The 72,089-nt window shown below is 38.1% G+C and overlaps 1 protein-coding gene and 1 long non-coding RNA gene across 2 annotated transcripts; one reads left to right on the forward strand and one right to left on the reverse strand.

Annotated features, from left to right (window-relative positions):
• The first annotated feature begins 24,547 nt into the window (after window positions 1–24,547).
• LOC121977507 lies at window positions 24,548–25,969 on the forward strand. Its single transcript, XR_006110882.1, has 2 exons — window positions 24,548–24,628; window positions 25,687–25,969. It is a non-coding gene; the product is annotated as an uncharacterized LOC121977507 (long non-coding RNA).
• Window positions 25,970–40,547: 14,578 nt separating this feature from the next.
• On the reverse strand, window positions 40,548–41,919 carry LOC121977508. Its single transcript, XM_042530044.1, has 2 exons — window positions 41,459–41,919; window positions 40,548–40,701 (listed from the first exon to the last, which is right to left on the reverse strand). Exons 1-2 carry the CDS (start codon window positions 41,734–41,736, stop codon window positions 40,641–40,643), a joined length of 339 nt encoding a protein of 112 aa, XP_042385978.1. The 5' UTR covers window positions 41,737–41,919; the 3' UTR covers window positions 40,548–40,640.
• Between the last annotated feature and the right edge of the window lie 30,170 nt (window positions 41,920–72,089).

Below are 72,089 nucleotides of genomic sequence, written 5' to 3' on the forward strand. Positions count from 1 at the left end.
CCGACGTCATTAGACACCACGGTTTGTGGCCCCTTTTGATAGTTCCTGGTGAGTACAGCTTCCTCAGTTACCTTTCAGTTTTGCATATTCCCTATATATATGATTAGGAAGCTGTATTCCATGTTGGTTGCTGTTAGATATATCTTACTACTCATGTCCATTGGTATTCGCTGAGTTGTTGAACTCACCCCCGTTGACACTATCTTTTTCAGGTACCAGGTTTGGTTTTGGTGTCGCTTGGAGTATCCTGTCTGCTGGTCCCCACGTCACATCAGAGGACTTATCGGTTTCACGTATGTTTTTGTTTGTTTTATGTATCGGTTTGTTTAGCTCTATACTCTGGTTTTATTTTTGGAGTGTTGACGTCGTTATGTGGTGTTTTGTATTTGTTGTTGGTTGTGTAAGCCTAGCCGGCTAGCAGTTTTGTGTTTTGGTTTTTGGTACAGCCGAGTGAGCTGCTTTATTATTAACTGCGTGGTGTTTGCTTTCTTTTATTGTATTATTCCAGCCGCATGTGGCTGAGGTATATAGTGCTTGTAGAAAAGTCTCAGATTGTCCGCCGTACAGGGGAGATGCTGCCGAAATTTCTTCGGACAGAGACTCCTCTGGGGCGTGACAACATGAGTAGAATTCAAAGGCTAATAGCTGATGGACCTTTGGGTTCATTGGTGGTGGAAAACTTTCCAACCTGCGAATCTTGCTTGGAAGGAAAAATGACCAAGAGACCTTTTAAGGCCAAGGGGTATAGAGCCAAAGATGTGTTGGAATTTGTTCATTCTGATTTGTGTGGACCTATGACTATCTAAGAAAGAGGTGGTTTCAAATATTTTATCTCTTTTATAGATGACTATTCGAGATACGGGTACATTTACTTGATGCGTCGCAAGTCTGAGCGCTTTAATAAGTTCAAAGGGTACAAGGCTGATTTGCAGAAATGTCATGGTAAAAGTATCATGACACTATGGTCTAATCGTGGTGGCGAGTACCTCTTAGGAGAGTTTAGGAGTTACTTATCAAAGGCCGGGATTCAATCCCAACTGTCTGCACCTGGTACACCCCAACAGAATGGTGTGGCAGAATGAAGGAATAGGACTCTTATGGAAATGGTTAGATCAATGATGAATTATTCAAAATTACCAAATTCATTTTGAGGATATACTCTGGAAATGGCAGTGTACATTCTGAACTTGGTACCTTCTAAGTCAGTACCCTCTACTCCCATAGAATTGTGGAAAGGGCGTAAGCCTAGTCTGAAGCATATTCGATTAGGGGTAGTCCAGCACATGTGTTGAAGGGAGGCGTTGATAAGTTGGAATCACTTACAGAAGTTTTCTTGTTTGTGGATTATCCTAAAGGAATGAAAGGTGGTTTATTTTATAGTCCTAAAGATCATAAGGTCATTGTTAGCACCAATGCTCGATTTTTAGAAGAGGATTATGTAATGAACTACAAGCCCATGAGTAAAATTATTCTTAAAGAAAGAAGAGAAGACACATCTACTTTAGTACCAACGGTACAAGATCAGATACCACAAGAAACTACAACACGTGTCACAAATGATGCACAATTACAAGTTGTGTCTCATCGTAGTGGGAGGGTTATTAGGTAACCTGATAGATTCATGTTTTTTAGGAGAATCTTCGGACTTGATCCTTGGTGAGCATAAACCTGATCTCTGGACATATGATGAAGCACTCCAAGATAAAGATGCAGCATCGGTCTATCTATGGACTGAAGCAAGCTTCGAGATCTTGGAACATCCGGTTTAATCTTATGAATTTATTTAGTGTCTGGATGAGTCTTGTGTATAAGAAGAATGACGGAAACGTGGTGGTATTTCTTGTACTATACGTAGATGACATTTTGTTCATTGGCAACAATGTCAAAGTGTTGTCAGACGTAAGAGTATGGTTGTCCAAGCAGTTTAATATGAAGAACTTGGGAGAATGTGGACATATTCTTGGGATCAAAGTGATAAGAGATCGTAAGAAAAGGAAGTTGTGCTTATCCCAAGCTTCGTACATCAATACTATCATAGCTCGTTTTAGCATGCAAAACTCCAAGAAAAGTTTTCTACCTTTTTGGCATGGAGTACCTTTATCTAAAGAGATGTCTCCTAAGACATCAAAGGAGATAGAGGGCATGAAGGCAGTTCCTTATGCTTTGGCTGTAGGAAGTCTAATGTATGCAATGCTATGTACGAGACCGGATATCTGTTTTGTCGTGGGCATGGTTAGCAGATATCAAAATAATTCAGGATAGGGACATTGGACTGCCGTCAAGCATATATATTAAAATACCTGAGAAGGACTAGAGATTATATGTTAGTTTACCAGGCAGATAATTTTCTCCCTATGGGTTACACAGATTTTGACTTCCAATCAGATAGGGAGTATGTGTTTACTTTGAGAGGTGGAGCCATAGCATGGAGGAGTGTTAAGCAGAAATACGTTTCGGACTTTACCATGAAAGCTGAGTATGTGACAGCCTCTGAGGTAGCCAAAGAAGTTGTATGACTCAGAAACTTCTTGATGGACTTAGATGTGATTCCTAGTTTGCCCAAAATTATCACAATTTATTTTGATAATAGTGGTGCAGTAGCAAACTCGAAGGAACCACGAGCCCATAAAGCAAGTAAACCCATTAAGCGTAAGTACCACCTAATACGAGACATCGTAAAACGAGGAGAAGTTGTTGTCACCAAGATTGCATCAGCAGATAACCTGGATCCTTTCACTTAGGCCCTTCAGGCGAGAGCTTTTGATCGGCATATTGAGGGGATGAGAATTAGATGTATGGCAGCATATATGGCAGCATAGTCTTTTAGTATAAGTGGGAGATTGTTAGGATGTATACTAAAAGTCTAGCTTTTTGTATGAACATTTATTTTGAAATAAGAATCACATTGGTCAAATGTCTGCATTTAGTAAAATGTAGTTGTCCATTTAATTTATATTGTAGATAACATGATGTGTGGTGTCACACAGAAGATCATGTTATCAGTTCCTTATAAATTATAAATAGTAGCTCACAATCAAAATGGATTGGGACAAACCATTGGAATGGTTGTAGTCTAATTTGGTATTAGTTTATCTTGACTATAAAATTACACTAGTACACTATGTGTGTATTGATCAAGACCATTTGAGGTTGTTTCTTTTTATACTGACTGCATAAAAGAATAGAACCTCTGTTATTATGGATGTGCGTACTCTTAATCCCGATATAATAACAAACACATATACTTAGTATTTATTTATTTAATTTATCAATAGGTGAGATTTATTCGTTAAATCAATAGGCCCGATAAGTTAGGAAATAATATTATTTATATGGTGTGTTGTTGATTATAGAAGGAAACTGTGTCCTAGTTATCTAGGTTGATGATGTCCCCTTGAGGAGCTCATAAGGATTGTCATGTAAACACTGCAGGTGGACTTAGTCCGACATGATAATAAAGTTGAGTGGTACTACTCTTGGAGCTAGATATTAATTAAGTGAGTTTTTAGTAACTCATTTAATTAATGGGCATTCGATATCTTAAACATAGGGAGATTAATGCACTCATGATAAGAAGAAGCCCATAATATAATATGGGATTGGTGCGGTAGTTCAATAATGACTCTTTAGTGGTATGAGTTATTATTGATGAACTTGAGTTGGGTGTTTGGGTTGAACACAATGTTGGTTACTATACCTGGATTCCATCCTGTTCCCCTGTACAAAAATTTTGTACAAGCACAGAACTTTTCCTAGCTACCCATGTGCTATACTAAAGTTAAACTTGGATTGCAAACGATGCTTAACATTATTAATCCAAGTTGCTCTTCAGAAGTTAAACTTGTATTGGAAACGAAACTTAATATTTTTACTCCAAGTTCAACCGTTGTATTCTTCAGAAGTTAAACCATATTACAGAAGATGATTAAACATTATTTCAAAGATTGGCTTCCTGGTTAAACATGGCGAGGCACTAGGCCTTCTTGGGTATGGGATCATCCACCACTTCCTAGACAAAGACTTTCAAAGAAATTCAATGTTTAAACTTCTTACAGTAACCCTCAGTTTAACTAAAGAGACCTCAATAGAAGCACAAGATCGAAACATGAAATCAAAACACAAAATTGATAGCACAAAACTGATAGCCTAAAATCGATAGCCTCTTGTGTTGGTATTTCAGGATCCATTCAAAGAATATGAACTAATTATGAAGCGGAAACTAATAATTAGTTATACCTTTCTTTGAAGATTTAATAACCGCTTGATCTTCTATTGTATTCCTCTCCTCCTCTTGGACGTTGTGTGGGCGACGATCTGCCAAGATGAAATCCACCCAAACCTTCTTCTTCCTTCCAAGCTTTCGACCACCAAAGGGATATCACAACTAGAGAACCTCCTTTCTCTTCTTCTTCACCTCCAAGTATCCGGCCACCGATAGAACTCCAAGTTTGATGCCGCCATCCATAAAGAAGAAGAAGAAAAGAAGAAGATGAAGGGTCAGCCACCATGGAAAGGAAGTGGAAATAGAAGAAGTGTTAAATCATAAGGCACCACCTCCTCTTCTTTTATAATCCTTAGTGAATGCAAAAAAGGAATGTTTTAAAACAAAATTAAAACTTCCTTTTAATCGTCTATCATGGTCGGCCACACCCTTTTCATCAAACAAGGAAAGATTTTAAACAAAAATTAAAATCTCTCTTTTAAAATCCCTTTTGTGGATAGCTATAAAAGGAATGTTTTATCAAATTAAAATCTCTCTTTTAAATCCTTTTGTGGATGTCTATAAAAGGAAAGATTTCAATAATTAAAATCTCTCTTTTAAATCTCTTTTATATATCTCTATAAAAGGAAAGATTTTAACAAGATAAAAACTCCTTTTATTTCCTTTTGTGCCCGATCTAAAAAAGGAAAGTTTTATAATTAAAATCATTCTTTTAAATACTTTTTATGGATCTCTATAAAGGAAAGATTTAACAAAAAATAAAACTTCCTTTTCTAATTTATGTGTGGTCAGCCCCTTGCTTGGGCACCAAGCAAGGCTTTGCCGACCCTAGCTTGGGCTCCAAGCTTGGCTTGGCCGGCCCCTTGCTTGGACACCAAGCAAGGCTTGGCCGGCCCTAGCTTAGGCTAAGAAGTTAGGCTTTGGGTGGATATAAGGCTTTATATAAGAGGCTACGATAGGGACCTAGAGGAGGAATTGGCTTTGGTCTCCTGATGAGCTTGAGCTTCCCGTGTTCGCCCCGAACACCCAACTCAAGTTCATCAATAATAACTCATACCACTAAAGAGTTATTATTGAACTGTCGCACTAATCTCAAATTATATTATGGGCTCCTTCTTATCATGAATGCGTTAATCTCCCTGTATTTAAGATATTGAATATCCATTAATTAAATGAGTTATTGACACTCACTTAATTAACATCTAGCTCCAAGAGTAGTACCACTCAACTTTATTATCATGCCGGACTAAGTCCACCTGCAGGATTTACATGACAGTCCTTATGAGCTCTTAAAGGGGACATCATCAACCTAGATAACTAGGACACAGTTTCCTTCTATAATCAATAACACACCATATAAATAATATTATTTCCTAACTTATCGGGCCTATTGATTTAATGAACTAAATCTCACCCATTGATAAATTAAAGAAATAAATACTAAATATATGTGTTTGTCATTATATCGGGATTAAGACTACGCACTTCCATAATAACAGAGGTCCTGTTCTTTTATGCAATTAGTATAAAAAGAACAACCCCAAATGGTCCTGCTCAATACACTCAGAGTGTACTAGTGATATTTTATAATCAAGATAAACTAATACTAAATCACACTACGACCAATAGTTTGTCCCTATCCATTTTGGTCATGAGATACTATTTATAATTTATAGGGAATTGATAACATGATCTTCTGTGTGACACCACACATCATGTTATCTATAATATAAATTAAATGAATAACTACATTTAACATAAATGAAGATATTTGACCAACGTGATTCTTATTTCAAAATAAATGTTTATACAAAAAGCTAGGCTTTTAGTATGCATTCTAACAATCTTTCACTTATACTAAAAGACTATACTGTCATATTTACTGCCATATATGCTGCCATACACCTGATTCCCATCCCCTCAACATGCCCATCAAAAGCTCTCACCGGAAAGGCCTTAGTAAAAGGGTCTACCAGGTTATCTGTTGATGCAATCTTGGCAACAACAACTTCTCCTTGCTTTACGATGTCTCATATCAGGTGGTACTTGCGCTCAATGTGTTTACTTGCCTTATGGGCTCATGGTTCCTTCAAGTTTGCTACTGCACCACTATTATCACAATATACTGTGATAATTTTGGGCAAACCAGGAATCACATCTAAGTCTATCAAAAAGTTCCTGAGCCATAAAGCTTCTTTGGCTGCCTCAGAAGCTACTACATATTGGATCGAGAAGCACTAGAGGGGGGCGGGGGGTGAATAGCGCTCGTGGCTATTTCGTTCGATTTAAAACACTCGAGATAATAAACGCAGTGGAAATGAAAAGAACACAATCAAACGCTAACACAGGTTGTTTACTTGGTTCGGAGCCTGTAGCGACTCCTACTCCAAGGCCCACGATCATTGATCGCTTCCGGTGGGCAACAACTATAAGCTCGAAAGATTATTACAAACTTATTACAATTTGAACTGTAAAGAAAGCAATACCAACAACAAGAATATCAAATCTAGAGCTCTAGGTTGTCGGGATGTTGCTACAACACTTCGGGAACTTCTTGTTAGCAGCTTGTCGCGGAAGGATCGCATAGAATGTGTGTTCTTAAGCTGCTGGTTGAAACCCTCTTATATAAGGTGTTCAAGACGCCTCCATCATGCTTCAAGGCACCTCCAACCTGAAGTTTGATCCTGAAATCCACTCTGCGATAATCCTCTGCTCGCTGCCCATTATCCATCTGAAGGCGCCTTCAACGTCACTCCAAGGCGCCTCCAAGCAGCAGTCTAAGGCGCCTCTAAGTCCCATGGAGGCGCCTCCAGCTCCTTGCCGCAGACAGCTTCCGCCTTGCACCCGAGGCGCCTCCAAGCTCCATGGAGGCGCCTTGGATACTGTTCATCCGAGGTGTGACTTGCTCCTTTTTTCCTGCAAAATGTGTTAGTCCCAAACACATACCCTGCAAAACAAAGTTAGCACATAATAGTCATAGTAAATAAAATATTGACAGTCTCCGGACTGTCCGGGTCTGAATTCAGATTTCCTACCAGAGACCCTAGGTCGACCCGACGCCTACAGTTCCCTCTGCGGGGAACGCGTCCTCACCTACTCCACTTAGGAGAGTTACCTGTTGCCAATGCAATCCTCCAGATCGACTGGACTTTTGCTCAGCGCTCGATGCTTCCGGACTTTCTGCTGGATGTCTGCTCCCCGACCCGTCCAGTCTTCCACCTGGTTCGCGACACCAGGACTTTCCACCTAGAGTTACCACCCCCTAGGACTTTTTCCTGAAGCTCTCGACCCGCCAAGACTTTCCGCATAGGGTTACCACCCCCTATGACCTAGGGTTACCACCCCCTAGGGTTTTCCACCTGTCTAACCGCAGCTAGGACTTTTGCCTAAGTACACTTAGGACTTTCTTGCAAGCTTATTTAGACTGTTAGATCACACACAATCTTAACTTTGAATTCCTTTGCCATTATCAAAACTTGGGTTCGATCGTCGGATGCTTCCCGCACCAACAATCTCCCCCTTTTTTATTATGGCAACCGAAATTCAAAGTTAAGTATAAAGACAATAAATAAAGACAGTGATAGCAAAAGCATAAATAAATTTAGCATGAAAAACATATACAAAGCTCCCCCTTAATAATATCTCCCCCTTTTACATTTTCAAATTTTTTATTTTTCTTTTTGCTTTGAATTTCCTTATACTCTTCCCCTTTGCCATTCATCAAAATAAACAAGAGAGTAAGAGGAGAAAGAGTGATAAACAGCCTTAGCTAGTTTTGGAAATTTCAACTTTTTATAATGAATTTTTATTTTTCAAAAAGATAAAATAAAGGAATGTTAAATAAACACTTAGCTAAAAAATACTTTGATAAACACTTGGTTTTTTTTATTTTTAGCTAAGTGAAAGAAAAAAAAATCTTCTTCCTTTAAAAATAAGGTTTTGAAAATTACTTTAGCTGAGAGAAGATGATATTGACTTGAAAAATAACTTAGTTAAAATGTGAAAACCTTTGAAAAGAGATAAAAAAGAAATACTGTTGTTAAAACCTTGGTTTTAAGGAGGGGAGTTTGAAAAAGACTTAACTAATTTTTGAAAAAGCTTCTTGAAAAATACTTAGTTAAAATTGGAGAAGCTTTTGAGAAAAATACTTAGTTAGATTTTGAAATGTTATTTGAAATTTGAAAAAGTACTTAGGTAACTTTTGAAAAAAAAAAAAAATTGAGAAAAGTTAGTTGGATTCGAAGAAACTTTATAGAATTTTTCTCAAAATTGGCTAAGTTTGAAGGCATTTGCAAGAGTATTTGAAAATGGCTATAGAGGGCATTTAGCTAAAATTTTAATAGGCCTTTTGAAAAATAGCTTTGAGAAGTTATTAGAAAATATAGCTAAAGTTGAGATATTTAGTTTGAAAGACTTAGTTAAATTTAGCTGCAAAGAGGGAGGAGCTTAACTTGTAAAAGTTTAAATTAGGGTTGTTCATCTAAATTCAGGTAGCCCTAAAGTCCAAGCATGAGTATATATTTAATCTCCTGGGTTAAATGTCTAACCATTAGCTACTAACTGTTTATCCAGAAAGTAACAACTTTCACTTGGCTAGTCAAGTTAAGTTGACAATCCAGTTAGATTTAACTAAGTCAGGATCACTTAACTTGATTACTGTATTTTTTATATTTAACGCTCAGACTTCCTGCGATGCACAGAAATAAGCATTCTGAAGTCTAGGCTGTACCCTATGCATCTCACGCTGTTCTAAGTTTTTCAATCACAAACAGTTATACCTAGTATGCTTGTGAGATGCTCTGGCTGATACTAGGGGAACATGATATCTAAAGGTAAGTGCCTAGGCTAAATCCAATTGTGAAAATCTAATAAAGTTGGAATTTTGAAATCACCATTTTTCTTAGAAGTTTAAAATCCAAAAAAAAAAACTGAATAAGTTCTATTCTACTAAACACATTCCTATTTGTCTTCTAAGTGCACTGAACTCAAGTTCAGGTAAGGGTTTTGTGAATATGTCGGTTAGGTTTGATTTGGACTCAACATAATTAAGTACAATATCTCCCCTAGCTACGTGATCCCTTACAAAATGATGTTTTACATCTATGTGTTTAGTCCTTGAATGGTGAATTGGGTTTTTAGTTAAATTGATTGAACTTATGTTGTCGATTGAGATTTTAGTATTTTGATATTCTAATTGGTAGTCTTTTAGGGTATGCATCATCCATAATAATTGAGATGCACATTCTCCTAGAGCTATGTATTCAGCTTCAGTGGTCGATAGGGCAACACAGTGTTGCTTCCTACTTGACCAACTTACTAGGCATTGACCTAGAAATTGACAACTGCCACTTGTGCTTTTTCTATCTAAGTTGCACCCGGTATAGTCTGAATCAGAATAGCCATATAGGTCAATGGTGCAAGTTCTAGGGTACCAGAGTCCTACATTTAGGGTCACCTTAATGTACCTAAGTATTCTTTTAACATATGTTAGGTGTGACTCTTTTGCACAAGATTGGTATCTTACGCACATACCTACTGCAAATAATATATCGGGTCGACTTGTAGTTAAGTAGAGTAAGCTACCTATTAGACTTCTATAGTACTTTGGGTCTACTGGTTTTCCTTCTGTGTCAGAGTCAATGTTGATATTTGTTGCCATTGGGGTATTTATAATTTTAGAATTTTCCATGCAAAATTTTTTAATCATTTCCTTAGCATATTTAGTTTGATAAATATAGGTTCCATCTCTGGTTTGTTTAATTTGTAAGCCTAAGAAGAAATTAAGTTCCCCCACCAAGCTTATTTCAAATTCATTTTCCATTAAACTAACAAATTCTTTTAAAATTTTAGTGTTGGTTGAGCCAAAAATTATATCATCAACGTAGATTTGGGCTATAAAAATGTCTTTTTCTAAGATTTTGACAAATAGGGTCTGATCTATTTGACCTTGGTTAAAGCCCTTGGATATAAGGTAATTAGATAACCATTCATACCATACCCTAGGTGCTTGTTTTAGTCCATATAAGGCCTTTTTCAATTTAAACACATGGTTTAGGTTGTTTAGGTCCTCAAATCCTGGCGGTTGGCTTACATATACCTCTTCTTTAATAAACCCATTTATGAAGGTTGACTTGACATCCATTTGAAATAACCTGAATCCTTTATGTGTTGCATAGGCCAGCAGCATCCTAATGGATTCAAGTCTAGCTATTGGTGCATAGGTTTCGTCATAATCTAACCCTTCAACCTGGCTGAACCCTTTGGCTACTAGTCTGGCCTTATTTCTTACTATATCACCCTGATCATTCAATTTGTTCCTAAATACCCATTTGGTGTCAATTATGGACTTATCTACTGGTTTAGGTACAAGTTCCCAGACTTGGTTTCTATCAAATTGGGCTAACTCTTCCTGCATAGCAATGATCCAGCCTAGGTCAGGAAGAGCCTCTTCTATAGTCTTCGACTCAATCTTGGAGATAAGGGCAATCTGACTTAGGTTTTGATAAGAAGATCTAGTTCTAACTCCTAGGTTTGGATCACCCAAAATCTGGTCAGGTGGGTGAGAAGTACTTATTCTTGTGGGTTTTATACTTGGATCAGCAATTGGTTCCTCTAGTTTACTAGTGTTAGGTTGAATTTCATCATCTTCTATAATTCTTGGGATAATATCAACATTTTCATTTATATTAGGTAGGTTATTTTCTTCATCAAAGATTACATTAGTTGTTTCTTCAACTTTTAGGGTATTTTGGTTATAGGTTCTATAGGCCCTACTGGTTGAGAAGTACCCTAAGATTATTCCTTGGATTGATTTGGGTGTAAATTTTCCTAAGTAATCTTTAGTGTTTAAAATATGAACTTTACATCCAAATACTTTTAAATAGTTCAAGTTGGGAATTTTATTATAATATAATTCATAAGGGGTTTTATTATGTAATTTGTTAATCAGTATTCTATTTTGAATGTAGTTAGCTGTATTTATTGCTTCGGCCCAGAATTGATGGCTTAAGTTATACTCATTTAACATGGTTCTAGAAGCCTCTTGTAGGGTTCTATTTTTACATTCCACTAGACCGTTCTGTTGGGGGGTTCTAGGGCATGAAAATTCATGTTTGTATCCATTGATTTTACAAAATTGGGTAAACCTATGATTTTCAAATTCACCCCCATGATCACTTCTTATTCTTTTGATTTTGGTATCTTTTTCATTTTCTGTTAACTTGCAAAAATTAATAAAGGTTTCATCTTTTGTTTTTAGAAGCTTTACCCAAGTGAACCAGAGTAATCATCAATTATGACTAAGCAATACTGGTTATTGCTTAGTGACTTGGCTCCATGTGAATCAAATAGATCTAAATGAAGGAGCTCAAGTAAGGAGTCAGTTCTATCTATATTGGTTGACTTGTAGGTAGATTTGGTTTGTTTACCTTCTTGGCAAGCTTGGCAAATTGTATTTTCTAACTTCCTTAATTTGGGTAGCCCTCTAACTAAGCCATTTCGACTCATTTTTGAAATGAGTTTGACATGCGTGTGACCCAGTCTTCTGTGCCACAGGTTGGTTTCCTCTTGTTGTGTCAAGAAATACTTTGTTGAGGATATGGGCAGGTCAATTGTGTAGATGTTATTTTTCCTAAGTCCTTTAAGTATAATTTTGGGGTTATAAATATTTTTAACTAAACACCCAGAATTATCAAAAGTAACTAAGTAGCCACTATCGCACAATTGACTTATACTCAGTAAATTAAAGTTGAAATTTTCAACTAATAAAACGTTTTGAATAATGAAGTTGGAACTAAGTTCGATATTACCCTTTCCGATTACCTTAAGTTTACCGTCGTTGCCGAATACAACTGATCCTAGGTTCTTGCATTTGAGCTTAGTGAACTTCAACCTATCTCCAGTCATATGTCTGGAGCATTTACTATCCAACATCCATTGATCCAATTCCTACACATAAAGTATTTAAATTGGATTCTATTTGATGGATCAAAAGATAGTTTTATTGAAATAAGTTCCCTTTCCATCTCACCCAGTCTAGGTTAACACTTAGTTAATAGTGATTGTTAGATGATTGAGTTTGTTTTAAGTCAAGTAAGGTAAGTGACTTTTGAAGAATAATTAAGGTAAGTAATTTTGAGAAATTTTAATTTAATTTAATAAGTTCTTAAATAAGTTTTTAAACGAATTTTTAAAACATTTTAAATTAGTTTTTAAATAAGTTTTTTAAATGAGTTTTTTAAAGCATTTTAAATGAATTTTTTTTAAAACAACATTTTAAATTAGTTTTTAAAACAATTTGAATAAGTTTTTAAAATGATTTTTAAATAAGTTTTTAAAATGACTTTTGAATAAGTTTTTAAAATGATTTTTTAAATAAGTTTTTAAAATGTTTTTTAAATAAGTTTTTAAAATGATTTTTGAATAAGTTTTTAAAACGATTTTTGAATAAGTTTTTAAAACGATTTTAAATAAGTTTTTAAAACGATTTTTGAATAAGTTTTTAAAACGATTTTTGAATAAGTTTTTAAAATGATTTTAAATAAGTTTTTAAAATGATTTTTGAATAAGTTTTTAAAATGATTTTTAAATATTTTTAAAATGATTTTTAAATAATTTTTAAAATTATTTTCAAAGTATTTTTAAAATGAATTTTCAAATAATTTTTAAAATAATTTTTAAAATGATTTTCAAAGGGATTTTAAAATAATTTTTAAATGATTTTGAAATAGTTTTTAAAATAATTATTAAATAAGATTTTAAAGGAATTTGATTTTTAATTATTAATTTAATTTGATTTTGAATTATTAATTTAATTTGATTTTGAATTATTAATTTAATTTGATTTGATTTTTAATTATTAATTTAATTTGATTTGATTTTTATCCTTAGTCATCTCACCTGATCTAAATTTTAAATCAGGGAATCCTATAATTTTGTGAGATAAATTGGGTTTAATTATAGGGTTTGGTTTAACTTTGTGTTAGATTCAGGTTTAGCTTTGAGCTCGACAAATAGGCGTTCTCTGGATAAACTTCTGGGCTATGGTGAGTCACTTGGACATCATTAAAGTAACCATGCCTTCGAGGTTTTCCAAATAGTCCTATCCACTAAACTTAATACAAAACCTTGGTCTAACTAGTTAGAATCCATAAAGGGTAGCTTCGGTCAGTTCCACTTAGCCAAATGCACCAGGTCGAAGCCATATCTTCCTAGACATGCATAGACTAAGCTTCCCTAACGTATTATCATCCAGAATTTCACCAGTACCGTAGGTCAAGTTAAGCCTAGCCCTTTTAGTTCTAACCCTAATTACCCTGCCGGGTAGCTTGGTTTGGATTACCCTGCCGGGTAGGTTAGTTTTGGAGGTGGCAGCTATTCTGGAGCCTCCCTACATTATTAATTTATAGATTAGATTTAAGTTTATTAATTTAATTATATTTTAATTATTTTATTTTAATTATTTATCTATTTATTTATTAAGATAATTTTTCTTTTTGCTCCCCCTGGATCATAGCCTCGATAAGGTCTATCAAGGTAATGTACTTGATCCTTGGGAACCCAATATTGACCAAGTCCAACTTGATTGACCAAGTTGGACTTGGATACCCATGCTTGGACTGTTTTACTATTTGGTCTGTTGACTAATGATAAATATGATCTATACTTTTTTTTAGGCTTGAATCTAATTCCGGATCTATTGTATACAGCCTTTTGTTTTCCAAGAATCAAGTCGAGAATCTTGGAACCCAAAGTGAACCGTTCCAACGCGGTCTTCAAATCCTTGACTTGAATTTTCAGGTTGGAATTCTCTTCCTCAAGCTTTTGGACTTAAGTCGAGGTTCCAGTCTGAACGGATTCAGACAAGGATTTGGAGTTGGTCACTTCTTTAAGGGTTGTCACCTCTTTCAGAAGTGACTTGATCCGAATATTGGATTTTGCTAATTTACGTAACAAATAATTAACTAAATTATTATAACGCGGAATACTTACAGTGGGGTCAGGCCCTTCGGAAACGGATATGGATCCGTGGCTTCTTTCCGATTCAGCTTCCGATTCGCTCTCGCTCTCGCTCTCGCTCTCTGACATATTGATCTGGTCCCGGGCCATCAGTGCAAAGAGACTCGTCTGATCGAGTTCGTCATCATCGTCTTCTGAGGAAGATTCTTCGAATGTTGCCTTCAAGACCTTTTTCCTTCTTTGTTTCTTTATCTCCTTTTGGTTGGGATAGTTGGTTTTGATGTGTCCCTTCTGGTTGCAGCCATAGCACATCACTTCAAATTTTACCTTTGAGCTTGATTGGGCTTCTTTGGACTGGACCGCCTTCTCGAGGTCCCTTTTGTTGAACCCCGTCTTCTTCTTGTAGAGCTTCTTTACAAGGTTGACGAACTCAACCGTTAGCTCATCATCTTCATCGTCTGATTCTGGTTCGGTTCTACACCTTGGTCTTGGTTCACATGTTATGCTTGTACCTGCAACCAAAGCAATGCCCTTCTCAGTTGGCTGTGCATTAATCTACTCATGTAATTCGAACTCAGAGAATAATTCATCTAATTTTAAAGAAGATAAGTCCTCAGAGACTTTGTAGGCATCTACCATTGATGCCCACAATGTACTCCTTGGAAACGCGTTGAGAGCGTACCTTATTATATCCCTGTTCTCAACCTTTTGCCCGATCACATGGAGGGAGTTGAGGATGTCTTGAATACGTGCGTGGAGTTGACTTACTATCTCTCCTTCCTACATTTTTAGATTATATAATTTATTAAATAACATATCTCTTTTTCTTACCTTCGTGTCGGAGGTGCCCTCGTGCAGTTCGATCAGCTTCTCCCATAGCTCTTTTGTGGTTGAAAATGGACCAACTCTATTGAGTTCTTTCTTGAATCCTTGGTCAGTCCACACTAGAGGGTACAGGTTGCTCTGGCGTTGGCTTCCACCTTCTTAATTATTGCTGGTTCCCAGTTCTCACAGGGTGTAGGTTTGTCGTCTTCGTCGGTTGGCAGTTGGAATCCAGTCTTGACAATCATCCACATCTCGAACTGGATTTTTAGGAAAGTTTCCATCTGTCCTTTCCAGTACTCAAAATCTTCTCTGGTGAAGAGCGAGGGACGAACGGTACTGTATCCTTCTTGTTGGGCCATTTAATTAATATGCAAATACAAAATAAAACAAGATGTCCCAATACTAGGTCTTGGATTAGTAGTGAGTGAATAGAGCTAAAATTAACGAGCTCCAGTGGTGTTGCACCAATTTCAAGCAAAAATCGATTCATAAAAAGAATTAGAATGTAGCTATTAAGCTAATTCTAATTGACTCTATAAAATTGAAAATAACCATAAAACAATGCTTGATTGGTGGTTGCACCAAATCGAAGCGACCCTGCTCTGATACCAATTGTTGGATCGAGAAGCGATAGAGGGGGGTGAATAGAGCTCATGGCTATTTCGTTCGATTTAAAACACTCGAGATAATAAACGCAGCAGAAATGAAAAGAACACAATCAAATGCTAATACAAGTTGTTTACTTGGTTCGGAGCCTATGGCGACTCCTACTCCAAGGCCCGTGATCGTTGATCGCTTCCGGTGGGCAACAACTATAAGCTTGAAAGATTATTACAAACTTATTACAATTTGAACTGTAAAGAAAGCAATACTGACAACAAGAATATCAAATCTAGAGCTCCGGGTCGTTGGGATGTTGCTACAGCACTTCGGGAACTTCTTGTTAGCAGCTTGTCGCGGAAGGATCGCTTAGAATGTGTGTTCTTAAGTTGCTGGTCGAAACCCTCTTATATAGGGTGTTCAAGGCGCCTCCATCATGCTTCAAGGCGCCTCCAACCTGAAGTTTGATCCTGAAATCCACTCTACGATAAGCCTCTACTCGCTGCCCATTATCCATCTAAAGGCGCCTTCAACGTCACTCCAAGGCGCCTCCAAGTAGCAGTCTAAGGCGCCTCTAAGTCCCATGGAGGCACCTCCAGCTCCTTGCCGCAGACAGCTACCGCCTTGCACCCGAGGTGCCTCCAAGCTCCATGGAGGCGCCTCGGATACTGTTCATCTGAGGTGTGACTTGCTCCTTTATTCCTGCAAAATGTGTTAGTCCCAAACACATACCCTGCAAAATAAAGTTAGCACATAATAGTCATAGTAAATAAAATATTGACAGTCTCCGGACTGTCCGGGTCTGACTTCGGATTTCCTACCGGAGACCCTAGGTCGACCCAACGCCTACTGTTCCCTCAGCGGGGAACGCATCCTCACCTACTCCACTCAGGAGAGTTAACTGTTGCCAGTGCGATCCTCCAGATCGATTAGACTTTTGCTCAGTGCTCGATGCTTCCGGACTTTCTGCTAGACGTCCGCTCCCCGACCCATCCAGTCTTCCACCTGGTTCGCGACACCAGGACTTTTCACCTAGGGTTACCACCCACTAGGACTTTTGCCTGAAGTTCTCGACCCGCCAAGACTTTCCGCATAGGGTTACCACCCCCTATGACCTAGGGTTACCACCCCCTAGGGTTTTCCACCTGCCTAACCGTAGCTAGGACTTTTGCCTAAGTACACTTAGGACTTTCCTGCAAGCTTATTCAGACTATTAGATCACACACAATCTTAACTTTGAATTCCTTTGTCATTATCAAAACTTGGGTTCGATCGTCGGATGCTTCCCGCACCAACACTACATACTCAGCTTCCATGGTGGAGTCTGAAACGCACTTCTTCTTAACACTCCTCCATGCTATGGCTACACCTCCCAAAGTAAACACATACCCTGAGGTTAACTTACTATTGTCCCTATCTGATTGAAATTCAAAATCTGTGTAACTCACAAGAAGAAAATCATCTGCCTGGTAAACCAGTATATAATCTCTAGTCCTTTTCAGGTACTTTAATATATGGTTTACGTCAGTCCAATGTCCCTGTCCTAGATTACTTTGATATCTACTAACCATGCCCATGGCAAAACAGATATCCGGTCTCATACATAGTATCGCATACACGAGGCTTCCTACAGCCGAAGTGTCACTCCCCAGAGAAGTCCTTACCAGACAAAAATTCGGCAGCATCTCCCCTGTACGAGTGACAATCAGAAGCAATAAATACACATATAAGATCTATATAACCATCAGCCTACATGGCTGGGATAAAAATAGAAACAACACAACCACGCAGTTTAATATACGCAGCCTACCCGGCTGGACATAAGGGAATAAAACAACCACGCAGTTAATATTTAGCCCACACGGCTGGAATAAAATAAACGCAGCGGAAAACACAAAAATAATACGAACGTAAGACCAACAACGACACTAACAAAAATACCTGTAATCACCAGACTTGACTCCAAAATTCACATCGACTTATTGAAAAGAAAAAATACACAAAATCAACATACCACCCAAACGATAACAAAATCCAAAAAGAAACTATCCTCGAGTGTGACGTAGGACCTAGGCTGGCAGCCGGCATCTCTCCAAGCATCCATGACTCTTCTACCTGTTACCTGGCGAAAGAAAACCATTTTGTGCAGTGGTGAGTATTGGGACTCAGCGGGTAAAGACAAGATAGTGCATGAACGTAATATACAAATAGAAAAGTCGGCCAAAAGTATACAGTCTCAAAAGAGGAAATAGCAGATACTGTTAGTTAGAGCCCTAGAGCCAATCATTTGATGATTGTTGTATGGACTTATTGTATCATATTCTTGTATATAAATAAAGGCATTTGTTTTTGGTTATTATACTTACTTGTATTGGTGCCAAATAACTAAGTATAATAGCGTCCTTGAGTAGAAGGTTCTTACCTATATCAATTGATTAGTTGAATCGATAGTGAGATGATATAGGGAACACTACTCTTAATCATTCCTAGTCAAGTATTAGCATTCAAGGACAATGTTAATGTGACGAGACTAGCATGTAGGTCAACTCGATGACTTGATCTCACAAGTCATGGATATGGAGATATCAAGTTGACACATGCGTATGCATTGGAGAATGTATACTGAATGACCCGCCATGAGAAAGTATCATGGATCGTTATATGAGTGTCATATACTTTCTCATGTGGCTATTAGTATGACTACTAGTCCTTGGACCTGAAGTCACCATGGTTCCCTACATAAGGAGTTACATACTTTGGCTTCATCAAACGCCACCCGTAACTCGGTGGACTATAAAGGCGATTACTGGGTATGTAACAAATTATGCGGAGGGATGTGAGTGATATAGATGGGATTTATCCCTCCTATATGACGGGAGTGACATCGATATTCTTGATAGAGTGAGACCACTAAGTGCATGGTCATGTCCAAATGAGTCAATATGAGCTATTGAGCTCATTTGATTGAGTGAGTCTACTTGGGATTCAAGATTTAGATTGATTAGAGAATGACACGGTCTATGCCTTATATTGATCAATCTAGATATCTAGGATAGAAGGACAATGTCATATATTGTGAGGAGTCACAATTAGTAGTCACAAGGTGATGTTAGATCTCAACATTCTTATAACTTGGGTAGTAATGATGTGTTGCTAGATACCGCTCATTACTTATGCTTCTAAATGGGTTTAGGAGCATTGCCAACGTTATAAGAACCTATAGGGTCTCACACAAAGGACAATTAGATGGAGATTAGGTTCATTTGATGAACCTAAAGAATTAGGTTCATGTGATGAACCAAATTGGATTAAGAGTAATCCAAATTGAGCTAATTGAGTTGGACTCAATTTGGTTCATGTGTTAAGTGAGTATAATTTGGACTTAGACTCATTTAATTAATTTAATTCAATGAATAGAGATTCATTAAATTAAAATTGACTTGAACCAATGGTTAGATTAGATCAACCAAGGGAGAGAAGTGGTCAAGTTTGACTTGACTTAAGTAGGAAGATGAAGAGTCAAGTTTTGACTTGACTTTGACTTGACCCATGTCACATCATCAAGGCTTCTTCATTTGGTCAAGTTTGACTTGACCAAATGCCACCTCATGGAGGAGATCAAGAGACTTGACTCTTGATATTCCATGGGAGTTTATAAGCCTAAAGTGGTCGGCTACTTGGGAGTTACACAAGGTGAGAATTCATTCTCATTCATTTCTTCTTCTTCCTCTCTAGGTTTCTTCTCTCCCTCTCTTCCTCCTTGCCGTGACCATAAAAGGTGCTAGCACACCTTTTGTTTGGTTTTCTCCATCCCTTGCTTGTGTGGATACACATAGAGGAATATCTACTTTGATACTCTCGAGATCCGGCGAACCTTGGACGAGCGAGATTAAGCGAAGGGCTTCGCATCAAGGGTAACCTCTTTATCTTGTAGATCTAAAGTAGATCTAGTCTTAGAAAACATGTATATGAAATTTTATTTCTTCGCACGGATCCGTGGCATGGGAATTTCGGGGTTTTCACAAGGCAAAAAGCAGTTTTTGCGGCCCGAAAAACCCAACAGTGGTATTAGAGCCACGTGCGAAGCGTATACATGTTTTAATTTGTATTTTTATGAAAATTACAGATCTGTGAATTTCTGTAAATTTACTATTTTTAAAGATTTTATGGGTATTTTTCTCGTAGAAGAGAAGCACAAGTGTTTAGACACTTGTAGGCTTCGACTACCGAGAAAATATTTCCGAAACGGCAAGGTTTCGCCCCAAATCATTTTGGGAAAGCGGGCTAAGGCGCTGTAGGATCACTTAGGAACACTCGTGATGGTTATATCACAGGTAGGGGTGCTGCCCCTGACCCCGCAAGGGGCTTCGTTCGGCGATTGCGCCCGAAAATCGCTAAATGGGACCGCCGGGAATTTTTACTCATAAAAATTATAAAAATTATAAAAAAATTACAGAAATTTATAGAAATTACATAATTTAGAATTTTATATTATTTTGTGATGGTCATGGCCCAAAAGACCCAATTAGATTGAAAATTTGTGTTGTAATTCATATTATGGCCTGCGTGCCATTTTCTGTGATGTGTGTGTTGTATATGATACGAGACCTACGCGTCGTGCCTTTCCTATTTTATATTCCTATTGTAAATAGTTTAGACTTGAATGTAACTCGAGTTTCACCTTTTGTAATGTACAAAAATGGAGCGGTGGAAGGTCCACTCGACATGGAGTTACGAGGAGGGCGCGAGCAACACAAGGTGGTCAAAGGAAGGAGCTTGAGAAGCTGTTGACCTTAGGTTGACCATCCGATCTTCTCATTGGCTTGAGAAGATCGTAGTAGGGTCATGACTAATCACAAAATATTAATTAATTGCTTGTGTGTGTATATGTGATGCATGCTAGAATAGTAATTAATTAGCACCTTAACGATTAGATTAGATCTAAATCGCGTACATGATGCGCCCTAACGATTAGATTAGATCTGAATCGCGTATATGATACAACTCGTCGATTAGATTAGATCTCAATCGCATCAACTCGTAATGCCTACCATGTCGTGATACCTATCACTACCTCGATCACATGTTGTTGTTGAATCTGCCAAAGCAGAGCAACACATATTATCTTGGTAGGGTACGGAGGGACAATCTTGGTCCCGCCTATCAACGCATGGGTGAGTATAACTCAATTAGATTGAGTAACTAGTTAACTCAATTAGATCGAGTTTAACTATAGGCATTATCCAATGGTTGGTAGATAGGTCAAACTCACGTTTATATTAACTCTTGGGCGTATTAGCCAAAGCTAACTCGAGTTTTAATATAAATGCGGATCTTGATCCTATAAACAAGAGTTGCATAGAGATGTAATTAGTAATTAGTTACCTACCGATCATACTAAGTCTTGAGCAATTTAGCCAAAGCTAACTCAAGGCGTAGTATGATGTGCATCTTGTCCCACTTGAATTATAGAATTCAGTGGGAGTATCATTTAATTAAAGGCCTAATTAGATGATTAATAGAATATGATATTTATTTTTCTACATTTTTCTGTTGTAGATAACCATGACGTCAAATACGAACTCTTTCTCCCTGCGTTCCGTCCTTGAGAAGGACAAGCTTAACGGAGCTAATTTCCTGGACTGGTACAGGAACCTGAGAATCGTTCTCACACAAGAATGTAAACTGTACGTTCTGGAGCAGCCTATTCCGGAGGCACCTCCTGCCACTGCCACACGAGCTTACCGAGATGCTTACAAGAAGCATCAAGATGATGCATTAGATGTGTCATGTCTTATGCTCGCGACCATGAACTCTGAGCTTCAGAAGCAACACGAGTTGATGGGCGCTTATGATATGGTTGAACATCTTCGTCAACTATATCAAGGACAAGCGAGGCACGAGAGATTCGAGATCTCTAAGACACTGTTTCAATGCAAGATGCAAGATGGGATTCCCGTAGGCCCATATGTACTCAAGATGATTGGGTACATAGAAAACCTACAGAGGTTGGGATTTCCCCTTGGCCAAGAGCTGGCCACTGACTTGATCTTGCAGTCCTTGTCAGAGAGCTACAGTCAATTTGTCATTAAATACAATATGAACGAAATTGACAAGTCACTGCCCGAGCTGCTTAGCATGTTACACTACAAGAAAATTGGGATTCTACAACACTTAAATGACAACGTTTTTTTTAAAAAAGCGTTGTCTATTTTTTTTTAACAACGCTTTTAGTGAAAAGCGTTGTCTATTTCATTATTTTCTGATTAATAGACAACGCTTTTCTAAAAACCGTTGTCTATTAGTAATTTTTATGGGTCAAAGACAACACTTCGTAAAAAGCGTTGTCTAATATTTTTTTTTATGTCTACGACAACGTTTTTTAAAAAGTGTTGTCTATTATTAAGTTCTCGTCTAAATCTAGATTAATCCAAACCGTTGGATCAAGTAAGGAGTAGAAAACCCCTAGTTTCACGCCGGCCCTTCTCCATCCAACTCCTCATCTGCCGATCGTTTTTGATCCCGAACCCTTCTCCCAACTCCTCATCGCACGCTGGCCTTCTCCATCCAACTCCTCCTCTCACGCCTCTCCTTCCAACTCCTCTTGTTTTTGATCGTTTCCGTTCGTTATTATTAATGCGTCTGACGCCGTCTTGTTCGTCCCCTTTTATCCTCATTTCCTTCGCTTCGGGGTTTTAGCGGCGGCCAGATCGAGAAAGTGAAGAGAGGTTGAGGGAGGGGCGGGCGGTGACCGCGAACGCCGACGAGTTAAGTTAGAGGTTTGGATTCATGATTTATGTCGTCTGGCGATCTCGATCTATTCTTGCACGGTGCCGGAAACTTTGCAGCTTCGAACCAGCGAAGCATCTCTGGCTCCTGCGTCGTCGGTGGGCTCACCTTCTTTCTCTTCGCCCTCTCCGCCACCTCCTCCTTCATATCCTGCGCTCCTTACGTTCCACTGAAGTGGGAGGGGTCGAAGAGGACGGACTCGATGCGATATACCAGGTTTGATTTCTATTATGATTCCTTGATTAGTTGGTTGTTTTCATCGTCTTAAATAACTTGGTCGGGAAAGTTTCAAGATCTTTGCTTTCGTGGTTTCCATGGCTACAGGGTTGGTTTTGGAGTGAAGTACTTTGGGTTTCATCATATAAATCTGTGCTTTGTCCTATTCATCTTCTTGAGAGGAGCCCTTACTTGACAAAGAGAGCAGCCGAACAACTCCCCCCTTTTTGCTTGATTTCGGATTTTTTTTCTCCCTTGAATTATTACAGAGGAGCGATGAAGATTAAGGGAAGTATAAGTGCAGCTCAAAAGTTCACACCTGATATCTTCCCCAAACCATCAAAACTTTAAACCGAAAGCCTGGTGATGCTCCCTTTAGTGCAAACTAGTGTATGCTCATCGTTCTGCCTGTTCTAGTCTTTATAAAATAAAAGATAAAGGAAATCAAAATCAGCTAAAGGTTTGAGTTGCATCATTTCACTGAACAAATCATACTCTTGTTATTTGTAGACATTGTTTTCCTAAATGAAATAATTATTGTGTTGAGGTAAGCTTATTCCTAGTTATTTATTTGTTTGTTCAGAAATTACTTCGCCAGTCTTTACCAGCTTCCAAGGCCTATTTCTACCTCTATTGAGTTTCTTGGATTGTAAATGTCGTATGATATGATATTGTTGTTTACATTGCACATTTGATGTAGAACTTACCATTGAAAGCCATCCAATATCAGTCATTTTACCAAATCACACCCTTTGTATTTAATCTTTTGATCAAATCGCACACTATTTATTTTATACCAAATTACATCCCCATCATAAATTTTCCCATATTGTGTCCTTAATTTTCAAGCCCTCCCAGAATGAAAATGAAAACTGATTTACAAATTAGTTTGTCAATCAATTAACACTTGGGTTTTGGAGGTAACTTAAAACACCAAGGATAATATCTGAAAATTTTATTGCCATTCAAAAACCACAATAGTGGAGCATGATTTGATCAAAGCCAAACACAACGGGTATCTCGTTTGGTACAATGCCCTTCTACATTTGTTTTTTTTCCATAGTTTTTAAGATTAGTTCTCAAGCTAAAAGACTTTTGCTTCTGCTATTTATTATTGTTGGAGGAATGATAAATATATTTGCATTTCTCATTGTATTTGACTTTTATTTTAATAAAAAGAAATGCAGGTCAATTCCATTTTCAGTTTTTTCCAAGCAAGCTGGTGTTCTGTGTTTTTTCTCTCATCCATTGCCAGAGTTAAAAATCTCAGCACCTAACCAAATCACATGAACACTACTATTGGTGCCATGTAACATCGGGTAAGTAAAAATAAAACATCACTTTCCATTGTTGTCTTTCAAAAATTTACTGAATTATATGCACTAATTATGTGTTTGTGCATAGTTTCCATTGGATTCTCACTGTCATTGACCCTTACAATGAAGTTATTTATTTGTTGGATTCTCTAAGGCACCGCATTCATGATGAGGATTGGAAATATATAGTGGAAATGTGAATTCATATTTCTTTTTTATTAAGAATTTACGTTAATACAAAACTCATATATAAAAAATCATTAATGTATGAAGGGCCTTGAGATTGTTTAATTCAAACAAGGGAACGAAAGGTAGAAAAAAGGCTATGTGGGTAGTAGTAAAGGAATGTGTAATTTTTATAACATATATTTTAATGTGTATGTTTATCATTAATAATTTGTCTCTAATTACCATAGGCTCCTCGACAACAAGATGTCAAACAATGTGGTTATTATGTGATATGATTTATGACACAAATTGTTGAAGAAGTTGAAATTATCGAGAGAGATTCACTACGATCTATAGTAATATTTTCTTTCTTATGTCTCAAATTATTTGAAATAAACTATTTAAAATTTGCAAAGTCAATGTTGATTTTTTTTAATTAATGTCACAGTTCACACAAGCGGAGTATTCTCGAGAAGAAATTGATGAGGTGCGATCGGAGTTGGCAGAATGTATACAAGATTATATTTATGAGTAGGTGCGTTCAAGTTTATGTAAGTTCATTACCTTGTTTTAACTAAAGTTTATGTAAGTTCATTACCTTCTTGATGGCCCAAAAACATCAGATGAGTTTAGGAATATGAGTTTATGCATGTTGATTAGACTTTTATAACTTGCTTTATGAATGATAAAGTCACTAGCATTGCCTAACACTGATAAAGGCTCTCTACAACATTCAAAGGGAGGAAAAACTAGTTCCACCAACTTTATGCAAAGTTTGAAAGGTTATTTTCCAATCTTTTTCAATCATGTTAGACACCAAATTAGGGTTTCTGTTCAGTATTAAAGATGAAACCTTTTTGAATATTCCAACAGTGTTGTTGTTCATGAAACAAAATACACAAGAAATGGAGTACTATTTGTAGGAACTCGTCTAATGTTCGTTAGCCCGGCTGACCGACAACTTTCTTCCTACAATGAGAAGGAACAACAAGTATCTCTTAGAAACTGGAAGCCACGTGCAATTCCATAAGAATTAGTACTCTAACATCCATTTCACAAACCAAACATAACGAATAATCAACTCTGAACCACAAGCTTTATTTTTGTCAGATTGGATTCTGTTCTATATAAGATTGCTACATTACAATGGAATAATTTCTTTAAGTCACGTCGTTTCTGACTATTCTCAGCAAGTATGAAGGTGCCAAGAACATCAAGTTCTTACAAGAAATGCCCACGCCAACTAAGTTCTGACACCATAACCCTTTTTCTGGCCACTAATGAGCAAACCAACTTGCATGATTTGCATGCTTCAATGAAATTTCAGGACAAGATGTCATTGTTCATGGAGGAAATGATCATTATGGAGATGCTTTCAATAGTGATCACTACTAATGAATTCTCTTTAATTAGTACTTCTGCATGTTTGGGTGTTGGCCAGTGAGTTGGAGAATGTTTAATTTTTCGATGCAATTATCTAAGAACACGTGGCTTTGTAAATTATTGTATGGTGTGAATTGTGACCTTTATTTTCAGCTATTACCACCGAAAATTTCTTTTGCATAATACTGATGGTATTATTTTCTGTGACAGATACACAGTGGTAGGTGTTTTGTCCCAGTCTCAAGCCGTCAATCCATTTTGATCAATATATCTAGTAGAAGTAAACATGCAGATCATTGTCTTCGAGGCCGGCTAGCTATTTTGTGCTTTTTTTGTTTTAAACTTGAATGTCAGTAACTACTTTGAAACAGAAATATTTAGTCTTTGTGTATAGTTGAATTCTCCTGTAAATACTAATACTTTGTAGTTGAATTCTATTGTTTGGTACGAGTTTGAAATCATTAGCTGAGCTAATTAATGCTATTTTATATGTTAAATTCGAATATGTACATGGTAAAAGAAAATTAATAGTTTTGTAAATATAAAAAAATGATTTTGTAAATAGATTTTTTTTAGATTTTTTTTTAAAAGACAACGCTTTTAAAGCGTTGCACAAGTGTTGTCTTTGCCAAAAATAACAACGCTTTTAAAGCGTTGCAATAAAGATGTTTTTGCAAAAAAATACACAACGCTTTTAAAGCGTTGCAAAAGCGTTGTCTTTGCTACAAACGACAACGCTTTAAAAGCGTTGTCGTTCAGCAGACTTTTAACAACAGTGCCTTTAACAACGCTTTTTCAGGCACAAAGACAACGCTTTAAAAGCGTTGTCTATTAGCTTTTTTCCTGTAGTGTTAAGAACTGCTGAGCTCAACCTTAAGAAGGTTAAGCCCAACTCTATTCTGATGGTTCAGAAACATGAGGGCAAGGGCAAGCCTAAAGGCAAGGGAAAGTCTCAAGCTAAGGGCAAAGGCAAGGCACTGAAACCCAAAGGAGGGGTCGCTAAGGATGCTATCTGCTTCCACTGCGGTCAGACCGGGCACTAGAAGAGGAACTGCAAAGTTTACCTGGAAAATCTTAAGAAGAAGAGAAGTGAGACTTCCACTTCAAGTATATATGTTATAGAAGTCAATCTATCTATTTCTTCATCATGGGTATTAGATACCGGATGTGCTTCTCATATTTGTACTAATGTGCAGGCGTTGAGAAATAGCAGGGCATTGACAAAGGGCGAGGTGAACCTACGAGTAGACAATAGAGCACGGGTTGCTACTGTTACTGTAGGAACTTATCATCTATCTCTGCCCTCTGGGCTTATATTAGAATTAGATGAATGTTGTTATGTGCCTACTTTAACTAAGAACATCATATCAGTTTCTTGTTTGGACAAGAAAGGTTTTTCATTTATAATAAAGAACAAATATTGTTCAGTTTATTTAAATGATATGTTCTATTATAGTGCACCTCTGATGAACGGACTCTATATTCTAGACCTTGAGAACCGTATCTATAACATAAGTACCAAGAGGTTCAAGTCAAATGACATGAACAAAACCTATCTCTAGCACTGTCGCTTAGGTCATATAAATGACAAACGCTTATCTCAGCTCCATAAAAATGGTTTGCTGGACTCATTTGATTTTGAATCATATGAGACATGCGAGTCATGCCTTCTAGGCAAGATGACCCAAGACTCCCTTTAGTGGACACAGTGAGAGAGCGACTGACTTGTTAGGTCTTATACATAGTGATGTATGTGGTCCTTTCAATGTCACTACTAGAGGTGGTTATAGGTACTTCATTACATTTACTAATGATTTCAGTAGATATGGTTATGTGTACCTGATGACACATAAGTCAGAATCCTTTGAAAAGTTTAAAGAATTCAAGAATGAAGTACAAAACCAGCTTGGCAAGAGTATTAAGATACTTCGATCAGATTGAGGTGGAGAATACCTTAGCCATGAGTTTCGTGACTATCTAGCTGAGTGTGGGATCCTATCCCAACTCACTCCTCCTGGAACACCACAGTAGAATGGTGTATCCGAAAGGAAGAATTATACCTTATTAGATATGGTACGGTCTATGATGAGTCACACAGATCTTCCCATGTATCTTTGGGGCTATGCTCTAGACACAGCAGCCTTCATTCTCAATCGAGTTTCATCTAAGGCTGTAATAAAGACACCATATAGGATATGGATTAAGAGAGATGCCCAGGTGTCTTTTATGAGGATTTGGGGTTGTGAGGCTTACGTTAGACGTCAAGTCTCGGACAAATTGGGACCCAAATCTGATAAGTGATATTTCATTGGATATCCTAAGGAAACGAAGGGATACTACTTCTACATTCCCAGTCAACACAAGATAGTTGTGGCTAAGACTGGGGTTTTTCTAGAAAGGGATTTTGTTTCTAGAAAGACTAGTGGGAGTACGTTCGATCTTGAAGAAGTTCAAGATGTGGACCATAGCACTGAAGCCTCGATGGAAGTTGAACTGGAACCACAAAGTGTTGTGGATGATGTTGTTCCACAAGGAGTTGAGGAACCACAACCAGTTCAAGTAGACCTACCTCTTCGCAGATCTGATAGGGTACGTCGTCAGCCTGAGAGATACTCATTTCTCTTGTCTGACCATGATGACGTTGTGCTCATTGAGGATGAGCCTACCTCCTATCAGGAAGCTGTGATGAGACCAGATTCTGAGAAATGGCTAGAAGCCATGAGATCCGAGATGGAATCCATGTACACCAACCAAGTATGGACTTTGGTTGATCCACCTGAGGGCGTAAAACCCATAGGGTGTAAGTGGGTCTTTAAGAGAAAGACTGATATGGATGGACTTATCTATAAGGGTCGCTTGGTAGCTAAAGGTTTCAAACAGATTCATGGTATTGACTATGATGAAACCTTTTCTCCAGTAGCGATGTTTAAGTCCATTCGGATCATACTTGCTATTGCAGCATACCATGACTATGAGATATGACAGATGGATGTCAAAAATCACGTTTCTGAATGGAAACTTGCTCGAGGATATGTACATGACACAACCTGAGGGTTTTGTAGATCCACAACATACTGGCAGAGTATGCAAGCTGCATAGGTCTATTTATGGACTAAAGCAAGCTTCTCGGAGCTGGAATCTTCGATTCGAAGATGCAATCAAACAAATTGATTTTATCAAGAATGAAGATGAGCCTTGTGTCTACAAGAATGTTGTAAGGAATACAGTTGTCTTCCTTATATTATATGTGGATGACATACTACTCATTGGAAAAGACATCCTTTTGCTGCAGTCTGTCAAGACTTGGCTAGGTACTTGTTTCTCAATGAAGGATTTAGGTGAAGCATCCCGCATTCTTGGCATACAGATCTATAGAGATAGATCTAAGAGATTGCTTGACCTAAGTCAGAGTACATACATTGACAAGGTACTACTACGGTTTGCCATGCAGAACTCCAAGAAGGGATTTCTGTTGATGTCACATGGTGTGAGTCTTTCGAAGACTCAATGTCCCTCTTCTAGAGAGGAGAGAGACCGCATGGATCAGATCCCTTATGCTTCAGCCATAGGGTCTATCATGTATGTCATGCTATGTACTCATCCTGATGTCTCGTATGCTTTGAGCATGACGAGCAGATACCAGTCAGATCCAGGTGAAAGTCACTGGATAGTAGTCAAGAATATTCTTAAGTACTTGAGAAGGACTAAAGAATATTTCTTGATATATAGAGACGATGACGAGCTAGCTGTAAAGGGTTATAGTGATGCTAGCTTCCAGACTGACCAGGATGATTATCGATCGCAGTCAGGGTTCGTGTTTTGCATAAATGGTGGTGCTGTGAGCTGGAAGAGTTCGAAGCAGGACACAGTCGCTGATTCTACAACAGAGGCCGAGTATATTACTGCATCAGAAGCAACAAAGGAGGCAGTTTAGATCCGCAAGTTCATCACTGAGCTTAGGGTGGTTCCTAGCATAGCTGATCCCATAGAGCTCTATTATGACAACAATGGAGCAATAGCACAGGCCAAGGAACCTCGCTCACACCAGCGGACTAAACACATACTACGGCACTTCCATCTCATTCGAGAGATCATCGATAGAGGAGATGTGAAGATTTGCACAGTACCCACTGAGGCTAACAACGCAGATCCCTTGACCAAGGCTATGACACAGAGAAAGCATGATGGTCGCACTAGGTCATTAGGCCTTAGAGCCTATACTGATTGGCACTAGTGCTAGTGGGAGATTGTTAGTTAGAGCTCTAGAGCCAATCATTTGATGATTGTTATATGAACTCGTTGTATCATATTCTTGTATATAAATAAAGGCATTTGTTTTTTGTTATTACACTTACTTGTATTGGTGCCAAATAACTAAGTATAATAGCGTCCTTGAGTAGAAGGTTCTTACCTATATCAATCGATTAGTTGAATCGATAGTAAGATGATATAGGGAACACTACTCTTAATCATTCCTAATCAAGTATTAGCATTCAAGGACAATGTTAATGTGACGAGACTAGCATGTAGGTCAACTCGATGACTTGATATCACAAGTCATGGATATGGAGATATCAAGTTGACACATGGGTATGCATTGGAGAATGCATACTGAATGACCCGCCATGAGAAAGTATCATGGATCATTATATGAGTGTCATATACTTTCTCATGTGGCTATTTGTATGACTATTAGTCCTTGGACCTGAAGTCACCATGGTTCCCTATATAAGGAGTTACGTACTTTAGCTTCGTCAAACGTCACCCGTAACTGGGTGGACTATAATGGCGATTACTGGGTATGTAACAAATTATGCGGAGGGATGTGAGTGATGTAGATGGGATTTATCCCTCCTATATGACGGGAGTGATATCGATATTCTTGATAGAGTGAGGCCACTAAGTGCATGGTCATGCCCAAATGAGTCAATATGAGATATTGAGCTCATTTGATTGAGTAAGTCTACTTGGAGTTCAAGATTTAGATTGATTAGAGGATGACACGGTCTATACCTCACATTGATCAATCTAGATATCAAGGATAGAAGGACACTTGTAATATATTGTGAGAGGAGTCACAATTAGTAGTCACAAGATGATGTTAGATCTCAACATTCTTATCACTTGGGTAGTAATGATGTGTTGCTAGATACCGCTTATTACTTATGCTTCTAAATGGGTTTAGGAGCATTGTCAACGTTATAAGAACCTATAGGGTCACACACAAAGGGTAATTAGATGGAGATTAGGTTCATTTGATGAACCCAAAGGATTAGGTCCATGTGATGAACCAAATTGGATTAAGGGTAATCCAAATTAGGCTAGTTGAGTTGGACTCAATTTGGTTCATGTATTAAGTGAGTCTAATTTGGACTTAGACTCATTTAATTAATTTAATTCAACGAATAAAGATTCATTAAATTAAAATTGACTTGAACCAATGGTTAGATTAGATCAACCAAGGGAGAGAAGTGTTGGTGCGGTTAGCACTAACGGTCTAACTCAGGTTTTGATGAATGACAAATCAGGTTAAGTTAGGTTTGTTGTTGTCTGACACGTTTATCAAGTGTGCAGGAAAAGTCCAGCTAGGTCGACGGGCTGACCGGATAGCTGGCGAGAAGTCCAAGCGGGTCGACGGGCTGACCGGACGCTTGGCGAGAAGTCCAGCTAGGTCGACGGGCTGACCGGATAGCTGGCGAGAAGTCCAAGCGGGTCGACGGGCTGACCGGACGCTTGGCGAGAAGTCCAGATGGGTCGACGGGCTGACCGGACGTCTGGCAGGTAAGTGAGGTAAGTCACTGGAGGGGAGTGACTGCGAGGACGCGTTCCCGGGTAGGGAACATTAGGCGTCGATCCGGCTTAGATCCATTTCGGATATCTAAGTCGAGATCGTGACTAGATTCCGGTCTCGGAAAGACGGAATCTAAGTCATACTGCTCATCTATAAACCGTGCTAACACTCTTTCGCAGGTACATTTGCCTGACTAACCTTTTCGCAGGAGAAGGACTTTCGAGAAGAGGGGTCCGGCGCCTGGATCCGGCGCCGAGGTCGGGCGCTGAGGTCCGGCGCCGGAAGGATCCGGCGCCAAGGCAAATTTCATCCAGAGTCGTCACCACGTGGAGCATCATGGTTTGTGCAGCTCGTCACATTCAGTGCGAAGGGATCCAGCGCCGACAAGATATAAAAGAAGCCCGTGCGGAGCTTGAATCAATCATCAATGAGAACTTTTCGATTCCGGTCCTGCTTACGTTCTGCGACGCTAACAAAGCTCCGACAAAGTGCTTCTTCGTTTTTCTTAATTTCCTTGTCGGTATTACTTTGTTTCATTAGCATTTCCTGTATTCATTTTGTAATTATATTCGAATTGCTAGTGATTGCCCAACGAAAGTGGTCAAGGACCACGGGCCTTCGAGTAGGAGTCGTCACAGGCTCCGAACGAAGTAAAACAATCGTGTCTACTTTACTTTTCCGCTGCGTTTATACTCGATATTCACCCCCCCCTCTATCGAATCCAACGGTCTTACAAGTGGTATCAACCATCTAGGTTGTGTGCAACCACCAATCAGACAGGGGGTGAAATCATTTTTTTTAACAATTCCAAACTGATATTATTATCTTTTTGGAAGATTTTTTTCTCGTTGCATTTAAAATCTAAATTGGTACAACACCAACTTAGAGTTTCTATTTTTTCCCGCACTGCTAATCCAAGACGAAGTCTTGGGATTTTTTCCAGTTAATTTAGTGTGTGCAGGATAAGATGTCTCAACAAGAAGGCTTCAGCACAGTTCGTCCTCCCCTATTCAACGGGGATGACTTTTCGTACTGGAAGAGAAGAATGGAGGTCTACATGAAGACAGACTACGACCAATGGATGAGCGTCACAAAGGCTTATAAAATTCCAGTAGACAACTCCGGGAAAATAATAGACCCTGAAGAATGGACAAATGATTTAAAGAAAAAGGCGTCAATTGAAAACAAAGCCATCAACACTCTACACTGCGGACTAACACGAGAAGAACTGAACCGGGTAGGACCGCATGAAAACGCTAAGGAGCTCTGGGATAAACTGATCGAGCTGCACGAAGGAACAAGCGACGCGAAGGTAACAAAAAGAGATTTACTGTTAAATAAAATTTTTAATATAAAAATGCAGGAAGGAGAAACGGCAAGTCAGCTCCACGCGAGGGTCAAAGATATCCTCAACGGTCTCCACGCGATAGGACACCAAATGGAGAACCGAGACTTAATAAGGTACGCGTTAAATGCTTTTCCGCGAAATAATTTGTGGGCATCAATTGTAGATGCCTACAAAATTTCAAAAAATTTATCTAAATTAAAATTGGATGAACTCTTCTGTGAATTAGAACTTCATGAGCAAACTAACGCCGGGGTCGAGAAAGGTGTAGCTTTATTCGCAGGTTCCTCTAAAGAAAAGAAGAACAAACCCGAATCTGAAGAAGATTCCGATCAAGACTCTGAAGACGAAGAACACCTGGTGAATCTGGTAAGGAAAATGTTCACCAGGAAAAAGAGAAACTTCAGCAAACAGGATCTTCAGAAGATCAGTTCGCCAGCCGACTCAAGAAATGTCACATGTTTCGGATGTAACAAAAAGGGGCACTACAAGAACGAATGCCCAAGATTGAAACTTGACAAACCAAAGTCAACAAAGAAGAAAGCCCTCAAAGCAACATGGGACGATTCCTCCTCAGACGAATCGGAAGGAGAAAGGAAAAAGCACCAAAGTCACCTCGCGCTGATGGCTCGCGAAGCTGAAACGGAAGACGAATCAGAGGAATCGGAAGACGGGTCCGAACCCGAATCGAGCCACGAGTCCGCACTCGTTTCCGAAGGTTCCGAAGAGGTATACCTAAACTTAAATCATAAATTCTTTAGAATTATCTCGTGTTTAAATAAAAAATTAGTTAAATTGGAAAATGAAAATAAATCGCTTCTTGAGGAAAATCAAAACCTGAAGGAACAATTAAAAAATTCGAATCCAACTCAAGACCGAACACTTGAGGAGGAGAATTTATCATTAAAAAGTGAAATTAATAAGTTAAAAGAATTGTTGGAAAAATTCATAACAAGATCTAAAAATTTAGATTTAATTCTAAATAACCAAAAGGCATGCTATAATAAAACCGGACTTGGATATAAGTCAAAATCAAACAAAACCTTTAAATCATTGGTAACCCAACACAAAGCAACTAAACAAGCTTGGGTCCCGAAAGCGTGCTTAACCACGCAAGTAGGACTTAATCAATTCTACACACCTAAAGATAAAATACATTATATAAACTTGAATAAATCAGATCAAAAACTAAAAAATAAATTTAACTTAAAATCAAAATTCAAAACTCAACAAAATTTAGACTATCACCAAGTTGATTATAACTATAAAAAGAATCGACACAAACCCAAAATCTAAATAGCCAATAATTCAGGGGGAGGCTCCAGAATAGCTGGCACCTCCAAAACTAACATACCCGACAGGGTAACCCAAAACAAACTAACCCGACAGGGTAATCAGGATTAGTTAAAAAGAAACCGAGGTTAACTTGACTCATGGTACTGGTGAAGTTTTTGGATGATAGTACGTTAGGGAAGCTTGGGCATCGCATGTCTAGAAAGATATGGCTTCGATCTGGTGCATTTGGCCAAGTGGAACTGACCGAAGCTACCCTTAAACGAATCCTAACCAGTTAGACCAAGATTTAGTACTAAGTTCCGTGGATAGGACTATTCGGAAAACTTCGAAAGGTTGGTTACTTCTAATGATGTCCCTGTGACTCACCAAGCTTAGAAGTTTATCCGAAGAATGCCTATTTGTGGAAACCAAAACTAAATCTGAATCTAACACAAGTTAAACCAAAAGTCTGTAATCAAACTAATTTCATCTCACAAAATCATAGGATTCCCTAATTGATAATATAGATCGGGTGAGATGAATAAGGCTTAATTTAATTTTAAACTTAAAAATTAATTTCAAAAATTTTAAACTTAAAAATTTATTTCAAAAAATTAATTTTAAACTTAAAAATTAATTTCAAAAATTTTAAACTTAAAAATTAATTTCAAAAATTTTAAACTTAAAAATTTATTTCAAAAATTAAAAATTAATTTCAAAAATTTTAATTTTAAACTTAAAAATTTATTTCAAAAATTTAATTTTAAACTTAAAAATTAATTTCAAAAATTTTAAACTTAAAAATTTATTTCAAAAATTTAATTTTAAACTTAAAAATTATTTTCAAAATTTTAAACTTAAAAATTATTTTCAAAATTTTAAACTTAAAAATTATTTTCAAAATTTTAAACTTAAAAATTAATTTCAAAAATTTTAATTTTAAACTTAAAAATTTATTTCAAAAATTAAAAATTAATTTCAAAATTTTTAATTTTAAACTTAAAAATTTATTTCAAAAATTTAATTTTAAACTTAAAAATTAATTTCAAAAATTTTAATTTTAAACTTAAAAATTTATTTCAAAATTTTAATTTTAAACTTAAAAATTAATTTCAAAAATTTTAATTTTAAATTTTTATTTCAAAAATTTTAATTTTAAACTTAAAAATTAATTTCAAAAATTTTAATTTTAAACTTAAAAATTTATTTCAAAAATTTAATTTTAAACTTAAAAATTAATTTCAAAAATTTTAATGTTAAACTTAAAATTTATTTCAAAATCTTAATTTTAAACTTAAAAATTATTTCAAAATTTTAATTTTAAACTTAAATTTATGCATGCTCAAAATACTAATTTTAAATCCTACTTACTAAATTCAAATTTTAAAAACTTAAAATTATTTTCAAAATCTTAAAAAAAAAAAAGTCCGTGGCGACAGTATTCTCGTCGGGCCTGAAGGGTCCCACCGGGCGAGAAAAGTCCGGGCGGTGCTATAAATAAGGGCAGAGCGCCCAACCTCTGCCCACTCATTCTCACTTTTGCCAAGGTTCACTTTGAACCTCGGTGCGAAAGTACTCTAAATTAAATTTTCGTGCGGTGAAGACGCTGTTGCTATTCAACCGAGGTCGTCAAATCTATATTTTTTCGATGGCTCCTCGGTAAAATATTCTTCCCCTCTCTAAAATATTTTTTTGTTGTCTTCTAAATTTTTTTTATATACTCTTTATATACAGTAAGAAACGAACAAATACTGGTGCTGGACCCTCCAATGCTAGTACAGACCCTAGGTTTCCCACAGACGAACTTAGGATTAAATTTGAGTCCACCATCTATAAGGCCATTAGGACTACCTGCGTAGATAGAGCGTTCTTCCTAAGGTCATGTCCCTCTGCCTTAGAGGTTATAGGCCACTACAATTTAAGGAACCTTGTAGAATGTACCAGTCCAATAAACATAAGTCTATGTGCCGAATTTTGCAATAACTTAGTAAAAGTAGATGACTTCACCTATACCACTAGGGCAGCAGGCACTGATATCGTATTTTCCCCTACGACTATCAGAGAGTTTTTAGAGTTGCGTCCTTCTACTTGCCCTTTTTTGTGCTATCCTCCGAGGGATCTACCGTTCGACGATCCCTACTCACATATTACTCTCGATACGATGTATTCGTATTTTTTTGGGGGAGAGAGAGATCCCACTGTGACACAGTTTAGGTCAGTAGAACTTAGAGTCCAGGACTACGCTCTTTATAGAGTTGTAGTTCTTTGTATTTTACCACTGACCACTCGGGACATCGCCGTGATGCGCCCATTCCATTCATTCCTACTTTATGCCCTGATTCATAGGTTGGAGATTGACATTAGCCTACATATCTTCTCCACCATCACTTACGCAGCCGGATACGTGACTGACAGTCGAGTCCATATGCCATTTGGTCACATTTTGACAGCCTATATGTCCTCACTGCACATTGATGTCACTAGAGGAGACGTTGCCCATATGACCGAGTTCGATGTTATATCCTCTCGGAACTTCTCCTTAGCCGGCATCCAGGTAGATAGAGATGACGGGACTATGACTTGGCGGAGGGGGGCACAGCACCAGCCCGATCCAGACGCACAGATGGACGAGTTCATGCTCGCACTATTTCCAGAGGAAGCCGCACCGGCTCCACCACCACCCCCAGCTCGAGCACCACGACACGCTCCCCGCACTCTAGCCGACCGTATGACCGGACTAGAGAGAGCCATGGCGAGTCTCCAGCAGGAGAACTCCGATTTTCATCGGGACATACGGCGAGAGGTTGCCGAGTTACGAGCTGCCGGGGACACCCGCCACACTGAGCTGATGACACTTCTTCGATCCTTGGGATCTGGACCACCCTCTTCATCATCTCAGTAGCTTTAGTGATGACCTACTTCTGTAGCTACACTATTTGTAAAATATTTTTGAATTTATCTTGTGACATTTCAAACTTACATTGAATATGCTCGTGCTCAATAGACTAGGATCCTTCATAAATACTTTCAAAACTGATTTTATCAACTTATAGGCTAAACTTGTTTGTTTTCAAAAATTTCCATTTTTAAACTTTCAAAAACAGTTTTGGCCTTAGACTAGTCTTACATCCTTAGAAAGCATGTACCCATAGGTTTAGTTCTTGAGCATCTCACCAACACCTTAGGTTTACCTTGCTTGTGGTTGATAAACATAGAAAGGGGTGAGATGCATAGGCCATCTGTCTGGACTTAAGATGCTTATTTCAGTGCATCAGTATAAGTCTGGACGTTAAATACAATTCAAATATTAATCAGGTTAAAGTTCATCAGTCGAGTCAAACACTGACTGATTATAATTAACTTAATCTGACTAACCAAGTGAAAGCTACAATTTTCTAATAGTTAGTTAGACAGCTGGTTGAAGTTAAATATCAAATTCAGGGGGAGAAATAAAACTACTTTAGTTTTCCAAATTGAATTTTAAACTTAATTTTGAAAATCAAAGTTTAAAAATAATTTGTTTAAAATTGTGAAATTTTTAAACTCACAAACTTTTTATCCTTTTTACCTATTCTTTGAAAACTGAACTTTTCAAGTATCTTAAACCATGGTTTTGAATCTAATACTTTTTTTGAAAAATTTGATTTTGAAAAGCAAACTTTACAAAAACATTCCAAAAGTTTTTTTCTTACGTTTATCAAAACTCCTTTGAAAACTAACAGTAAAGATTTAAACTTAATTTTACGTTGAAAATTGTCCTGAGTCTACTTCTTAAAAATTTGACTTTACTTAATTTTGACAATTTAATTTGAAGGATAAATTTTACAAAATTTAGTTTACAAACTAAGCTTCTCAAAGTTATTTTCCTTGTTTTGAAAATTGAATCTTATACACTTAGTGTTGAAAAATAAAATTCAATTAGTTTTGAAAAATAGACTTTTCAAACTTAGTTTTGGAATTTTGGTTTTGAAAACTTATGTTTAAGTAGCATTTCAAAGTTGAAACTTGACCCCCCCAAGTCAATTTGATCTTCTCTTGGATTTAAAAACTCAGTTATTGTTCAAGGTATTACTGTTTTCAGTATTTCTCGCTATGATTGTTTACCCTTATTTTTTGATGAATGCCAAAGGGGGAGGGTTAGGTTGGTTAAGTTAGGGCAACTAAATGCAAACTTAAAAAAACTAACTTAAACCTTAAAATCATGCTTGATTTTTGCATACTTTTTATCACTAACTTAACCAGGTTGTCATTCCATCAAAAAGGGGGAGATTGTTGGTGCGGTTAGCACTAACGGTCTAACTCAGGTTTTGATGAATGACAAATCAGGTTAAGTTAGGTTTGTTGTTGTCTGACACGTTTATCAAGTGTGCAGGAAAAGTCCAGCTAGGTCGTGGTGACCGGATAGTGGCGAGAAGTCAGCGTCGACGGCCGACCGGACGCTACAGCGAGAAGTCCAAAGGTCGACGGTGACCGGATAGGTCGAGAGTCAGCGGGTCGACGGCCGACCGACGCCGAGAAGTCGACGGGGTCGGCGGGCGACCGACGTCCCGGGTAAGTGAGGTAAGTCGGCTGGAGGATCATGCGAGGCACGCTTCCGGGTAGGGAACATTAGGCGTCGATCGGCTTAGATCCATTTCGGATATCTAAGTCGAGATCGTGACTAGATTCCGGTCTCGGAAAGACGGAATCTAAGTCATACTCTTTGCTATAACTTTGCTGAACTTTAATTGCGCTAACTAACCTTTCTTGGGAGGATAAGGTTAAGGGTCGACCGCCTGGATCCGGCGAATCGGCGGTTCCGAACCGTCGAACCGTCGGTTCCGAACCGTGGTCAGGTCTACACCAGGGTGCCCGGAAGGGATCCAGCGCCGGAGCAGCATATAAAAGAAGCCCCAGGGGTGGAGCTTCAATCATCAACCGAGAACTTTTCGATTGCTTGCCCTGCTGCTCTACGTTCCTGCGACGCTAACAAAGCTCCGACAAAGTGCTTCTTCGTTTTTCTTAATTTCCTTGTCGGTATTACTTTGTTTCATTAGCATTTCCTGTATTCATTTTGTAATTATATTCGAATTGCTAGTGATTGCCCAACGAAAGTGGTCAAGGACCACGGGCCTTCGAGTAGGAGTCGTCACAGGCTCCGAACGAAGTAAAAACAACTGTGTCTACTTTACTTTTCCGCTGCGCTTATACTCGATATTTTCGAATCGATATTCACCCCCCCCCTCTATCGAATCCAACGGTCTTACAAGAAGTGGTCAAGTTTGACTTGACTTAAGTAGGAAGATGAAGACTCAAGTTTTGACTTGACTTTGACTTGACCAATGCCACATCATCAAGGCTTCTTCATTTGGTCAAGTTTGACTTGACCAAATGTCACCTCATGGAGGAGATCAAGAGACTTAACTCTTGATATTCCATGGGAGTTTATAAGCCTAAAGTGGTCGGCCACTTGGGAGTTACACAAGGTGAGAATTCATTCTCATTCATTTCTTCTTCTTCCTCTCTAGGTTTCTTCTCTCCCTCTCTTCCTCCTTGTCGTGACCATCAAAGGTGCTAGCACACCTTTTGTTTAGTTTTCTCCATCTCTTGCTTGTGTGGATACACATAGAGGAGTATCTACTTTGATACTCTCGAGATCCGGCGAACCTTGGATGAGCGGAATTAAGCTAAGGGCTTCGCATCAAGGGTAACCTCTTTATCTTGTAGATCTAAAGTAGATCTAGGCTTAGAAAACATGTATATGAAATTTTATTTCTTCGCACGGATCCGTGGCATGGGAATTTCGGGGTTTCCGCAACGTAAAAAGTGGTTTTTGTGGCCCAAAAATCCCAACAGATACTACAATAGAATCAAAATAAATGCTCATACCTGAAATCATATCCTAGGCTAGGTATAGTAGGTCAAAACTGGTACTAATATGCTACAGTACTGCTCATAACTACAGAGGTAATAAGCAAGGTATATATAAATTTTCAATGACTAAACATCTACAATGAGAATATATCTCAACACAAGTAAGCATATCAGCATATGTGAACAACAGCAGTAAGTAAGTAATAACAGCATATATAAACAGCAGAAGCCAAAGCAAATATAATAACAACAGTGCATGCACGGATGGTCACTCCCGCCCACCTCTCTGCACCATGACCCCTGTATGGTCAAGAGGTCGGGTCAGTGACAGACTGTACACCACTCCAGCTACCACTCTCACGAGTGGCCGAGGGGACAGTTGCATAGTAGCTAACTAGCTACATCTGCGACAGGCTCCTTGCTGCTCGTAACTCCATCTACCACTCTCCATGAGTGGCCGAGTGTGGCACGACAGGACAAGCGGTATCGACTCCAGCTACCACTCTCTCGAGTGGCCGAGGCTGCGGCCCTGGTCAACGACTCTCTTGACCGCAAGGGAGAATTGGTCGTTAACATGCATGCCATGACATGATGCGTCAAATGCAACAATCATCATACAAACATAAACAAAAATTAGGTATGCTACATGAAGTCAGCATCCTCATTATAGAACATAACTAAACAATAATCAAAACATGCAAATATGGTATTCAATATCTACTAGATATCATAGATGACAACAATAGACTGTATGGATATAGAAACGAATAACTCAAAGGTTTGAGTGGAAGTATCAAGCGCAAGAAAAGAAGAGTAGAGTCAAGGTAAAACAGTCCTTATCCAAAAATAGCTCATGCACTAAGTTCAAAGAACTAAAGAGACAAAGTAAGAATACCCGCCTTAAATGTAGATCGAGCTAACCGTCTGCAACAAGTCCAAAAGATCACATCCAACTCGAATCCTACAAATACAAGATACGAAACAAAACTAAGGATCTATAATATACATACTAATCAATCTACCCATCTTCCATTACTCCACTAATTAATTAGTAGGTAACCTTTAATTGCTCCTACACCTAAGTAAATCAAATAATTCAGTTAACTATCAAATCAATTAGGCCAACTACTTAGTTTACCCTTAGCTGATCCCCAAATCGATTAATCAATTGAACAAGTTATTCAAACATTAATCCATAAATCAATATACTTACATTTACCTATATGAGTAGTTAATCAATTATTATTTAATTAACTTATCTACTGTTAATCAATTTCATCAATTCCTCATTATCATAATCAATCATCCAATTAATTAACTAATTAAACTAGTTAGTTAATAACTTGCTAACCGTACATATACAAGCTAAATTTCATTTGGGTAACTTTAGAAGAGCAACTACCATATTGCAATCTCATACCACATCACAACAAGCCAAAGAGAAACCCTTATTCTATCAAACCTGAACCTCCCCTTCCAAACTGATTGTCATTCGGAAATCCTTCCTGAGGAAAGATCACGAAGAAGCAAAACCAGTTAACCCATTCCCATTTAATTCAATTAACCAAAATTCATACCAAGAAGCCAAGAGATCCCTGAAAACCTAAATCATCTCTCAAATCTGGAAGAAAAGCCGAGCAAGACTTCTTCATCGGAAGTGAAGTAGCAATCAAAGTTTCCTACTAGCCTGACTAAGGGAGACCCACATCGCTACTTACAAGGGAAAATTTACTTGCATTTTCTCACGGTTTGGAGGAGGAATTTCTGCTTCAAGAGAGGAGTGCTGGAGAAGCGGTGGAGAGGTGTTAGGGCACGACTGCGTTGGCGGCAAAGCTATGCTTGGGCTGATCTGCAAGAGATAGGAGGAGAGGGAAGGTCTGTTGCCCGTAGCTCGTGGCCGAAGAAGAATGATGGTGGAGCTAGGGTTCACTGTGATCGGCGTAGAATCGCGGTGGTTGGCGGTGTTTGTGGCGCTCGTGCGAGGGAACGGGGTCATGGTTGTGGTGCACGCGTGAGGAGATCCGACGGCATCTTGGTCCTTGCGCGTGAGGAGGAGAGCCGGCGGTGCAGTGCTTGGGCAAGGGAAGGAGAAAGATGGCGGTGTCGGCGATGGGTTTGGGGAAGATGGAGTTCGGCGGAGATTTGGGGATCGGGAGGAGGAGATACAAGGAGAAGAGGGAAAAACGAAAATAAAAACAAAACATAGGTTTATATATATTAGACTTAGGTTAATTGAAATCAATCAACTCCTAACTTAATTGGGATATCTAAACGGGCTTTTACCAAGTCTATAAATTTATTCTCTTAAAATACACCCTACGGGCTCCGATTAAATCGCCGAAAATTTCTAAAAATTCCTGAAAAATATAATAAGATTATTTGTCAAATAACCCTATTTTTAATTATTATTTTGTTGCCGTATTTTACATTCTCCCCTACTAATAAAATTTTGGTCCCCAAATTTACTACTAACTCATGAATCCTCATCTAGGGATAACAACCAAATAACGCACCCATATACTAGTCCATCATAGTGTCATGATCAAATCCTTAACCGAAAAGGATACTTCTGTGGGTTATGGACTCATCTTGCTTCCACTGCGCCACTCTGATATTCTGCCTTCACTTGTTGACACACAGAGAATCAAACTTCAAAGTTCACAATATCATCCTCTGCATTTTCCCTTTCTATAATTACTATATATACAGGGAGCCTTAGACCTATGAAAGAGTAAGTCGGTCTCCTACTGATCAGGCTAATAAGAGTAAATCAGTCCTCTAGTAACCAAACCAACGCGAGTAAATCGATACTCTATACATCGGGTCCATAAAAATATCTAGGGCACTGTAAACCTAAATAGCAATATCAAGGACTCCTCATGTCCGTACAACAAACATACTCAAACATAAGATCACTGGCACAAAGTCTGTAATCTAACCTTCAACTAAAATCACCAACTCCATAAATATCAAGGCATTATACTCTTTAAGTTACTATCAACATCAAAGAATAAATAATAGACCATCAAGTCTAATATCCACTAATAGATCATCAAAAGACAACTAATAGATCATCAAAAGTCAACATATCACCATATCTGATCTAACCAATGACTGACACCACAAATCATACATGGTATAAACAACTAGTCAAGCGAAAAACCGGAATCGCAAACTTGGCTCTGATACCACTAAATTGTCATGCCCCAGAGGAGTCTCTGCCAGACAAAAATCTGGCAGCATCTTCCCTGTACGGGTGACAATATGAAGCAATAATACATACACACACATATAACATAATACGTAATCATCAGCCCACACGGTTGGAACATACATAAAATAGAAACAACACAACCACGCAGTTTAATATACGCAGCCTACCCGGCTAGGCATAAGGGAATAAAACAACCACGCAGTTAATATTTAGCCCACACGGCTGGAACAAAATAAACGCAGTGGAAAACACAAAATAATACGAATGTAAGACCAACAACGACACTAACAAAAATACTTATAATCACCAGACTTGACTCCAAAATTCACATCGACTTATTGAAAAGCAAAAATACACAAAATCAACATACCACCCAAACGATAACAAAATCCAAAAAGAAACTATCCTCGAGTGTGACGTAGGACCCAGGACTGGCAGCCGGCATCTCTCCAAGCATCCATGACTCATCTACCTGTTACCTGGCGAAAGAAAACTATTTTGTGCGGTGGTGAGTATTGGGACTCAGTGGGTAAAGACAAGATAGTGCATGAACGTAATATACAAATAGAAAAGTGGGCCAAGAGTATACAGTCTCATAAGAGGAAATAGCAGATACTACAATAGAATCAAAATAAATACTCATACCTGAAACCATATCCTAGGTAGGTATAGTAGGTCAGAACTGGTACTAATCTGCTACAGTACTGCTCATAACTACAGAGGTAATAAGCAAGGTATATACAAATTTCCAATGACTAAACATCTACAATGAGAATATATCTCAACACAAGTAAGCATATCAGCATATGTGAACAACAGCAGTAAGTAAGCAATAACAGCATATATAGACAGTAGCAGCCAAAGAAAATATAATAACAACAGTGCATGCACGGATGGTCACTCCTGCCCACCTCTCTACACCATGACCCCTGTATGGTCGAGAGGCTGGGTCAGTGACAGACTGTACACCACTCCAGCTACCACTCTCACGAGTGGTCAAGGGGACAGTTGCATACTAGCTACATCTGTGACGGGGTCCCTGCTGCTAATAACTCCAGCTACCACTCTCCATGAGTGGCCGAGTGCGGCACGACAGGACAAGCGGCATCGACTCCAGCTACCACTCTCTCGAGTGGCCGAGGATACGTCCCTGGTCAACGACTCTCTCGACCACAAGGGAGAATTGGTCGTTGACATGCATGCCATGACATGATGCACCAAATGCAACAATCATCATACAAATATAAACAAAAATTAGGTATGCTACATGAAGCCAACATCCTCATTATAGAACATAACTAAACAATAATCAAAACATGTAAACATGGTATCCCATATCTGCTAAATATCATAGATGACAACAATAGACTGTATGGATATAGAAACGAATAACTCAAAGGTTTGAGTGAAAGTATCAAGCGTAAGAAAATAAGAGTAGAGTCAAGGTAAAACAGTCCTTATCCAAAAATAGCTCATGCACTAAGTTCAAAGAACTAAAGAGACAAAGTAAGAAGTACCCGCCTTAAATGTAGATCGAGCTAACCGTCTGCAACAAGTCCAAAAGATCACATCCAACTCGAATCCTACAAATACAAGATACGAAACAAAACTAAGGATCTATAATATACATACTAATCAATCTACCCATCTTCCATTACTCCACTAATTAATTAATAGGTAACCTTTAATTGCTCCTACACCTAAGTAAATCAAATAATTTAGTTAACTATCAAATCAATTAGGCCAACTACTTAGTTTACCCTTAGCTGATCCCCAAATCGATTAATCAATTGAACAAGTTATTCAAACATTAATCCATAAATCAATATACTTACATTTACCTATATGAGTAGTTAATCAATTATTATTCAATTAACTTATCTACTGTTAATCAATTTCATCAATTCCTCATTATCATAATCAATCATCCAATTAATTAACCAATTAAACCAGTTAGTTAATAACTTGCTAACCGTACATATACAAGCTAAATTTCATTTGGGTAACTTTAGAAGAGCAACTACCATATTGCAATCTCATACCACATCACAACAAGCCAAAGAGAAACCCTTATTCTATCAAACCTGAACCTCCCCTTCCAAACTGATTGTCATTCGGAAATCCTTCCCGAGGAAAGATCACGAAGAAGCAAAACTAGTTAACCCATTCCCATTTAATTCAATTAACCAAAATTCATACCAAGAAGCCAAGAGATCCCTGAAAACCTAAATCATCTCTCAAATCTGGAAGAAAAGCCGAGCAAGACTTCTTCATCGGAAGTGAAGTAGCAATCAAAGTTTCCTACTAGCCTGACTAAGGGACACTCACATCGCTACTTACAAGGGAAAATTTACTTGCCTTTTCTCACGGTTTGGAGGAGGAATTTCTGCTTCAAGAGAGGAGTGCTGGAGAAGCGGTGGAGAGGTGTTAGGGCACGACTGCGTTGGTGGCAAAGCTATGCTTGGGCTGATCTGCAAGAGATAGGAGGAGAGGGAAGGTCTGCTGCCCGTAGCTCGTGGCCGAAGAAGAATGATGGTGGAGCTAGGGTTCACTGTGATCGACGTAGAATCGCGGTGGTCGGCGGTGTCTGTGGCGCTCGTACGAGGGAACGGGGTCGCGGCTGTGGTGCACGCGTGAGGAGATTCGGCGGCATCTTGGTGCTTGCGCGTGAGGAGGAGAGCCGGCAGTGCAGTGCTCGGGCAAGGGAAGGAGAAAGATGGCGGTGTCGGTGATGGGTTTGGGGAAGATGGAGTTCGACGGGGATTTGGGGATCGGGAGGAGGAGATAAAAGGAGAAGAGGGAAAAACAAAAATAAAAACAAAACATAGGTTTATTTATATTAGACTTAGGTTAATTGAAATCAATCAACTCCTAACTTAATTGGGATATCTAAACGGGCTTTTACCAAGCCTATAAATTTATCCTCTTAAAATACGCCCTAAGGGTTCCGATTAAATCCCCGAAAATTTCTAAAAATACCTGAAAAATCTAATAAGATTATTTGTCAAATAACCCTATTTTTAATTATTATTTTGTTGCCATATTTTACACGAAGCAATTGGAACTGCCTTCATCTCCTCTATTTCCTTTGGTGTCTTAGGAGACATCTCTTTAGATAAAGGTACTTCATGCCATAAAGGTTAGAAACCTTTTTTGGAGTTTTGCATATTAAAATGAGCAAGGATAGTATTGATGTATGAAGCTTAGGATAAGCATAACATCTTTTTCTTACGATCCCTTATTACTTTGATCCCAAGAATATGTCCACATTCTCCCAAGTCCTGTTGGTTGCTACTCGGAAAACCTAGAGGTTCCACTGTACAAAAATTTTGTACAAAGGTCTGAACCTTTTTCTAGCTACCATGTGTTCTTTTAAATTAAATTTTGGATCGCCTGCGGAACTTAACACGTTTGATCCAAAACTTAATCTATTCGTTCTTTTAGGTTTTGACTTGGGTCTCCTGCGGAACTTAACACGTTCGACCCAAATCACCTTAAGTTATTAATTCCATTAAATATTAATTTCCATAATTGGTTCCCAGTACTGACGTGGCGAGGCACATGACCTTCTTGGATATGGGAGCAACCACCACCGACTAGACAAAACCTTTTATAGAAAGGTAATATTTAATTTCCTAAAATAACTTTAGGTTAACCGAAAAGAACAATCAAATCACAAGGAAAAGAAAAAACAAAAGAACACAACATCGAAAAACATATTCGAAATTCTAGAATCGTAAGCCTCTTGTATTTGGTATTATTTCCATAAATAACTAGCATGATGCGGAAAGGAAAAATTACTAGTTATACCTTCTAAAAGACCTCTTGATCTTCTACCGTATTCCTCTTCTAACCTCGGACGTTGTGTGGACAACGATCTTCCGAGATGAGAACCACCAAGCACCTTCTTCTTCCTTACAAGTTTCGGCCACCACAATTCTCCAAGAGAAGTAGAGGTCCGGCCACCACCACCAAGCTCCAAGGGATGCAAGAAACAAAGCCACCTTTCTCTCCTTCTTCTCCTAGCTAGAACCGGCCACCATCAAGAGCTCCAAGAGAGGTTGTCGCGGCCATAAGAAGAAGAGAAGAGGAAGAAGCTAGGGCCGGCCACCAAGGAGGAAAAGAGAGGAGAAGAATAATAGAGTTGATCACCCATGAAGGCACCTCTACCCCTCTTTTATAATCCTTGGTCTTGGCAAATAAGGAAATTTAATTAAAACTTCCTTAATTATTTTGTCATGAAAAAGAAATTTTATTTAATTAAAAATAATTTCCTTTTACAAATACAATGGCCGGCCACCTGCTCCAAATCAAGGAAAGTTTTAATTAAAACAAAAATTAAAACTTCCTAATTTGTTTCTAGAAATTTATAAAAATTTCTCCAATAATTTTATCCCTTCATGATTGGTTAATAAAAGGAAATTTTATAAATTAAAATTTTTCTTTTAAACATGTGGATAAAAAGAAAGTTATCTCTAAAAATTAAAATCTCTTTTAATCTACAAATAAGGAAAGATATCAAATCTTTTCTTAATCTTTTGTAGAAACTTATAAAAGAGAATATTTAATTTTAAACTCTCTTTAAATCATGAACATGATTAAAAGGAAATTTTCTTAAAATTTAAAATCCACCTTTAATCAACAAATAAGGAAAGATTTCAAATTTTAAACTCTCTTTTAAACATGTAGATGATTTACAAATAAGGAAAGTTTTACCAAAAATTAAAACCATCCTTTTAAACTACAAATAAGGAAAGAGATTAATCTCTTCTTTTAATCTTTTGTAGAAAGCTATAAAAGGAAATTTTTAATTTTTAAACTTTCTTTTAAAATCATGATATCCACATAAGAAATAATTTTAATAATATCCTTTTTAATATTCTAGTGGCCGACCACCTAAGCTTGGGACCCAAGCTTTGGCCGGCCACCAACATGGCTCATCCATTTGGTCTTGGCTGGCCTAGCTTGGGTTCCAAGCTAGCTTGGCCGACCCCATTGGATGGGTAAGAAGGTGGGTATGCGGTGGGTATAAATCTCTATATACTAGAGGCTACGATAGGGACCGAGAGGAGGAATTGGTTTTGGTCTCCCAATGAAATTAAGCATCCCGTGTTCGCCCCGAACACACAACTTAATTTCATCAATAATAATTCATTCCACTAAAGAACTATTATTGAACTACCGCACCAATCCCAAATTATATTTTGGGCTCCTTCTTATTATGAGTGTGTTAGTCTCCCTGTGTTTAAGATAACAAATGTCCACTAATTAAGTAAGTTACTGACAACTCACTTAATTAATATCTAGCTCCAAGAGTAGTACCACTCAACTTCATCGTCATGTCGGACTAAGTCCACCTGCAGGGTTTAACATGACAATCCTTATGAGCTCCTCTTGAGGACATTCTCAACCTAGATCACTAGGACACAGTTTCCTTCTATAATCAACAACACACACTATAAGTGATATCATTTCTCAACTTATCGGGCTTATTGATTCATCGAACTAAATCTCACCCATTGATAAATTAAAGAAATAAATATCAAATATATGTGCTTGTTATTATATTAGGACTAAGAGCACACACTACCATAATAACCGAGGCCTTTGTTTCTTTATAAAGTCAGTATAAAAGAAACGACCTCTAATGGTCCTACTCAATACACTCCAAGTGTACTAGTGTAATTATATAGTTAAGATAAACTAATACATAATTACACTACGACCTTCCAATGGTTTCTTCCTTTCCATTTTAGTCGTGAGCTACTGTTTATAATTTATAAGGAAACCGATAACATGATCTTCTGCGTGTGACACCACACACCATGTTATCTGCAATATAAATTAATTGAACAACTACATTTATCATAAATGTAGACATTTGACCAATGTGATTCTTATTTCTAGATAAATGTTTATACCAAAAGCTAGACTTTTAGTATACACTCTAACAAGTCCTTCATATCAAACTGTTTAGACAACCATACCCTTATGTTTGATAATACTTTGACATTGTTGCCAATGAGCAAAATATCATCTACATATAGTACAAGAAATACCACCACGTTTCTGTCACTCTTCTTGTATACACAAGACTCATCCGGACACTGAATAAATCTATAAGACTGGATCACTTCATTAAACTGGATGTTTCAAGATCTTGAAGCTTGCTTTAGTCCATAAATAGACCGATTGAGTTTACATACGAGATGCTCTTTGCCCTTTACAATGAATCCCTCTGGTTGCTTCATATGAATGTTTTCTTCAAGACTTCCATTAAGAAAAACTGTCTTGACATCCATTTGCCAAATCTCATAATCCATATGAGCAACAATAGATAAAAGAATCTGGATAGACTTAAGCATGGCTACCGGTGAAAAGGTTTCCTCATAATTGATTCCCTCTTTCTGAGCATACCCTTTCACAACAAGCCTCGCTTTAAAGGTTTCCACCTTCCCGTCTGCCCCTCTTTTCCTTTTGTAGACCCACTTACATTCAATGGCTTTTACACCATTTGGTAGTTCTACTAGCTCCCAGATTTTATTAGAATACATAGATTCTATTTCAAAATTCATTGCACTTTGCCAAGATGCTGCATCTTTATCTTGGAGTGCTTCAACATATGTGCAGGGATCAAGTTCATGTTTACCAGGGATCAAGTCCGAATACTCTCCCAAAAATATGAATCTATCAGGTTGTCGAACAACCCTCCCACTACGACGTGGCACTACTTGTAATTGTGCATCATTTGTGACACATGTTGCAGTTTCTCGTGGTATCTCATCTTGTACCGTTGGTACTAAAGTAGACGTGTCTTCTCTTATTTCTTTAAGAACAATTTTACTCATAGGCTTATGGTTCATTACATAATCTTCTTCTAAAAATCGAGCATTGGTGCTAACAATGACCTTCTGATCTTTAGGACTATAAAATAAACCGCTTTTCGTTTCTTTAGGATAACCCACAAACAAACAAACTTCTGTACGTGATTCTAACTTATTAGTGTCTCCCTTCAGCACATGTGCTGGACTACCCCAAATCCGAATATGCTTCAGACTAGGCTTACGCTCATTCCACAATTCTGTGGGAGTAGAGGGTACTGATCAAGTTCAAAATGTACACTGCTGTTTCCAGAGCATATCCCCAAAATGAATTTGGTAATTCTGAATAACTCATCATTGATCTAACTATTTCCATAAGAGTCCTATTCCTTTATTCTGCCACACCATTCTGTTGGGGTGTACCCGGTGCAGACAGTTGGGATTGAATCCCGGCCTCTGATAAGTAACTCCTAAACTCTCCTAAGAGGTACTCGCCACCACGATCAGGTCATAGTGTCTTGATACTTTTACCATAACGTTTCTCCACATCAGGCTTGTACTCTTTGAACTTATCAAAGCACTCAGACTTACGGCGCATCAAGTAAATGTACCTGTATCTCGAATAGTCATCTATAAAAGAGACAAAATATTCTGAACCACCTCTTTCCTGGATAGTCATAGGTCCACACAAATCAGAATGAACCAATTCCAACACATCTTTGGCTCTATACCCTTTGGCCTTAAAAGGTCTCTTGGTCATTTTTCCTTCCAAGCAAAATTCGCAAGTTGGAAAATTTTCCACCACTAATGAACCCAAAAGTTCATCAGCTATTAACCTTTGAATCCTACTTAAGTTAATATGATCTAGCCTTAGATGTCAAAGATATGTTTGGTTCATTTTCGAAAGTTATTTTCTCTTATTAGAATTAGAAGATGTGTTATTAATTTTCATTTGTTGTACTGTGGGAGTTATTGGATTTAGAGTATACAAATTGCCAACCAATGTACCAGAACAGATAATTTTCCTATTTTTCTTGACAACTACTTTGTCATAAAAAAAATAGAATATCCGTCCATAAAGAGTTTAGAAACTGAAATTAAGTTCTTTCTAAAACTTGGTACATAAAGATAATTTCTCAAAATCAATGTTTTATTCCTATCAAAAGACAAATAAACATCTCCCACTGCAACAGCTGCCACTTTCGTAGCATTGCCCATGTAGACGGTGATTTCCCCTTCATATAGTTGTCGGGTTTCCTGGAACCCTTGCAATGAATTACAGACATGATCGGTGGCTCCCGTATCTACACACCAGGTATCGGTAGATAACACCGCTAAACATGTTTCGACAACTAATGATTAAGATACACCTTCATTGTTCTCGTTTCTGCGAGGATAGCCCGTCAAATGAGCCATCATTTTGAGGATATGATCCCTTACGGGTGTCCCCTCAGTCATGGTGGTCGTCATTAAGTTTCTCATGGCCTCCTTCCTGGCAGAAGATTTCCTTGAGATTGAGCATCATGTCATAGGTAGTGTGTAAGGCCTGATGCTGATGTTGCAGCACATTTGACATCGAAGTCAAAATGTAACACCGCACCATCTCATCTGCCTTGACCCATTTCCTATGTCTCTCTATCTCCTCTACATTAGAATCCTTATCAGGCATGCTAGGATAGACCTTAAGAAGTACGAACTTATATCCTTTAATAGTCAAGATAATGTCCAAGTTTTGTTTCCAATCAATATAATTGGGACCAGTAAGTTTGTTTTCTTCTAATTTAACAACTAGGGAATTGTAAGTCATTTGAAATCCTAAGAATCACAAAATATTTGGTCAAAACTTTAGAATTTAAAATAATATTGATTCCTCAAACAATATCATTTAAATTCACCAACATCTCAAAATACCGTGAATTTTGTATACCACGATAGTGTGGACGTATACAAATTCAAACATTTGTAAGAGGGGGTTTTACCCATTAATTTTATTATCTTGTCAACCTAACTTTATGACAAATAAAATTAATATTTGATTTTTCTTCGGTCACACAAATAATAGCAGTGACTCCGATGGGGAGGATACTATTAAATGCACCTAAGTGTATACCATTACTTGATACTTAGTCCATTAAATAAGATTGTGCCCCTTCATATGGAGAAGATCACACTCACCTAAATAACTTCCTATAATCATCCATAAAGAAAGTTTGATCTAGTGATCCACAAACAAACTCATCCGATGTGGAGGAAGGCACTCAGAGCCAACACGCAAGTTTGAATGCATCACTTACAAACCAGTAATGGAGACCGTGGAATTTAAATAATTCCTCTCCCACTTAGTTATTTAGAAATGAGGAATTTAAACATGCACACAAGCGCACTAACACAGCACACACATCACAGCATAAAAGGCAATAAATATGAAAACTAATTTTTTAACTATTATGGCCTTATCCATAGCTGTCCTCTGTATACAGCTAACCCTAGCTGCCGCCGACTCTAGCTATCAGCCCTACGATTTATTTTGTTGCGTCCTTCTTGCTTCCTTTTTCCGCTGCGCCTCTAGTCCTCAAACAGCACCACGCCCTGCAAGGATATGATCTGCAACAAAATAAAATTTTACATTTATCGATCCTATATTCCATGAAGGAATGTACATGTAATATAGATCAAACAAAAATGTAAAATCCTAAAACTAATACAGCTCCTGCTGTATTTAATAATTACAATCATGCACACACATAAAATGCCCTCGACATGCCCGAGGGTCCAATCACACACAAACACAATAGGGTCATAGTAGTTGGAACTAGGATGCCTGCAACCACAGAGTTAATCTATTTGCACATCCTACTATTATCTTGCCTAAATTTATGTATAAACAGTACACAATTTAACTGAAAAACAAACACACAGAGGCAAAAAAATAGCACTGATACCAGTTGTTGGTTGCTACACCTGGATTCCTATAACACCCATGAATTTCCTTTATTTTTACAAAGCGCAAAAAGAAATAGAAGAGAAAAGAAGTAAAAATATATGCATAAATGGCCTGGGCTAGGATTTGAACCCGAGACCTCTTGCTTGAGATTTGTTTAAGTAGCCATTAGGTGGTGGTAAAGCATCACATGAGCAATGTGAAACAATTCCTTATATATAGATTATGTGCGAAGAGATTCTCCAACTTCCACTTAGTATAAAAGGGGTTGGATGAGATCAAAACCTAATCTTTCGCCTCCTCTTTCCTCTATAGCCGAATTCTCTTCTCCCTCCTTTCACGTTTCGGCCAAGGAAACCTAGGGCTCCAAGTTTTAAAGCTTTCCAAGGAGGGAATCTAAGGGGAGGGTCTCTCCCAAGGAGATAGTACGCAAAAGAAGGGTGACTCGGAGATTAAGGCATACGAGAGTGGATATTGGGGTCTTCCTTGCACTTTATAATCGTAAAATTTAGCGAAAGGAAGTAAGTACCTCTCACCTGCAGTATGAGTAGCTTCGTTAATACATGTTATGATATGTTTTAAACGTGTCGCATGTTAAAGTAGATAGATGCTATGATATGTAGGATGCCCTATAAAGTTTTTAGGATTAAGAGCATGCTTAGATCATCTTGGTTTGCTTCCCATTAAGTTTTGGGACTAATAAGTATAATCAAGTACCTAAAGTGCTTCCCTATGAGTACGGGGCAATTAAGCGCACATAAGGTGTTTGGTTAAATGCCAAGCAAGTGCAAGTACAAGAAAGTAATAGTTAAAAAGAAGTATTTTACTTTAGAAAAGCATGTACTAGACACAAGGTCCTTGGGTGGGCTCCTAGATCGCCCATAGACTCCTGACCGCCTAGTAGTACCTTAATGGGTTTGGGATTAGCTACCTCGGATCTTATTAAGAATGGGCGTAAAATGGTACAATGCCGGGCCCAAGCAAGTGATTATTATTTTCACTAATATGTACTATAAAATTTTTAAACTTCATGGTTTGTCTAGTGGAAGTTTCCTAAGTTGAGAATTGAATTATGTAGTGCAACAATGATAAACTCAATAGTATGCCAAGATGCCTGTTTTTATTTCATTACTAGCATGGTTTTCAGTTGTCGGTTTGCATGATAAACTGGTTTGAAAATACATGGCATGTACATATTTCCGAAGTACGATTTTAGTGTGATCTACTGGCAAAAGCATGTTTACAATGTTGCATTTTCTTCAAGCAGTTTAAAAAGCATGTCCTCTGTTAATGTATCTTTTTGTGAGTAGATGGTACTTACTAAACATCTGCTTATAGATTTGCATTTCCTTATACTGCAGATAAAGGTAAAGGAAAGCTCGAGTAGGAGGAGGCAGCAGGAGCGGTGCTTGGGGGTGTGTGCGTGTGTGGCGGAACAATGGAAAGAGATGAGAGAAATTGTTATTATGGGGAACATGTAGAACCTTCGTTTTGTTTTCTTCTCTCCGCTTTACCTAAGATACTGGAACTAATTGGTTTAGGATCAATTTGATGGCTTGACAGAATTTTGAATGGTAAGTGAAAGTGAAAAAGAGGAGAACAAGCATGTTTCAGTGGAGAAAGGAGATCCTCCGCACGGCCCATGGCACGGTCGTGCACTGTCTCCTCTCAGCCAAGGCAACATGGCCGTGTGGAAGCACACGGCCGTGTCCTTCCTCTTCTCAGCAAAAGGTGACACAGCCGTGTGATTCCACACGGTCGTGCCCTTCTTCCTCTCGGCCGAGGTGACATGGCCGGGCACCTCCTCCTCTCGGCCAATGTTACACGGCCGTGTGATTCCACACGGTCGTGCCTCTCCTTCTCTCGGCCGAAGTGACACGTCCGTGTGGGTTCACATGGTCATGCCCCTTCCATCCTCTCCCAAGGGTCATGGTCGTGTGACCCTCACATGGTCGTGCCCTGTGTTAGTTGAGAGTACAACACCTGTCAGGGCCACACGGCTCAAACCCACTAGAAGCTTTCGACTCCCTTCGTCCCTACGTGACTGCAAGTCATATCCTACCAGTCATAACAGGTTAGAATAGATCTATGGACTAAGCAGCATATAACAGGTAAGAATGCTGAAAATTTAGATGTACGAGGAAAGAGTAACGTTTGTCCTGTAGCTTAAGGGTATGAGTAAGGGTGGGCGCTACAATTTGGTATCAGAGCAAGTTCCATCCTTCTATCACACACCTCAAGCATTGATCCTGCAGCCTCTAAGTAAGAAATTATAGTTTTCATAACTTTTATGCATCTAGTTCTGTTATAATTATTAAGAATGCTTGTTCAGATTTAGCACGCTTAAACATGAAAATGCTATCAAGTGCTAATGATAGGAAGTAGTATGCTTATACATGGAAGTACTAATAATAGTAAATAAGAATGATGATAGGCTGATGAAATATCTCACTGGTTGGTCTATGGATATATAGAATGGTTAGAGGACGACCAGCTAGACAGCCGAAAGTTAATGAACCTCAACTAGTGGGAAAGTAGTAGCTCAACTGCAGAGACAATTGGCGGAGCAGCAGCAGGTCATTGCCACCCTGACTACTAATCAGTAAGCTCCTCCTATAGTCCCACCGAAAGCCAATATAGTGACACCTACTACCGTCGAAGTTCTATCAGTTACACCTATAACACCAGCAAAGGTAGTGAGGCAAGAAGCATACCTCATCCAGTGGCAGAAACTGAAACCAGAGAACTTCTCTGGCACCAATGAACCACGGGATACTCAGGCATGGTTTAAAACCCTAGAGAGCATAATGGAGATACTGTACTGGCCGGAGGTAGAAAAGATTAAGTGCGCTTCCTTCTGCTTTATTGGTGATGCAAGAATGTGGTGGGAACGGGTCAAGGCAAAACGAAAAGTGGATCAAATGACCTAGTCTGACTTCGAGACTGAGTTCTTCGAAGAGTTCTTCCATATGCGAGTCACGAATAAACATTATGATGAGTTCACGGAATTTAGACAAGGAAATTTATCGGTCGACGAAGCCGTGAAGAAATTTAATAAACTAGCTCGCTTATGCCCCAACTTGGTCAGCACGGAACAAGAAAGGGTGAGACTAATGCTCAAGATGTTGAGGTCAGAGATAGCTCTGAATGTAGCTGGCGGAATAAATACACCGCAGACTGCAGAAGAGCTGATTAGTAGTGCCCTGATCACGGAGTATTACCTGAACAGCATCAAGCAGCAGAAGCTAGTACTGATTGAGAATAAAAATTAAGGGAGTTTTGGCACTCAGAAAACTCAGGGCCAAGGTTCAACCTAGAAGGGGAGCTCCAAGAGAAAGCAGTGGAGTAATAAGAAGGGAGGATCCATAAGCAAGCAGCCTAAGTATGCCACGTGTTCCACGTGCGGAAAGATGCATCCTGAAATCTATCGCAAGGGCACTAGTTGTTATTATACGTGTGGTCAAGAGGGGCATATAGCCAAGTATTGCCCGACCAAGAGCAACCTACCTCCAGTGCAACCTGTTCAGTACGGAGGCAACCAGGCGCAGTTACACCAGATGCAGGCCACATTGGAGGGTCCCCAAATTAGCCAGGGTAGATTGGAGGCCCCACCAAGTGCTACTAATGCTCCAGTCTTCTCCCTTACCAGAGAGGAGGTAGCAAATGCCTCCACTATTGTCACAGGTCAGATACACATTTTTAATCTATATGCAACCGTGCTATTTGATACTGGGGCAACCCATTCCTTTGTCTCCATAATATTTGTTGAAAGTATAGGTATGCCCCTGGATGTCTTGAGGGGACAGTTCTTAATGACACTACCCTCGAGAGAGATAATGACATCTACGCACTGGCTACATGTTGTGCTAGTCAAAATTTCAGACAGAGAACTGTACAGTGATCTGATAATGCTGAACATGTCTAACTATGATGTTATTTTTGGGATGAACTTTCGAAACAAGTATGTTGCTTCCATCAAGTGTCGTAAGCGAAGAGTCCTATTCCAACCTGAGGCAAAGCCTAAGTTTGAGTTCATCGGAGAATCCAAGAAGAGAACCCAGAAATTCTTATCGGCCATAAAAGCTCAGAAAATGTTAGACGATGGATGTGTTGGGTTCCTATCTCATGTGGTTAATACCCAGCAAGAAAGACACCAAAAGCTAGAGGAAGTTAGAGTTGTATATGACTACCCAGAAGTGTTTCCGGACGAGTTGTCGGGCTTGGCTCCGGAAAGGGAAATTGAATTTGAGATTGAACTCATCCCTGGTACCCATCCAATCTCAAAGGCACCCTACCACATGGCTCCGGTAGAATTGAAAGAACTTCAGGGACAACTACAGGAGCTCCTTAACAAGGGTTTTATTCGCCCTAGTCACTCACCATGGGGAGCTCCAGTGTTATTTGTAAAGAAGAAGGATGGGTCCATGCGAATGTGTGTGGACTATCGAGCGTTGAACAAAGTAACCATCAAAAATAAGTATCCCCTGCCGAGAATTGATGATTTGTTTGATCAGTTAAAGGGAGCCACAATCTTTTCCAAGATAGATTTGCGGTCCGGATATCATCAAGTTAAAGTGAAAGCAGATGATGTGCCAAAGATGACATTCCGAACGAGGTATGGGGACTACGAATTTGTAGTTATGCCTTTTGGAGTGACGAACGCTCCTGCTACGTTTATGAATCTGATGAACAGAGTATTCAAAGTATATTTGGACAAGTTCATAATCGTCTTCATAGACGATATCCTTATATACTCCAGAACTCAGGAAGAACATGTTGAACATCTGAGGACAGTATTACAGATCCTTCAGCAGAGCCAGCTATACGCCAAGTTTTCCAAGTGCGAATTTTGGCTCAATCAAGTATCCTTCCTAGGTCACATTATTTCCAAGGATGGGGTTATGGTAAACCCGACAAAAATAGAAGCTGTGAGTAACTGGAATAGACCCAAGAATGTTAGTGAAATCAGGAGTTTTCTTGGCTACTACAGGAAATTTGTAAAGAACTTCTCAAGGATCGCCTCACCACTGACAGCACTCACCATAAAGAATCGAAGATTTGAGTGGACAGAGGATTATGAGAAGAGTTTCACTGAACTAAAAAGGAGGCTGACCAGTGCCCCAATCCTGACTCTCCCAAAGAATAACGAAGGCTTCGATATTTACAGTGATGCTTCAAAATTGGGACTCGGGGTCGTACTGATGCAGAATGGCAAGGTCATCGCTTATGCCTCGAGACAACTCAAGAATTATGAGAAGAACTATCCTACTCATGACCTTGAGTTAGCAGCGGTAGTCTTTGCTCTTAAGATTTGGAGGCATTACTTATATGGAGCTTAGTGCAAGATTTACACAAATCACCAGAGTCTGAAGTATTTCTTCACTCAAAAAGACCTGAACATGAGACAGCAGAGATGGCTTGAACTGGTCAAAGACTATGACTGTGAAATCCTCTACCATCCAGGGAAGGTGAACAAAGTGGCAGATGTACTAAGCAGGAAATCTTGTGTCGCTCTATTGTCCTTAGCCGCCATGGCCACTCCCCTCCAGAAAGAAATAGAAAATTTTGGGCTTGAAATCGTTACTGGGAAACTCTCCACTTTAATATTAGTGTCAACCCTACTTGACGAGATACAGAAAGGGCAAGATGAAGATTCTAATATTCAAAAGATCAAGCAAGGAATACAGGAAGGAGAAAATGGGGAGTTCCGAATATCAGACGGTGGGATACTATATTATGGTGAGCGCTTCTGCGTCCCTAATCAAGAAGAACTACGAAAGAAAATTCTAGAGGAAGCCCACGGAGCACCCTATGTGATGCATCCTGGTTCCACCAAGATATACCAAGATTTAAAGGAACACTTCTGGTGGTTTGGAATGAAAAGAGATATTGTAAGATATGTTAGGACCTACGTAACATGCCAACAGGTTAAAGCAGAACATCAGAGACCAGGCGGAGTTCTGCAGCCTATCCAGATTCCAGAGTGGAAGTGGGAGGATATATCTATGGACTTCATAGTAGGACTACTCAGAACCACAAATGGTTACGATGTTATTTGGGTAATAGTGGATAGATTGACCAAGTCTGCCCATTTTCTAGTTATCAAAACATCTTAATCCATATAATAGCTAGCGCAAATGTATGTTAAAGAGGTTATCAGATTGCATGGAGTTCTCAAGACCATAATTTCTGATAGAGATGGTTGTTTTACTTCACACTTCTGAGAGTGTGTTCAGAGAGCTCTTAGCACTAAGCTGCGATTTAGCACAGCATTTCATCCTCAAACAGATGGGTAAACAGAACGAGTAAATCAAGTCCTGGAGGATATACTACGGGCTTGTGCCTTAGATTTCAAAGGGAGCTGGTGCTAATACCTGCTTAGCAAAATTCGCATATAATAACAGCTATCAAGCTACTATCAGAATGGCACCCTATGAGGCCCTATATGGGAGGAGATGTAGATCTCCTATATGCTGATATGAAGGCGGTGAAAAGAAAGAAATGGGACTCCAGACAGATCTTATCGAGGACACCACCAAAGCTATTCAGAACATTCATCAGAGGATAGAAACTGCTCAAAGCCGGCAGAAGAGCTATGCGGATGTGCGCCGTAGGCCACTAGAATTTGATGTTGGGGATTTAGTGTTCCTCAAAGTAGCTCCTATGAAAGGAGTAATGAGGTTTGGAAAGAAGGGAAAGTTGAGCCCACATTACGTGGGGGCCATGCCGGATCACTAGAAGGATTGGCAAGGTAGCTTACGAGCTAGAACTACCTCCGGAAATGTCAACCATTCATAATGTATTCCATGTCTCAATGCTGAAGAAGCATGTTCCCAATGCGAATCAAGTGATTGAGCCACAGACGGTACAAGTTCAAGAGAAACTCAGTTATGAAAGTTGACCTATTCAGATAATAGATTGAGAAGTTAAAAAGTTGAGGAACAAAGAGATACCATTAGTAAAAGTGTTGCGACAAGGTCAACAGTATGAAGAGGCAACTTGGGAACACGAGGAACATATGAGACGGAAGTATCCACACTTGTTCTAAGTTCGAGGACGAACCTTTTATAAGGTATAGGGAATTGTAACACCCATGAATTTCATTTATTTTTACAAAGCGCAAAAAGAAATAGAAGAAGAGAAAAGAAGTAAAAATATATGCATAAATGGCCTGAGCTAGGATTTGAACCCGAGACCTCTTGCTTGAGATTTATTTAAGTAGCCATCAGGTGGTGGTAAAGCATCACATGAGCAATGTGAAACAATTCCTTATATGTGGATTATGTGCGAAGAGATGCTCCAACTTCCACTTAGTATAAAAGGGGTTGGATGAGATCAAAACCTAATCTTTCGCCTTCTCTTTCCTCTATAGCCGAATTCTCTTCTCCCTCCTTTCACGTTTCGGCCAAGGAAACCTAGGGCTCCATGTTTTAAAGCTTTCCAAGGAGGGAATCTAAGGGGAGGGTCTCTCCCAAGGAGATAGTACGCAAAAGAAGGGCGACTCGAAGATTAAGGCATACGAGGGAGGATATTGGGGTCTTCCTTGCACTTTATAATCGTAAGATTTAGCGAAAGGAAGTAAGTACCTCTCACCTGTAGTATGAGTAGCTTCGTTAATACATGTTATGATATGTTTTAAATGTGTCGCATGTTAAAGGAGATAGATGCTATGATATGTAGGATGTCCTATAAAGTTTTGGAGATTAAGAGCATGCTTAGATCATCTTGGTTTGCTTCCCATTAAGTTTTGGGACTAAGAAGTATAATCAAGTGCCTAAAGTGCTTCCCTATGAGTACGGGGTAATTAAGCGCGCATAAGGTGTTTGGTTAAATATCAAGCAAGTGCAAGTACAAGAAAGTAATAGTTAAAAATAAGTATTTTACTTTAGAAAGGCATGTACTGGACACAAGGTCCTTGGGTGGGCTCCTAGATCGCCCATAGACTCCTAGACCGCCTAGTAGTACCTTAATGGGTTTGGGATTAGCTACCTCAGATCTTATTAAGAATGCGCGTAAAATGGTACAATGTCGGGCCCAAGCAAGTGATTATTATTTTCACTAATATGTACTATAAAGTTTTTAAACTTCATGGTTTGTCTAGTGGAAGTTTCCTAAGTTGAGAATTGAGTTATGTAGTGCAACAATGATAAACTCAATAGTATGCCAAGATGACAATTTTATTTCGTTACAACATGGTTTTCAATTGTCGGTTTGCATGATAAACTGGTTTGAAAATACATGGCATGTACATATTTTCGAAGTACGGTTTTAGTGTGATCTACTGGCAAAAGCATGTTTACAATGTTGCATTTTTCTTCAAGCAGTTTAAAAAGCATGTCCTCTGTTAATGCATCTTTTTGTGAGTAGATGGTACTTACTAAGCATCCGCTTATAGATTTGCATTTCCTTATACTGCAGATAAAGGTAAAGGAAAGCTCGAGTAGGAGGAGGCAGCAGGAGCGGTGCTTGGGGGTGTGTGCGTGTGTGGCGGAACAATGAAAAGAGATCAGAGAAATTATTATTATAGGGAACATATAGAACCTTTGTTTTGTTTTCTTCTCTCCGCTTTACCTAAGATACTGGCACTAATTGGTTTAGGATGAATTTGACAGCTTGGCAGAATTTTGAATGGTAAGTGAAAGTGAAAAAGAGGAGAACAAGCATGTTTCGGTGGAGAAAGGGGATCCTCCGCATGGCCCATGGCACGTTCGTGCGCTATCTCCTCTCGGCCAAGGTAACACGGCCGTGTGGAAGCACACGGTCGTGCCCTTCCTCTTCTCAGCCAAAGGTGACACAGCCGTGTGATTCCACACAGCCGTGCCCTTCTTCCTCTCGGCCAAGGTGACACGGTCGTGTGGGATCACACGGCCGGGCACCTCCTCCTCTTGGCCAATGTTACACGGCCGTGTGATTCCACACGGCCATGCCTCTCCTTCTCTCGGCCGAAGTGACATGGCCATGTGGGTTCACACTGCTACTCGGAAAACCTAATGGTTCCACTGTACAAAAATTTTGTACAAAGGTCTGAACCTTTTTCCTAGCTACCACGTGTTCTTTTAAATTAAACTTGGATCGCCTGCGGAACTTAACACGTTTGATCCAAAGTTTAATTTATTTGTTCTTTTAGGTTTAGACTTGGATCTCCTGCGGAACTTAACACTTTTGATCCAAATCTCCTAGGTTATTAATTCTATTAAATATTAATTTCTAAAATTGGCTTCCAGTACTGACGTGGCGAGGCACAAGGCCTTCTTGGATATGGGAGCAACCACCACCGACTAGACAAAGCCTTTTAAGGAAAATTAATATTTAATTTCCTTAAATAACTTTAGGTCAACCGAAAAGAACAATCAAATCACAAGGAAAAAAAACAAAACAAAAGAACACAACATCGAAAATAAATTCGAAATACTAGAATCGCATGCCTCTTGTATTTGGTATTATTTCCAAAAATAACTAGTATGATGCGGAAAGGAAAAATACTACTTATACCTTTTAGAAAGACCTCTTGATCTTCTACCGTATTCCTCTTCTAACCTCGGACGTTGTGTGGGCAACGATCTTCCAAGATGAGAACCACCAAGCACCTTCTTCTTCCTTACAAGTTTCGGCCATCAAAACTTCTCCTAGGATGAAGAGGTTCGGCCACCACCACCATGCTCCTCTTCTTCTTCTTCTTCTCTAAACTTGATCCGGCCACCATATGAATCTCCACAAGAAGGATGAGGTTCGGCCATCAAAGAGAAGAGAGGAGGAGAGGATAGCCGGCCACACCAAGGAAGAAAAAGAGGGAGAAAATAGAATAGAGTTGTTCACCATGAAGCCTTCTCTACCCCCTCTTTTATAATCCTTGGTCTTGGCAAATAAGGAAAATTTAATAAAAACTTCCTTAATTCTTTTGCCATTGAAAAGGAAAATTTATTTAATTAAAAATAATTTTTCTTTTCAATTTACAATGGCCGGCCACACCATAAAATTTCCAAGCAAATAAAATTTTAAACACAAATTAAAACTTCCTTATTTGCTTCCAGAAATTTATAAAAAATTTCTCCAATAATTTTTCCCTTCATGATTGGTTAATAAAAAGGAAATTTTATAAATTAAAATCTTTCTTTTAACATGTGGATAAAAAGAAAGTTATCTCTAAAAATTAAAATCTCTTTTAATCTATAAATAAGGAAAGATATTAAATCTTTTCTTAATCTTTTGTAGAAACTAATAAAAGAGAATTTTTTTAATTTTTAATCTTTCTTTTAAATAATAAACATGATTAATAGGAAAGTTTTTACCAAAATTAAAATCAACCTTTTTATCTACAAATAAGGAAAGAGATTTAGCTCTTCTCTTAATCTTTTGTAGAATCTTATAAAAGGAAAGATTTAAAATTTTAAACTCTCTTTTAAATCATGTTATCCACACAAGAAAAATTTTAAAAATAAAAATCCTTTTATTTAAATTTGGGCCGGCCACACCAAGCTTGAACCCAAGCTAGGGCCGGCCACCTTGAAGCACCCATGAACCAAACTTTGGCCGGCCCTAGCTTGGTCTCCAAGCTAGCTTGGCCGACTCCTATGGGATGGGTAAGAAGGTGGGTATAGGTGGGTATAGTACTCTATAATTAAGAGGCTACGATAGGGACCGAGAGGAGGAATTGGTTTTGGTCTCCCGATAAAATTAAGCATCCCGTGTTCGCCCCGAACACACAACTTAATTTTATCAATAACAATTCATTCCACTAGAGAACTATTATTGAACTACCGCACCAATCCCAGATTACATTTTGGGCTCCTTCTTATTATGAGTGTGTTAGTCTCCCTGTGTTTAAGATGTCGAATGTCCACTAATTAAGTAAGTTACTGACAACTCACTTAATTAATATCTAGCTCCAAAAGTAGTACCACTCAACTTCATCGTCATGTCGGACTAAGTCCACCTGCAGGGTTTAACATGACAATCTTTATGAGCTCCTCTTGGGGACATTCTCAACCTAGATCACTAGGACACAGTTTCCTTCTATAATCAACAACACACACTATAAGTGATATCATTTCCCAACTTATCGGGCTTATTGATTTATCAAACTAAATCTCACCCATTGATAAATTAAAGAAATAAATATCAAATATATGTGCTTGTTATTATATTAGGATTAAGAGCACAAACTTCCATAATAACTGAGGTCTTTGTTCTTTTATAAAGTCAGTATAAAAGAAATGACCTCAAATGGTCCTACTCAATACACTCTAAGTGTACTAGTGTAATTATATAGTTAAGATAAACTAATACCTAATTACACTACGACCTTCCAATGATTTGTTCCTTTCCATCTTGGTCGTGAGCTACTGTTTATAATTTATAAGGAACCGATAACATGATCTTCTGTGTGTGACACCACACATCATGTTATCTACAATATAAATTAATTGAACAATTACATTTATCATAAATGTAGACATTTGACCAGTGTGATTCTTATTTCTAGATAAATGTTTATACCAAAAGCTAGGCTTTTAGTATACATCCTAACACACACGGCCATGCCCCTTCCATCCTCTCCCAAGGTTCATGGCCGTGTGACCCTCACACGGTCGTGCCCTGTGTTAGTTGAGAGTACAACACATGTTAGGGTCACATGGCCCAGACCCACTAGAAGCTTCCGACTCCCTTCAGCCCTACGTGACTGCAAGTCATATTCTACCAGTCATAACAGGTTAGAATAGATTTATGGACTAAGCAGCATATAACAGGTAAGAATGCCAAAAATTTAGATGTATGAGGAAAGAGTAACATTTGTCCTGTAGCATAAGGGTATGAGTAAAGGCGGGCGTTACAATTCCGTTCTGTTCCCCTGTACAAAAATTTTGTACAAGCACAGAACTTTTCCTAGCTACACATGTGCTCTACTAAAGTTAAACTTGGATTGCAAACGATACTTAACATTATTAATCCAAGTTACTCTTCAGAAATTAAACTTGGATTGGAAACGAAACTTAACATTTTTACTCCAAGTTCAACCGATATGTTCTTCAAAAGTTAAACCATATTACAGAAGATGATTAAACATTTATTTCAAAAATTGGCTTCGAGGTTAAACATGGCGAGGCACTAGGCCTTCTTGGGTATGGGATTGTCCACCACTTCCTAAACAAAGCCTTTCAAAGAAATTCAATGTTTAAACTTCTTACAGTAACCCTCGGTTTAACTAAAGAGACCTCAATAGAAGCATAAGATCGAAACATGAAATCGAAACACAAAATCGATAGCACAAAACTGATAGCCTAAAATCGATAGTCTCTTGTGTTGGTATTTCAGGATCCATTCAAAGAATATGAACTAATTATGAAGCGGAAGCTAATAATTAGTTATACCTTTCTTTGAAGATTTAATAACCTCTTGATCTTCTATTGTATTCCTCTCCTCCTCTTGGACATCGTGTGGACGACGATCTACCAAGATGAAATCCACCCAAACCTTCTTCTTCCTTCCAAGCTTTCGGTCACCAAAGGGATATCACAACTAGAGAACCTCCTTTCTATTCTTCTTCACCTCCAAGTATTTGGCCACCAATGAAACGCCAAGCTTGATGTCGCCGGCCACAAAGAAGAAGAAGAAAAGAAGAAGATGAAGGGTCAACCACCAAGGAAAGGAAGAGGAAATAGAAGATGTGCTAAACCATAAGGCACCACCTCCTCTTCTTTTATAATTCTTGGTGGATGCAAAAAAGGAAAGTTTTAAAACAAAATTAAAACTTCCTTTTAATCCTCTATCATAGTCGACCACACCCTTTTCATCAAACAAGGAAAGATTTTAAACAAAAATTAAAATCTCTCTTTTAAAATTCCTTTTGTGGATAGCTATAAAAGGAATGTTTTATTAAATTAAAATCTCTCTTTTAAATCCTTTTGTGGATGTCTATAAAAGAAAAGATTTCAATAATTAAAATCTCTCTTTTAAATCTCTTTTATGGATCTTTATAAAAGGAAAGATTTTAACAAGATAAAAATTCCTTTTATTTCCTTTTGTGACCGATCTAAAAAAAGAAAGTTTTATAATTAAAATCATTCTTTTAAATCCTTTTTATGGATCTCTATAAAGGAAAGATTTAACAAAAAATAAGACTTCCTTTTCTAATTTATGTGTGGCTGGCCCCTTGCTTGGGCACCAAGCAAGGCTTGGTCGGCCCTAGCTTGGGCTCCAAGCTTGGCTTGGTCGGCCCCTTGCTTGGACACCAAGCAAGGCTTGGCTGGCCCTAGCTTAGGCTAAGAAGGTGAGCTTTGGGTGGATATAAGGCTTTATATAAGAGGCTACAATAGGGGCCTAGAGGAGGAATTGGCTTTGGTCTCCCGATGAGTTTGAGCTTCCCGTGTTCGCCCCGAACACCCAACTCAAGTTCATCAATAATAACTCATACCACTAAAGAGTATTATTGAACTACCGCACTAATCCCAAATTATATTATGGGCTTCTTCTTATCATGAATGTGTTAATCTCCCTGTATTTAAGATATCGAATGTCCATTAATTAAATGAGTTACTGACACTCACTTAATTAACATCTAGCTCTAAGAGTAGTACCACTCAACTTTATTGTCATGTCGGACTAAGTCTACCTGCAGGGTTTACATGACAGTCCTTATGAGCTCCTCAAGGGGGAATCATCAACCTAGATAACTAGGACACAGTTTCCTTCTATAATCAACAACACACTATATAAATAATATTATTTCCCAACTTATCGGGCCTATTGATTTAATGAACTAAATCTCACCCATTGATAAATTAAAGAAATAAATAATAAATATGTGTATTTGTCATTATGCCAGGATTAAGAGTACGCACTTCCATAATAACAGAAGTCCTATTCTTTTATGCAATCAATATAAATAGAACAACCTCAAATGGTCCTGCTCAATACACTCAGAGTATACTAGTGTAATTTTATAGTCAAGATAAACTAATACTAAATTACACTACGGCCAATGGTTTGTCTCTATCCATTTTAGTCGTGAGCTACTATTTATAAATTATAAGGAACTGATAACATGATCTTCTATGTGACACCACACACCATGTTATCTACAATATAAATTAAATGAACAACTACATTTAACATAAATTAAGATATTTGACCAACGTGATTCTTATTTCAAAATAAATGTTTATACAAAAAGTTAGACTTTTAGTATATACATTCTAACACACAGGAAGCTCAAGTCTATCAGGAGGTCAAAACAAATTCCTCCTTTAGGCCTCTGTTGTAGCCTCTATAAAGCCTCGCGTTCACCTGTTTTGATTTTCCTTCTTACCCAATTGAGGGGCTGGCCACATCCTTGCTTGGTGCCCAAGTAAGGGGCCGGCCAAGCCCTCTTGGTGCCCAAGATGTGGGTTAGCCAAGCCATACTTGGTGCCCAAGCATGGGGTCGGCCATATAAGAAGAGAAAAGGAAGTTTTGTTGAAAATAAAATTTTGTTAAAATCTTTCCTTTTATAGCTATCTACAATGGATTAAAAGAGAGATTTTAATTTTGTTAAAATCTTTCCCTTTTGTAGTTATCTACAATGGTTAAAAGAGATATTTTAATTTTGTTAAAATCTTTCCTTTTTGTAGTTATCTATAATGGTTAAAAGAGAGATTTTAATTTTATTAAAATCTTTCCTTTTTGTAGTTATAGTTAAAAGAGATATTTTAATTTTGTTAAAATATTTTCTTTTTGTAGTTATCTACAATGGTTAAAAGAGATATTTTAATTTTGTTAAAATCTTTCCTTTTTGTAACCAACCTTTATAGGAATAAAAGAAAGATTTTGTTTAAAACAAAATTTTGTTATAATCTTTCCTTCTATAGCTATCTACAATGATTAAAAGAGATATTTTAATTTTGTTAAAATCTTTCCTTTTTTGTAGTTATTTACAATGGTTAAAAGAGAGATTTTAATTTTGTTAAAATCTTTCCTTTTTATAACCAACCATTATAGGAATAAAAGGAAGATTTTGTTTAAAACAAAATTTTGTTATAATCTTTTCTTCTATAGCTATTTACAACGGTTTAAAAAAGATATTTTAATTTTATTAAAATCTTTCCTTTTTTGTAACCATCTATAATAACAAATAAAAGGAAATTTTATTAAAAACTTTCCTTATTAGCCGCTAGCAAAGATTATAAAAGAGGAGGAGGGGATGCTCTCTAGAACACAACCTAAGCCCTCTCTCTTTTATTCTCTTGGTGGTCGGCCCTCTTCTTCTCTCTTTCTCTCTTTAGGCCGGCACCCCACTTCCTCCCTTTCTTCCTTCTAGGGTCGGTGCCCATCTCACCTTGGTGGTCACGGCTTGAAGGAGAAGAAGAAGAAGAAGAGAAGAAGCACTTAGTGGCCGATTGCTTGGTGGAGAAGAAGAAGAAAAAGGAGGTCTCTTCACTTTGCATTCTTTGGTGGCCGAAAGTTTGGAAAGGAAGGAGAAGGTCGGGTGTTTTCATCTTGGTAGATCATCGCCCACACGACGTCCAAGAGGAGGAGAGGAATACAGTAGAAGATCAAGAGGTCTTTAAGATACAAAGAAAGGTATAACTAGTTCTTTATTCCGCAGCAAAACTAGTTTAGTTTTTTCTTTGTATGGATCCTGAAATACCAACATAAGAGGCTATCGATTTTGTGTTTCAATTTTGTGTTTCTATTGTGGTCTCTATAGTTAAACCTAAGGTTACTGCAAGAAATTTAAATATTCAATTTCTTTGAAAGGCTTTGTCTAAGAAGTGGTAGATGATCCCATACCCAAGAAGGTCGAGTGCCTCACCATGTTTAACCTGGAAGTCAATCTTTGAAATAGATATTTAATCAACTTCTATAATATGGTTTAACTTCTGAAGAACACATGGGTTGAACTTGGAGTAAAAATGTTAAGTTCCGTTTCCAATCAAAGTTTAACTTCTGAAGAACAACTTGGATTAAAAATGTTAAATTTCGTTTGCAATCCAAGTTTAACTTCTGTAGAGCACATGGGCTGCTAGGAAAAGGTCTGTTCTTGTACAAATTTTTGAACAAGGGAAACAGAACGGAATTCCAAGTAGCACCCAACACATGCCACCTTCTTCTTTCATCCATGACGTCCTTCGTATCAGCCTCCGATTAGATATGAGCCACCCATCAACACCCAGCATCACAAGTGGTTCGAGCACCATGAGCATATGATATGCCCTACGAGAGAATCTACCTCATTGTGTAGGAGTTCATCCTACCTCTCACCATCGTACTATGCCCCGGGGCCTGAGAATGCTCATTTCCTCTTACGCTCATTAGTGCTCAATGAAAAAAAGTAGAGTAAAAATCAAAGGCACCCCAAATTATGCAAATCTTCAAAAGAGCGAGCGCTCTTTTTATAAAAAGAGCAGCTACAACTAATTGCTATAACTTGTAGCAGCTATAGAATAGTTACTACAACATTGTTTCTTACTTCTAATGTTATTGTAGCAGTTATGACAAATTGCTATAACATGAGCAGTTACTCTAAACCACTACAATTTGTAAAAACTAATACAATATTATTGTAGTATTGTACCAACTACTAAGTGACTTCTAAAACTGTGTAACAACTATTTAAGAGGAACTATAACTATTTTAAAGTGATTTAAAATAATTTTAATGAAATTTAAATAATTTTGATCAAATTGATAAAAGGTATTTTAATATAATGATATTTTATGTATAGAAATTTTGATTAAAGTGAAATAGTATAGTAACTATCAAGTAATTGTTACAACATAGTTGGAATAAGGAATATTCTTAGGATAAAAAAAATCTGATAAGACGCTCTTCTAACTTTCTTTTTTAAAAAAGAGACCTACTTTTGATGTTTTTTTTGCCCAAAAAAGTATATCGAGCAAGGAAAATCTTAAATATCTCATGGTCATGTTGATGAAACAAAAGTTCGTTATTTTGATATATATATATATATAGGGATAGTTGTTGGAAATTGATTTTGGTTACCAATAAGTTGAATAGTGATATTAATGGTTGTTTTTGAGTTAAATCACTAATTTTTTTTTAAGAAATTAGTGTTTGAGACTATTTGTGAGGTGATTCGATTAATGGTTGTTTTTTTTAGTAAATCGTCATTATGCAATGCATGGTCATGATAAAGGGTGTCTAAAATAGGGAAAAACTCTTAAAAATTGAATCTAGCAATGTCTCAACTGCTTGAAGGGATATTTTTAGAAGCTAACTTGGAAAAGGGAATAGATTGCTTGTTGGTCATAGACAAGAGTCAATTATCCTTAATTCGAATGGTGGTTAATCCCGGATTTGGCAATTGTAAAAAAAAAAATATTTTTAAGTATGAGACAGTAGCTATAACCATCTCATCGTATCATACCAATTGCTAAGCATAAGTCTAAATCAATTCTTGAGGTATTCTTCACCATCTCTAAATCCTCAAGATCACAGCCTAGCACCACCACCATACGGGTAAGCATTCCTCCTAAAATAATGGGGCTGGTAGAGGGAATCTTTCCTAACTTCACTAATAAGTGTTTTAGGAAATGATATCCCAAATTGATAAGAACATCTTCTACCATTGCTCACAAACAATATAATTCAAATAGCCTCATTATTCCTTTATTATCACCACATCCAAATATTGTATTTATCATAACCAATTGAAGATAGCGGAAAATTAGATTAGTGATACTAGTAGCTTTAGATGAGTGCGGATCAAAATGAGATTACCCACTAATCAACCCCTATATATTTGAGTTTTTAAATCTAGGGAGTTTTATATGTGTTCCATCACATGGCAATTCAAAGCATGAATTAAAATCGTCAAGAGTCCAAATATAGTCATCATTGAATAAGCAGAATGTAATCTTCCCTCTTCCTTGCACGTTGTGAATATTAATGGAGCTCAAAATTTTCAAGATAATTCTAAGGTATGTTAGTTATTTCATGCTCATAAAGTCATTCCATCCTATCCTCTCAAAGAGCCAATCAATATCATCTCGAAAACCTAGAACATTTAAGGTTTCATGATCCATAAATCTAGTACTCAAGATGAAATGTTTCAACAATGAATTATATTGATGACTTTGTTTATCACTAGTAAAAATAATACCAAAATTGTTAGACATACCCTTGAAGTGAGCATTTGGATCTCCTAGGGAGTTAATCCTCTCCTTTCCTTTGCTTTTTAGAATATTCACTTCCTTTAATTGACTTGTCATCTTAGACAATGGAGAGGCCTAGTCCAAGGTGGAGCGAGAACTTTAGAAAGGGAGAAGGAGGTGAATGGTGGAGGTTGAGGAAGGCAAATGGAGGACTTTTGAATGGAGAGGAAATGAGAGGAGGATGTGGAAGAGGGTGAAGGTCGTGGCACGGCCGTGTGAGGTTTCACGCACCCGTGCCCTAGCTAAGTTTTATTGGATTGGGCCATATGTCACTAGGTAACACGGCTTTGCACACGATCGTGCCAAATGACACTGCCATGGCTTGATTCACCTCTGCCATTGTCACACGGTCGTGTCGTTTGACATGGCCTCACTTTGCTTGGTCTTGGCTGATCTCACATAGTCGTGTCTTTTGACACCACCTCACCTTGCTTCCCTTTAGCCAAATTAGCATGGTCTTGTCAAATGACACAACTGTGGTTTGAATTCCTTCAGCTAACTTCACATGGTTGTATCAATTGACACGACCATGCTCTTCTTCTCCTCTGGAGGGTAGCCGTGTATAAGAGACACGGTCATGTCTAAGAAACATGGCTGGGGCTTTAGGTATATGAATTGTTGAGTTCTTCCATGGCCTTCCTCCATTTCATCTTCTCTAGTGCCTCCATGACTATGTGAGGATCATGGTCAATTTATGGAGGACACAATAAACCTGAAAAAAAAAAATTAAAGATGCTTTAGATAATTAACAAAGAAAATAAAATGCAAGCAAATGAAAGAAAAGAAATCTTTGGGTTGTCTCCCAAGCAACGCTTATTTTGGTTTTTAGCTCGACCCCTATTCGATTCACTTTGGAGGGCGTGGGCTAGAAAAATACAGCCTTTCATCTCCATTTATTGGCACTCCAAGAAAATACCTTTTAAGTCACTACTCATTTTAACTTGTCGAAATCTTCCAATCGACAAGATTGTGCTAAAGTTCCTTTTAATTTTAAGTTTTCCTTTAATAATTTTTTATTTTCAGTTTTTAATTAATAAGAATTCTTAGAAAGTGTCTTAATGACCATGTATAATTTGTCAAGAGGTAGAGATTGTACCTGACTTGCCTTGTCGATCTCATTATCTAATGCTCCCCTGTATTGATGCTTCTTTCTAAAATGGTTCCCCCTTCGTTGATGCTCTCAATGCTCATTTTAGACGAGCTTGCTTCATCATCTTCTCGGTG

The sequence above is a fragment of the Zingiber officinale genome, chromosome 4B (assembly GCF_018446385.1).
Source record: "Zingiber officinale cultivar Zhangliang chromosome 4B, Zo_v1.1, whole genome shotgun sequence".
NCBI classification, from domain to species: Eukaryota; Viridiplantae; Streptophyta; class Magnoliopsida; order Zingiberales; family Zingiberaceae; genus Zingiber; species Zingiber officinale.

What these genes read in the sequence shown, in the direction of transcription:
- LOC121977508 (XM_042530044.1), bottom strand. Translation starts at nt 41,736, where the DNA reads ATGACCCCGTTCCCTCGCACGAGCGCCACAAACACCGCCAACCACCGC. An exon ending in ATGCAAGTAAATTTTCCCTT is followed by an intron (nt 40,702 to 41,458) that starts GTAAGTAGCGAT and finishes TTGTATTTGTAG; the next exon opens with GATTCGAGTTGGATGTGATC.